At 58.0% G+C, this 68,746-nt stretch overlaps 3 protein-coding genes across 3 annotated transcripts in view; 1 reads left to right on the forward strand and 2 right to left on the reverse strand.

Moving 5' to 3' along the window:
• CDC37 (cell division cycle 37, HSP90 cochaperone) overlaps positions 1-8,587 on the reverse strand; it is a gene marked incomplete at both ends in the record, with an annotated part of 9,117 nt that extends 530 nt beyond the window's left edge. Inside the window, 6 exons of the mRNA XM_080715108.1 lie at positions 1-32; positions 692-814; positions 888-1,003; positions 1,093-1,201; positions 2,058-2,333; positions 8,486-8,587. The exon at positions 1-32 is cut by the window's left edge and continues 151 nt beyond it. Of these exons, the coding sequence (XP_080571234.1) occupies positions 1-32; positions 692-814; positions 888-1,003; positions 1,093-1,201; positions 2,058-2,333; positions 8,486-8,587 (758 nt within the window). The remainder of the gene's footprint in view (positions 33-691; positions 815-887; positions 1,004-1,092; positions 1,202-2,057; positions 2,334-8,485) is intronic.
• A 10,908-nt stretch (positions 8,588-19,495) lies between these two features.
• PDE4A (phosphodiesterase 4A) lies at positions 19,496-53,712 on the forward strand (the record flags this gene model as incomplete). The annotated part of the gene is made up of 21 exons (XM_080715519.1): positions 19,496-19,800; positions 19,861-20,004; positions 20,705-20,831; positions 22,658-22,726; positions 26,606-26,660; positions 29,193-29,321; positions 30,434-30,863; positions 36,310-36,501; positions 38,169-38,205; positions 38,296-38,366; positions 39,691-39,740; positions 39,920-40,032; positions 43,575-43,668; positions 46,015-46,235; positions 48,038-48,136; positions 48,231-48,395; positions 48,786-48,885; positions 49,739-49,893; positions 50,081-50,203; positions 51,755-51,937; positions 53,101-53,712. 21 exons carry the CDS (start codon positions 19,496-19,498, stop codon positions 53,710-53,712), a joined length of 3,474 nt encoding a protein of 1,157 aa, XP_080571645.1.
• Positions 53,713-66,545: 12,833 nt separating this feature from the next.
• The window catches only part of KEAP1 (kelch like ECH associated protein 1), a gene marked incomplete at its 5' end in the record, with an annotated part of 9,248 nt that continues 7,047 nt past the window's right edge, over positions 66,546-68,746 (reverse strand). Inside the window, 3 exons of the mRNA XM_080715100.1 lie at positions 66,546-66,888; positions 67,670-67,846; positions 67,919-68,124. Coding sequence (XP_080571226.1) covers positions 66,722-66,888; positions 67,670-67,846; positions 67,919-68,124 — 550 coding nt within the window. The 3' untranslated portion in view covers positions 66,546-66,721. The remainder of the gene's footprint in view (positions 66,889-67,669; positions 67,847-67,918; positions 68,125-68,746) is intronic.

Raw genomic sequence — 68,746 nt, forward strand, 5'->3', positions numbered from 1 at the left:
TTGAAGCCCTCCATGTACTGGCGGTCCGCCGTCTGCGCGGGCGGGTCACTCGCGGCCGGCCTCGGCCCCCGTCCCCTCCCGCCCGGCCCGGTCCGGCCGCTCCTCCCGGCTACCGCCCCGCATGGGGACCTTTTTCATTTATTTTATTTATTTCAGTTTGGCGGTACTGGGATGGAACCCAGGGGCATTCTGCCTCCGAGCTACACCCCAGTCCTATTTTTCTTTTCCTTTTTATTTCTTTTTTGCGGCGCTGACAATGGAAGCCAGGGCATTCTACCTCTGAGCTAGATCCCTACACCCCCAGCGCCATTTTTTTTTTTTTTTTGGTGGCACTGGGGGTGGAACCCAGAGGCTTTCTACCTCCGGGCTATCCTCCCAGATCTTTTTTATATTTTATTTGGAAACAGGGTCTCACTAAGTTGCTGAGAGCCTCACTAAGTAGCTGAGGCTGGCTTCGAACCCGTGCGATCCTCCTATCTCAGCCTCCCAAGCGCGGGGATTACAAGCGTGCGCCACCACACCCGGCATTATTTTTTATTCTTTATTTTGAAACAGGGTCTCACGAAGCTACTTAGGCGGAGGGCCTAAGTAGCTGAGGCTGTCCGCGAACCGCGACCCTCCCAGGTACTGGGATTGCAAGCGCGCTACCACCGGGCCTGGTGATGCGGGCCACCCTGGCCCCTGGCCCTACCTTAATCTTGGTGAAGAACTGGCGGAAGCAGGCCCGGGGGTCCACCTTGAGGCTCTTGGCGAGCTCCAGGATGAACTGCATGACGATGGTCTGGTGGGCCACCTGCTCCATGAGCGCACATTTCTGCGGGGCGGCGGCAGGTGAGTGCGAGGCGGGCCGGGCCCCCCGCCCGGACCCCCGACCCCGCACAGCTCACCTCCTCCACCTCCAGGTCGATGCACCAGATGACCAGGTAGTTGGCCGTCTCCTCGCACACCAGGTGCACGTTGTCGGACAGGTACTTCTGGCTGTCGTCCCAGCGGCGGAGCATGCCTGCAGGAAGGTGGCGAGGTGGCGAGGTGGTGAGGTGGCTGAGATGGCCCAGCAGCCCCGGACCCGCCCGCCACCTGCCGCCGGCTCACCGAAGTGCTTGACCTGCTTCTCGTACTTCTCCACGAACGTCTTGTGCTTCTGCTCCCGCACCTCCTCCGAGTCCTCCTCGGCCTTCTCGGGCTTGGTGTTGACCATGCTCTGTGACAGGGCGACAGGGCAAGTGGGCGCGGGCGCGGCGGCGGGGCGCGGGGGCCGTGGGGGCCGGGGCCGCCGCGCCCATCCCCTCCACGCCGGACGCTGCATCGAGGTGGCCGGAGCGAGGGCGAGGGCCTTCGGGCAGATCAGAGGGGACCGGTGGGCTTCACACACCCAGTCCCCCGAATCGTCCTCCCCATCCCCCAGTGCCTGATTTTTTTTTTTTTTCCGGTGCTGGGGATGGGACCCAGGAGCTTTCTACCTCTGAGCTGCACCCCCCCCACCGCCCTATTGTTCGTTCGTTCTTTCTTTCTTTCTTTCTTTCTTTCTTTCTTTACTTTTTTGTGGGTCTGGGGATGGAAGCCAGGGGCATTCAACCTCCGAGCTACACCCCCTGCCCTATTTTTTTTTTATTCTTTATTTTGAAACCGGGTCTCACTGAGTTGCGGAGGGCCTCACTAAGTAGCTGAGGCTGTCCGTGAACCGCGATCCTCCGGTCTCAGCCTCCCGAATGCTGGGATGACAAGCGTGTGCCACCACGCCCGGCTTCATTCTTTATTTTGAACCAGGTCTCACTGAGTTGCGGAGAGCCTCACTATGTAGCCCGGGCTGGCCGCGAACCGCGATTCTCCTGTCTCAGCCTCCCGAAGGCTGGGATGACAAGCGTGCGCCACCACGCCCGGCTGATTTTTTTTGGGGGGTGGGGGATACTAGTCATGGAGCCCAGGGACTTTGTACCTCTGAGCTACCCCCCCCAGCTCATTTACTTATTTAGAAGCAGGGCCTCACTAAGCTGCGGAGGCTGGCACCCCCCTGTCTCGGCCTCCGGGCCCCTGCCCGCGCCCAGCCCCGCGCGCACCTTGCTGAAGCCGTCCTTGCTGAGTGTGTCCACGTTCCACGGCATGCCCTTCTCCTTCTTGCGCAGCTCCTCCAGCTTCTGCTCCCAGCCGCGCTCCTCCCTGCGCAGCTGCTGCGCCTCGGCCTGCAGCCGCTCGCGCTCCGCCTGGCCGCCCTCGGCCACGTCCAGCTCCCTCAGCCTCCGCTGGCACTCGGCCACCTTGCGCTTGCACTCCCGGCAGCCGCGGTCCAGCTCCTCCTTCTCCTTCTGGAACTGTTCCATGCGCTCCACGCGGGCCTGCGGGCAGGGTGGCCAGTGAGCCGCCGGGCTGCGGCCTGGGCCGGCACGGGCGTCGGTGCATAGCCGGGGCCCCACTCCGAACCTGTGCGGCTCCCACTCCAACCAGCAGCGCCCAGGGCCCGCCTCCTCCCTCCAGCCAGGGGTGCCGGGGTGTTTGTTCACCCACCCAGTTCCCAGTGTCTGGTTTTTTTTTTTTTAATCTCTTTTCGGTAGTAGGGATGGAACCCAGGGCCAGTCTACCTCCAAGGTACACCCCCAGTCCTTTTTCTTTTCTTAAATTTTCATGTTGGCAAGAGTCTGGCTACATTGCTAATGCTGGCCTGAAACCCGCAACCCTCCTGTCCCAGCCTCCCAAGTCCTGGGGTCTCAGGCGGGCGCCACCTTGCCCAGCCGGCCTGCCTGCCTCCCTGCCTAGTGCCCCCAGTGAGACCCTGTTTAAAATAAAGAGTTAAAGCCGGGTGCGGTGGCGCACACTTGTAATCTCCGCTCTTGGGAGGCTGAAACAGGAGGATCACGCAGGTTCGAAGCCAGCCTCAGCTGGCTCAAGAGACCCTGTTTCCAAATAAAATATAAAATAGGTCTGGGAGTGTAGCCCAGAGGTAGAAGGCCCCTGGGTTCCATCCCCAGTACTACCAAAAAAAAAAAAAAAAGTTAAAAATAGGGCTGGCTGGGGGTGTAGCTCAGAGGTAGAATGTCCCTGGGCTCCATCTTCAGTCAGTACTGAAAAAATAAATAAATAAATGAAAAAGAATAAAATCAGGCTGGAGGTGTCGCTCAGAGGTAGAATGCCCCTGGGTTCCATCCCCACTACTGGGGAAAAACAAAACAAAACAAAACAAAACAAAGGTCAAAGGTGTGGCGGGCCTGCACTGGGCTCTGCAGCGACGCAGGCAGGCGCGGGAGGCCGTGGGGTGGAGCTCAGGGCAATCGTGGCAGTGGTGACAGCAGTAGTAGCAGCGGCGGCGGCAGTGAGGTCCAGGGCTGCGCCGGCGCCCGCAGCACAGTCCAGGGCAGCCTTTCCCTGGGGGCTGTTCAGGCTTAGCTGGGACACGGAGCCCGGTGTGTAACTGGACTGCTGGCTGACCACGGGCGGCTGCCGAGACATGGTGGCGTCCAGCTGGCGCCTCGGCGGTCGCCAGGCCTCGGCTGTGGTTTGTTCTGTGGCGTGGAGCCGGGGGTCGGCGTGAGGGCGGTGAGTGACCGCACATGCCGTCTCTGGTCACTCATTAGTCACCACTGCACTCTGCTGTCCCTTCTGAGGCCGAGCGCCGCGCCATGGTGCGCGGGACACTTGAAGACCACTGTGAGTGTGTGTGTGTGTGTGTGTGTGTGTGTGTGTGTGTGCGCGCAAGTGCCATGCTGGAGAGTGAATTCAGGAGCGTTCTACCTCCAAGCTACACCCCCAGCCCTAGTTTTTGTTCTTTACTTTGAAACAGTCTCACTGAGTTGCGGAGGGCCTCACTAAGTAGCTGCGGCTGGCCTGGAACCGCGGTCCTCCGGTCTCAGCCTCCCCAGTGCTGGATTACAAGCGCGCCCCACGCCCGGATCGGTTTACTCTTTATTTTGAAACAGGGTCTTGCTAAGTCACCACGCACTGCTAGCCTTGAACCTGCGATCCTCCCGTCTCACACTCCTAAGTACTAGGATGAAGGCGCGTGCCACTGTGCCCGGCACCTGGCGCCTATTCTAATGCCCAACAGGGGTGGGACTGCCTCTGCCTCGGCCAACCCCAAGGCTCACTTTGCCCAGAAAAGGCTCCCGTTCTGTGCAGAAGTAACCAAAACCAGCCCGGCTCTGTCCTCTCCTGGGGCTGCCACCATGAGGCTGCAGGAGCTTGCCACCCCACTGGCTTCTGCTAAGCTGCCACGGCTCTCCCCAGCACCCTCTGAGTGCCTGCCAGGGAGGCCAAAGCTAAAAATGGCCGCCCAAGCCGGTGGAACGGTGGCCCGCTGCCTGGGCTTGCCTCCCATGTGGGAGGGGCTGCAGCAGGCTGTGGGGGGCACAGGGTCAGGAGGAGCCACAGAGGTCGCTGCCCTCCTGCCTTACAGACAGGGAAACTGAGGCTGAGTCTGTAGGTCAGACAGCTCACTGAGGGAACCAGAAGAAGCCACTAAAGGCGGCTGTCTCTGGGCAAGGGGGTGGGGGGCTGCGGCTGGAAGAGACACCCCAGCCTTCCCAAACCTTTGGGCTCATTTTGTTTATTACACACACACATTTTTTTTTTTGCAATACTGGGGATGGAACCCAGGGGCATTCTACCTCCAAGCTACACCTCCAGCCCTACTTTTTTATTTTTTATTTTGAAACAGGGTCTCAGTGGGTTGCAAAGGGCCTCACTTAAGCAGCTGAGGCTGGCCGCGAACTGCGAACCTCCCGTCTCAGCCTCCCGAATGCTGGGATGGCAAGCGTGCCCACCGGGCCGGGCTTGGGTTTGTTTTTATAACCACCAGCAAGAATTACCTAAATGATGACGGCAGGAGCTACTGAGCTCAGAGCACTAGAGACGTTAAAGAAATACGACAGCCAGCGGTGGCGGTGGCACCTGTCGTCCCAGCACCGGGGAGGCTGAGGCAGGAGGAGCACCAGTTCAAAGCCAGCCTTAGCAACTTGGTGAGGCCCTGTTTTCAAATGAAAAATAAAATGGGCTGGGAGTGTAGCTTCTTGAACGAAGAATGCCTCGGGTGCAATCCCAAGCCCCACAAAAAAAGAAAAGAAAAAGAAAAAGAAAAAGAAAGGCTGGGCGTCTATCTCAGAGGCAGAATGCCCCAGGTTCAATCTTCAATACTGCCCCCCCCGCCCGCCTCGCCCCCAAACACAAGCAGCCAGACACTGGCACACACCTGTAACCCTGGTACTTGAGAGTTGGGAGTCGGAGACAGGAGAATTTCAGGTTCGAGGCTAGCCTTAGCAATTTAGTGAGGCCCTGTTTTAAGTAAAAATAAGTCAGATTTTTTTTTTGGGGGGGGGTACTGGGGGTAGAACCCAGGGGCTTTTCTACCTCTGGGCTATTCTCCCAGACCAATTTTATATTTTATTTGGAAACAAAGTATCACTAAGTTGCTGAGAACCTCACTAACAAGTTGCTGAGGCTGGCTTCAATAAGTCAAAATTTGACGCCAGGTGGTCAGGTCTGTTCTGGGAACTACCACCTCCTGTGCTACCCTCTTTTTTATTTATTTATTTTATTTGGTACCAAGGATTGAAGCCAGAGGCAATGACCTCTGAGCTACACTGCCAGCCCTAATTTGTTATCTACTTATCTATTTATTTATTTTTGTGCGGGTTTGGGGATGGAACCCAGCGGCATTCTACCTCCAAGTTACACCTCCTGCCCTATTTTTTATTCTTTATTTTGTAACAGGGTCTCACTAAGTTGCAGAGGGCCTCACTAAGTAGCTGAGGCAGCCTCCCGAATGCTGGGATTACAAGCGTGCGCCACTACGCCCGGCTTTATTTATTTATTTTATTTATTGTGGAACTGGGGACGGAACCCAGGGACATCCTACCTCTGAGCTGTACCCCCAGTCCTATTTTTTATTTTTTCTTATTAAAAAAAATTTTTTTTTTTTTGCAGTACTGGCGACAGAACCCAGGGGCATTCTACTTCCGAGCTCCACCCCCAGCCCTATTTTCCATTCTTTATTTGAAACAGGGTCTCACTGAGTTGCAAAGGGGCTCACTAAATAGCTGAGGCTGGCCTCCAACTACAGTCCTCTTGTCTCAACCTCCCAACTGTCAGGATTACAAATTTGCACACCCGGTTTACTTTTTATTTTGAAACAAAGTCTCACTAAGTTACAGGAGGCCTCACTAAGTAGCTGAGGCCGTCTCAGAAGCCTCCTCTCATCTCAGCCTCCCAAATCCTGGGATTACAAGCCTGAGCCACCACGCCTGGATTGTTTATTCTGAAACAGAGTCTTGCTAAATTGGTGAGACTGGTCTGGAACTTGCTATCTTCCCATCTCGGCCTCCCAAGTACTGGGATCCCAGGCATGTCCTGGGTGTGGCAACACCCAGCCTCTCTTCCTATTTTTTGTGGTACTGGGGATTGAACCCGGTGGCATTTTACCTCTAGGCTACACCCCCAGCCCTATTTTTTACTTTTTCTCTCAAAACAGGGTCTCACTGAGTTGCAAAGGGCCTCACTAAGTAGCTGGGGCTGGCCGCGAACTGTGATCCTCCTGTCTCGGCCTCCCGGATGTGGGGAGTACAGCCCAAGTTCCTTTCTGAGCTAGTTTTGTTTCACTCTTAAAAGGGTCTTATGGGAACAGCAGGGCCATACTGTGCGGGTTTCAAAGGGGTTCTGAGAAGTGACGGGTCTTCCTGCATCAGAGCCTAAAGCGGGACGGGGCAGGGCCGGGATTGGAACCCGTGCCCGTGCTGGAGCCCGCGCTGGAGAGGCTCAGCCCCTGCCTCCCTTCCTCTCCGCCAGCCAATGGCTGTGTGCCAGGCGAGAGGAGGCCTCCCACCCGGCAGGCCCAAACTGTTCTCTCCGCAGTAGTAAAATTAACCTCTTTATGCGACAGAAATAGGTGTTCCCGAGAATAGTCTTCAGAGCTTTGCGGAGGTCTTAAATATTTCATAATAAAATGTTACACATGGCAAGAAACAGACGTGCTAGAACTTTCTCCCCACACTCGGGTGGCCTGCCAGGCAGGTACGCTATCCAGGAAGCCGCAGCTCTCAGGAAGAAGTTTGGAGGTGGGCCGCGGGTCCACTCCAGGGCCTCCTAGGAGACTCTGGTAAAGGACCTGGGGTTGCCCTGAGAGTCAAGTGAGGGTTCCCTAAGGGGAAACTTCTGGGAGGGGGGACACCCTCATTTCGCAAGTACAACAGGCGCGGTGCCCTAATTTGGGAGAACCAGGGGAGGCTGCCTGGCCTTAGAACCACTCTCCCCACCCTTTGCACTGCTGGGCAGCAAGAGCCTGGCAGGGCAGGGGTCGCCCAAGCTTGGGAGCTAAGGGCCTCTTGTGGGCAGACACAAAAGGCAGTGCATGCAGAAGCAGCCCAAGGGGCCCTGGGTGACAGCAGGGACAATCCAGGCGCCGGAACGCAGCAGACCAGGTACAGCACAGACGCGGGACAGGCAGGTGCGGGGTTCTGGGCTTGGCTGCGTGGGCTTCCAATCTGGCAGGCTAACACAGGAAGCCAGTCCTGGGGTGGGCACCGGTGGGATCTTCAAGACCACAAAGAGGCAGGGGCCCGGCCGGCCGGCCGGAAGCCGAGTGGGCGGGGCTTCCTGGTGTAATGGGAACCCGGTCCACAGGGGCTGAGGCCAAAGGAGAATGGCTGAACGGGATGCTCATGAGGGTGGAGCTGGCGACCGAATGTGGAGGGGAACCGGGCTGCGACACTCCAATCCTGGGTGGGCCTGATGACCCCGTGGGACACGGGTCTATTCTCTAGAAAGGGAATCCTGAATTGCAGGACTGGACAGAGTTCCTAGTTCAGTTTTGAAAAGGAGCGGGGTTTCTCTGTCTCTGGAAGGAAATCCTTGATCAACGCCCGGCGTGGGGACGTACGCCTCTAATCTCAGTACTTGGGAGCCAGAGACGGGAGGATCGCAGGTTCGAGGACAGCCTCAGCAACTTAACTGAGGCTATCAGGAACTTAGCGAGACCCTGTTCACAGAGAAAAATTAAAATAGGTCTGGGGCTGTGGCTCGGAAGCAGAATGCTCTGGGTTTACTCCTCAGCAGCTCACACAACCGGAATCCCCGATCGAGACCCCGGCAAACAGACCCAGGAGGGGAATGGCGGTATGGAGGGTCCATCCCAAATCAAAAGTGGGTCCGTGAACAGGATCAGGGACCATCTAGCAAAATCCGGGGGTCCGATCGAGGCTAAGTTCTAGGTAAAATGAAAGGCCCCGGGCAGGATTAAGGGGACCCCTCCCAAGGCGCTGCTTGGGAGTCTGAGCCAGGAGGAAGCCTTCCTGGCAGGTCAGTAGGAAGTCCCACGCAGAAAGCGGAGGGGCCGGAGACGGCGGGCAGGACTCGGGGTCCCGGTGGCCCTGGGGTCCCGGAGGAGAATCGAGAGGCCGGACCGCGCCAGGAAGCCCAGGTCACCAGCGGGGCAGCCGGGCAGTCCCAGGGGTCAGGACCGAGCAGGACCCCGGGACGGGGGCAGGCGATGGCGCGCGCGCTCTACCTGGTGCCGCCAGCGGAAGAGGCTGGCCGTGTCGATGTTGGGGTGCGTCTCGTCCTCATCATCGGACACCTCGATGTGGTCCCACACGCTGTAGTCCACCATCTTGCCTCGGCGGCCCAGCCCGCTCCGGCTCCGGCGGCGGCGGCGGCGGCGGCGGCGCTGGACACTCGGGCGCAGAGGCCCGCCCCTTCCGCTTCCGCCCGCCCGCGCAGGGCCGCCCAGTGACGTCACGTCCTTAGCAACCCCGGTGGCGGCCCTGGCAACCAGGCCCGCCTTAAAGGGCCCGGCGCACGTGTTCCCGAGCCCAGGGGTTCCCTCCGAGTCCCGGCCTTCTGGGGCTCGGGAGTTCTGCTCGGCACCTCCGGGGGGCATCCGGGTGGTCGCCCCAACTACGAGCCCTCTTCATCTCCCACCGCCGGGCGGTGGCCTCGGGGTGGGAGGAGTGGACGACACTAGGAGAGGTTCGTTCCCTTGGCGATCCCTTGGCGACGCCGCAGTGGCGTCAGCCCGGGCCCATGCAGGGGGCGGGCCTCGGCCTGGAGCCCCGTCCCCTCCTTCGGGTGTAGGGGAGGCGTGCCGGGTCTGCAGGGACCTGCTCAGGCTGAGGTCCTGGGAGTGTCTGAGTCGGGGGGCTCTACACTTGGAAGAGGTCGGGGTAGGGGGCGATGGTGACCCTGCCTTGGGGAGTGGTGCTCCCCCGCCCCCATCTCCGTCCGCTCGCGGGCGGCCACCTGCTTGCACGCGCCCCCTCCGGCCGGGTGCCGGGCCTCCGGTCCGCCGCGGCTCCCCGCACGGCCGCTGGGTGTCGCCGGTGTCCAGACAGCTCCCCGCGCTGGCCCCGCGCCCGGCGGAGGGGATCGCGGACAGCCGGAGGGGGCTCTCCTTGCAGTCGCAGTCTGGGCTGCTCCGGTCTCCCCTGTGAGTTGGGAGTCCCCAACCTCAGCAGTCTTTCAGGAGTCCATTACTCTGAGCTTGGGAGCCCGAGGCCACGCACTTCTACACAACCCCATCCACGCTTTGACACCGGGATAAAAAACCAGATTGCACCCCGGGGCCAGGATTATCTCAGATTAAAGGGTGTCCGCTCGGGCCAGGTGGGATGGGAGGAGCCTCCTGCACGGGGTGAGGGCGGTCGCTTCCCGCCCTGCGGTGCAGCGGGTGTCGGGGGGGACGGCAAGAAAGGAGTCAAGGTCTCCAGATTTGGGGGGCGGAACTCGCCCACCCAGCGAGGGGAAGGGGCTACCTGGACAAAGGCGCCCTCCGGCGGCCCCCCCACTCCCTTCGAGCCGGCCAGTGGGCGGGGAGTCCCCTCCTCCCCTCCCCCGCAGCCCGGGCGGTCCAGCTCCGCCGCGGCCACGGCCCGGGCGCGCGCGCGCAGACCTACACCGGCGGGTCTCACAATCACGCACTCACATGCACACACACTCACACACCAGCAAACAAAGGGCCCGGACACCCCCGTCCCCTCGGGCCCCCTCCCCCGGCTGGAGAGGGCCGGGCATCCCCTCCCCAGCCCCGGGCAAGGTAAGCTTTGGGCGGCTGGCGGCGTGGGGAGGGGGACCCGGCTCCTCGGAGGGAGGGAGTCTAGACGGTGAGGCTCTCGGGCTCCCCAGGAAAGCCGGGGCCCCCCCTTCGCTCTTTCAGAGCTTCAGCCCCCCCCCCCGCTGGGCGGGGGGGTACGTGGGGAGGACTCCGGAGGCTGGGGATTCCCGAGTAGGTGCGAGAGAAGGGGATCGCTCCCCGGCTTCGGATACTGGGGCTCCCTGATCCCAGAGAAACGGGGTCCCAGGGACCCCGGCTGCCAGAACTGGGCACAGGAGCCGGAAGCTGCCCCCCCCCCCCGCCTCCATCCGCACCAACATTTCCTAATTTGCCTCTAGCACTGCGCCTGCAGCGCTGGGCGCCGAGGGAGAGGGACCCAGGTTACTCTCACCCCTCCTCTGCCCCCCAGCGCCCTCCCCAGTCGGGGCCTGGGGAGCGGGGGTCCAGAGCACTGGGGATGCTCTGGAGGACGCCCCTCGCTTCCATGGCCCACCCAGCTGCGGAGGGAATCCCAATTTCTCCATCCGTTAAGTGGGTAGAAACACGCAGGGTTCGGCGAGGTCCTAAACGCCCGGCCAACCTTGGCCCCATCGTTCATTAATTAATCAATTAATTTGCTGTTGTTTGTTTCTGTGGATTTAACCCAAGGATGTTCTACTTCTGCCCCACTCTGTTGATTGTGGTGTTGGGGCTAGTACCCAGGAGTATTCTGCCTCCCAGCTCCACCCTCAGCCCTGTTTTATATTTATTTTGCAACAGGGGCTTATATTGCTGAGTCTCAGTTCTTGATGAGGCTGTCCTCGAACCACGCGGTCCCCCGTCTCAGCCTCCCAGGGACTGAGATGGCAGATGTCCGTCCTCTCCCCCGGCTCCCAGCGTGGCTTTTTCCAGCCTCTTTCTGGAGTACCTGCTCTGTACGCCAGACGCTGTGGCCAGACCGCAGGCCTGAAGGAAGCAACTCAACTCAGCCAGGCCCTGCTCCTGGCTGAGTTCAGTATAACAAAATACCCCTGATGAGTTCAGACAGAAACCCAAAATCCATGCCGGGCTGGTGGCGCACGCCTGTAATCCCAGGATTCAGGAAGCTGAGACAGGAGGATCGCGGTTTGAGGCCAGCCTCGGCTACTTAGGGAGGCCCTTGCAACTCAGTGGGACCCTGTTCCAAAATAAATAATAAAAAATAGGGCTAGAGATGTGGCTCAAAGGTAGAATGCCCTGGGTTCCATCCCAGTACCACAAAAAAGAATTAATAAAAAACAACGAAGGTGGGCGTGGTGGGCACGCTCGTCATCCCAGCATTCGGGAGGCTGAGACCGGAGGATCGCGGTTCGGGGACAGCCTCAGCTACTTAGTGAGGCCCTCTGCAACTCAGTGAGACCCGGTTTCAAAATAAAGAATAAAAAATAGGGCAGGGGGTGTAGCTCGGAGGTCGAATGCCCCTGGCTTCCATCCCCAGACCTGAAAAAAATAAAAATAAAAATAAAAAAGAAATCCTGTGGGCAGGTAGAGGGTAGCAAGAGGGAAGGTGGTCCACGTGAGATTCCTGATGACACCTGCCTTTCCCTTCCCGTGGAGCTCCAGGGAAGCAGTACCACCTCCAGAAGGGCTCTGGGTCCCTGCGGGTGAGGTGGTGCACACCTGTGATCCCAGTACTCGGGAGGCCAACATGGGAGGATCACAGGCTTGAGGCCAGCTTCCACAATTTAGTGAGACCCTGTTTCAAAATAAAAAGTAAAATAGGGAAGGGGATGTAGCTGGAAGAAGGTAGAATGCCCCTGGATTTAATCACCAGTTGCCCCTCCCACACACAAAGAGAATGGTATACTGGGTACACAGTAGCTGTTTAGTGTGTGTGTGTGTGTGTGTGTGTGTGTGTGTGTGTGTGTGTGTCTTGAGATGGAACCCAGGGCCATTCGACCTCTGAGCTACACCCCCTGCCCTATTATTTGTTTGTTTGTTTGTTTGTTTATTTATTTATTTACACTATTTCTTTGTGGAAGTGGGGATTGAGCCCAGAGGCATTCTACCTCTGAGGTATACCACCAACTCTATTTTTTTATTATTTTCTGTCTTAGCCTCCCATGCAATAGAATCATAGGCATTTGCCACCCTGCCCTGCATTTCTGTTTTTTTAGAACCTGCATTTTTTTTTCCAATATTGGGGATGGAACCCAGGGGCATTGTACCTCTCTCTCTGAGCCCCCAGCCCTATTTTTTAGTCTTTTTAATTTTTTAATTAATGAATTATTTTGCGGTACTGGGATGGAACCCAGGGGCATTCTACCTCCAAGCTACAGACCCAGCCCTATTTTTACTCTTTATTTGAAAGAGGGTCTCACTGAGCTGCAGAGGGCCTCACTAAGTAGCTGAGGTTGTCCGTGAACCATGATCCTCCTGTCTCAGCCTCCCAAATGCTGGGATGACAAGCGTGCGCCAGCATGCCCAGCTAGAACCTGCATCTTTAACCCTGCGCAGTGCTGATTCCTGCTGTATCCACGTGGATTCACACTCCGTGCACACACACGCGTACACACCACAGTCACACGGAGACGTACCCTCATACCCACACTCAAATGTGGCAGTCTCTCCATCTTTTCATTAGGCACTATTTACAGTCATAGAACGTTCCACCTGTCCAACTACACACACATGGCTCTACATGAAGTCCCGTGCACACGTGTGTGTCCATGCACCCATGCACACACGCTTGGAGCCCTCGGGAGCCCTTGAGAACCCTTCCCAGGCCTGCTGCAGCGCTGGGCATGGAGCCTGGGCAGCTGCAAACCCTCAAAGCCACGGCATGAACGGGACTCCGGGCACCGACAGGCTGGGTGGCGGAAGAGGCCGCTCTCAGTGCGCGCCCGGTGCACGCTGCCGAGCGCCCCGCGGTGCCATCTGGACCCTGCGCCCCAGCTGGCTGCTGTCCAGAGAAGGCAGCTTACAGGCGCCCTCCGCCCAGCTCCTGAGCCGCCTCGCTGGCCTTGGTTTCTGCCAGAGCTGATCTCTCCCTCCCTCCTCCTCCTCCTCCTCTTTCGTCTGTCTGTCTGTCTGTCTGTCTGTCTGTCTGTCTGTCTCTCATGTTGGGGACTGAAGCCATTTCCTTCTTTGTTCCTACTTACTTTTTACTTGTGGTTCTGGGAATAGAACCCAGAGTCATTCTACCTCTGAGCTACACCCCCAGCCCTATTTCTTCTTCTTTCTTTCTTTTTTTTCTTTTTCTCAGTACTGGGGATGAAACTCAGGGCCATTGTTCTTCTGAGCTACACCCCCAGCCCCACTTCTTATCTTTCTTCTTCTTCTTCTTCTTCTTCTTCTTCTTCTTATTATTATTATTATTATTATTATTATTATTATTATTGGTGGTACTGGGGTTCCTGGAAGCCCTTCTACCTCCGGGCCACACTCCCAGACCTATTTTTACACTTTTATTTGGAAACAGGGTCTCCTAAACCAGCACGCACAGCTGGTTTCGAACCTGCGCGATCCTCCTGTCTCTGCCTCCCAAGCGTGGGGATTACAAGTGTGCGCCACCACGCCCGGCTCTCCTAGTTTATTATTTTATTTTTTATTTTTTATTTTTGGTGGTACTGGGGTTCCTGGAAGCCCTTCTACCTCCGGGCTACACTCCCAGACCTATTTTTACACTTTTATTTGGAAACAGGGTCTCCTAAACCAGCACGCACAGCAGGTTTCGAACCTGCGCGATCCTCCTGTCTCTGCCTCCCAAGCGTGGGGATTACAAGTGTGCGCCACCACGCCCGGCTGAGAGTATTATTTTTTATTTTTTTGGCAGTATTGGGGTTCCTGGAAGCCCTTCTACTTCCGGGCTACACTCCCAGGCCTATTTTATATTTTTATTTGGAAACAGGGTCTCTTAAGCCAGCGAGGCTGGCTTCGAACCTGCGCGATCCTCCTGTCTCCGCCTCCCAAGCGCGGGGATTACAAGCGTGCGCCACCACGCCCGGCTATCTTTCTTATTTTTTGAAACAGAGTCTCACTGAGTTGCAAAAGGCCTCACTAAGTAGCTGAGGCTGTCAGAGAACTGTGATCCTCCTGTCTCAGCCTCCCAAATGCTGGGAGTACAGGTGTGCGCCACCATGCCCAGCCTTAATTCTTTATTTTGAAACAGGGTGTCACGAAGTTGCAGAGGGCCTCACCAAGTGGCTGAGGCTGGCCATGACTCTGATCCTCCTGTCTCAGCCTCCCAAGCACTGGGTGTACAAAGCATGTACCATCATGTCCGGCTTTCGTTTTTTGTTTTTATTTGGAAACAGGGTCTCATTAGGTTGCTGACAGCCTCGGTAAGTTGCCAAGGCTGGCCTCAAACCTGTGATCCTCTTGTCTCAGCCTCTCAAGTGGTGGGATGACAGGCGTGTGCCTTCGGACCCACTCCAGGGCTGATTTTTGCAAAGGTGCATGTTAGTCCAGAAGGTGGCAGGGTGCAGATTCTACCTCTGCCCCGGGCCACAGGGCTTTGTTGACGTCCATCCCTGGGTTCCTTCCTTCATGGCACACAGTTTTGAACACTCCCTGGGGGCTGTTGTAGGCACTTGGGGTTAGAGCTTGGCCGAAAGCAAACGCAGACACAGCAGCACCAAGACAGCATCTTCCCAGAACGGCAAGATGTGACACAGTTCGCAGCCTCGGCTACTTAGTGAGGCCCTCGGCACTCGGTGAGGCCCTGCTTCGAGATAGAGAATAAGAAATAGGGCTGGGGGTGTAGTTTGGAGGTAGAATGCCCCTGGGTTCCATCCCCAGTACTGCAAAATAAATAAATAAATAAATAAATAAATAAATAAATAAATAAATAGAATAAAAAATAGGTCTGGGGGTGAAGCTAGGAGGTAGAATGCGAACTCTTAGGGTTCAATCACCAGTACTGCAAAATAAATAAATATTAAAAAACAAAACAAACAAACAACAACAACAACAAAAAAAAAACAGAGCCGGGCGTGGTGGTGCAAGCTTGTAATCCTCTAATTTGGGAGGCTGAAACAGGAAGATCACGGTTCCGGCTAGCTTCTGATACTTAAGGTCGAATGCCCCTAGTTTCGATCCCCGATCCCCAGTACTGAAAAAAAAGAAAAAAAAAAAAAAAGCTAGAGGTGTTGCTTGGAGGTACAATGCCCCTGGGGTCAATCTCCTGAACAACAACAACAAAATCCCATTGCAGCCGGGCGTGGTGGCGCACGCCTGTCATCCCCGCGCCTGGGGGGGCCGAGACAGGAGGCTCGCGCAGGTTCGAAGCCAGCCTCGGCTACTTAGCGAGGCTCTCAGCAACTCAGTGAGACCCTGTTTCCAAATAGATTATAAAATGGGGCTGGGATTGTAGCCTGGAAGTAAAAAAAAAAAAAAAAAAAAAGAAAAGAAAAAAGAAAAACAAACAAAAAGCCCGCGAGCGCCTGAGCAGGGAGAGGGCGGCGGCCCCCCTCCCCAGCCGAGCCGGGCGCGCGGGCCGTCTGCTTCTATTTCCACCGTCCCCGTCTGTCTCCGCGGCCCGCGCGGCCCATCTGTGCCCGCGCCGCCGTCTCCCTGGGCCGGCCCCCGCACCGCCGAGCTATTTCGGGCGCCAGCACGAAATCCCGACAGCTCGGAGACGCTTCCTCCGGCCCCCGGCTCGGACCACGCACACGCGGCCAGCGGGAGCTCCCGGCGCCGGGATCCCGGGCGGGGAAGCCCGGCGGGCGGCGAGGGCCGGGCGCTCCGGCCCCCCAGCGGCCAGCCCGGGCATTGACGCGCCGGGCCCGGCCGTGCGTCAGCGGTCGTCCTGGCAACGGGCGGGCGACGTCACCGCCAGCTGTGCGTCAGCGCCCGCTGACGTCACGCCCCCAGAGAGGCTCCCGGGCTCGGCCGGCAGGGGGCGCTCATGGCGACGCCCTCCTTGGGTCCCGCAGGTGGCCCTGACCCGGGCTCCCATGGCCGCAGCCCCCAGGACTCACTAGGCTGGCGGGATGAAGAGGAGCCGCAGCTCCCTCTGCGTGTCGGGGAGCCGGGATGAGGTGCGAGGGGCGGGGCCTGGGCTGGGGGCGGGGCCTGGGCTGGGGGCGGGGCCTGGGCTGGGGGCGGGGCGAGCCTGCGGGGAATCGGGCTGTTTCCCGCGAGGCCGGGAGTCGCTCTGATGTCCTGCCTGTTGACTCCTCCGATTTGACTTTCCTCCCCCGGCCTGGATTAGCACAGAGAGGGCAGGGTTTTGCCTGGAGCTTCTCAGATGCCGAGCACGTTCTGGCCAGCAGGTGGAGGGGCACCAGGGGTGAGGTCTTGAAGGTCTCTGATGTAGGGGTGGGGTCCTGAAGGCCCAGAGGGGACCTCTCGGATGTGGAGGATGGTGTGTTAGAGGGGTCTCTAATGTGAGGCCCGCGGTCCAGAGGACCCCAAGAGGAGACTCATCAAAAACTGAACGCGGGCCTGTAATCCCGGTACTTGGGAGGCTGAGACAGAAGGATTGCGGGTTCGAAGACCATCTCGGCAATTTAGTGAGGCCCTCCTCAATTTAGAGGCACCCTGTTTCAAAATAAAGAATAAACCTGAGCGTGGTGGCGCACGCTTGTAATCCCCGTGCCCGGGAGGCTGAGACAGAAGGATCGCAAAGGTTCGAAACCAGCCTCAGCTACTGAGTGAGGCTCTCAGCGGCTTAGTGAGACCCTGTTTCCAAATAAAATATGAAATAGGTCTGGGAGGATAGCCCGGAGGTAGAAAACCCCTGGGTTCCACCCCCAGTACCACACACACACACACACACACACACACACACACACACACGGCTGGGGGTGTAACCCAATGGTAATGCCCCTGGGTTCCATCCTCAGTTACCCCCTCCAAAAAAAAAAAAGGATGCAGGGACCATACCCTACACCCCAGCAGCTTCTCCCTCAGATGAGTAAGTGGGGGTACTCTTAGGGGAGGGTCTTGATCTTGCAGTCCAGGCCGCACCCCATCCCACCTGTGTCCTTCCGCAGAGGCCCGGGGAGACCCCAGAGCCCGGCAGCGCCAACATGCTGGGGGCTGACCTGCGTCGTCCTCGCCGCCGCCTCTCCTCCGGCCCTGGCCTGGGCTGGGTCCAGTCTGAGCCCTCGGACCCTGGGGTCCCTTTGCCATCACGGCCCACCACGCTGCCGCTGCTGCACCTGCCTCGGATCTGCATCACCAGGGCAGAGAACCACAGGTAGGAAGCAGGGGGCCCAGACCCGGAGGCAGGTGGGGGACAGGACCAGCCACCAGCCCTTCCTGAGCCCGAGCTCCCGGCTCCCTGCGTTTAACAGAACTAGCTGGAACTCGAACCCCTGAGGGTCAGGGCTGAGCGAGGGCGCCCCCTTCCAGTCTCCGGAATCCCTTCCCCTATATCCCAAACCTTTTGAGCCGGCAAGGGGTTGGACAGAGGGAAGGGGTTCGGTTGTCCGGAGCCCTGGGATTCCCCCACATTTACAGACTGAGGGAGGCTGGGGAGGGGGCCTCTGACCAGTCTGCCAGGCACCTGCCTGTGTTGCCCCTGCTGGGGCGCTCCTGTCTGTCCCATCTTAGAGGGGTGGAGGGGGTCTTGGAGGAGGGCAGACCTGCGTCTTCCTTTCTTCTGGGGAGACGAAAGAAACCAGTCTGAGGGAGAGAGAGCCCTAGGGTGTCTGCTTAGGCTGGGAGGCAGCGGCTTCCCTCCAGATGCGGAGGAAGCGGCTGTCATTCCTTCCTGGGGCCGCCCGAGGTGCACGCCCCTCCCCCGCCCCTCCAGCCAGTGTGTGATTCGAGTCCAGCTCGGTCCATCTCGGGGCTCAAGTCACCGCAGCTCCAAATGCCGGCCCTGGCCCACTGCCTCGCGCCTCCGTCGCCTTCCACTCCAGCTCGGGCGATCCCCACCCCCGCGCTGCCCATCCCCCAGCCAGAGCTCTGGTCCCAGGCTGCAGACAACCCCCCCCCCCCAAGAATTCGGTCCAGCTCCGGACCCTCCGATAATTCCGGGAGGAGCCATAGCCCTTGCAACCCCCGCCCTCCCCTGGAGCCTTGAGAGAGGGACACAGTCCTGGCTTCGGGGATACCCCGCGGCTGCTGCTGGGGGCAGTTTTTGCTCCGGTTCGCCTACGCCCGGAGCCCCCTCTGGCGAGGAGAAAAGTGGCTGTGGAGGCTGGAAACGGGAAGGATTTTTTTTTTTTTTTTTTTTTTTTTTAAGAAGGAGAACAGTGCGCGGCGGGGAGGGCGAGGACCGTGGAGAAGGCAGGGCCTGCCCCGGGGAGCCCGTGAGAGGGGGCGCACGGGGGCGGGGCCTGCCCGGGGACAGACCCCCGCCGGGGTGGCTGGGGGTGTGAGCGCGGGCCGGGGGGGGGCGGAGGGGCGCCCGGGGGGAGGGGGCGCTGGGATCGCGCCCGCCGTGCGCTCGGCGGCTCGGCGCGGCGCGGAGGGAGGCGGGAGCGTGAGTCACGGCGCCTCCCGATTTAGGTGCCGGAAGGGGGGTTCTGCTGGCGGGGGCCGCGGGGAGGAGGCTCGGCTGTTTACTCTCCGGGAAAGGGCACGGGGGAGCGCCCCGCGGCTGCTGCCGGGGGCTTGCCTCAGTTTACCTCCCGCAGAAGCGCCGGAGCAGAGGCCGCGTGCGTCCGCGGGGCGGGCGGGCAGCCGTCCCCCCAAGCCTAATGGGAGCCCAAGGGGCACACCCCAGGAACACCCCGGGGGGCCCCGGGCCCCCCGCACACACGCACCCCCACCACCTCTGTCCTCGGGCGCTCCGGGCAGGCGCTGCGCGCACCCTCCAGTGCGTGGGGGGCGCAGCCTCGGCCCCGCGCCCGCACCGGCCCCGCACGGGCGCCCCGCAGCCTCGCCGGGACCCGCGCCCCGCGAAACCCGGGGGGGGGGCCCGGGCGGGCAGCGGCCGACACGTGCGCGCACGCCCCCCCGCCGACCTCGCCAGCACGGAGCGCCCTCGCAGGCCCACGTGCGCGGACCCCTGCCCAAAGCTCCGGGCCGGGGTGGCCGCGAGGACACGCCAGCCCCCGGCTCCGCCCCCCGCGAGGGGCCCCTGACTGACACCCCGGCAGCCAGTCGGGCGTCTCCTCCCGATCGGATTAGCCATTAACCCCCGGCGGGCCGGGCGCGCGGCGGCGGCGAGCCCGGGCGCCCCGAGAGCGCCCCCTGCCCCCGGGCGCGGGCCGGCGCGGGCGGAGGCCCCCTCCCCGGGCGGCTGCCCCCCGCCGGCCCGCTCGGGGGCGGGGGGGGCGGCGCCGAGCCGCGGCGGGCGGGCGGGGGGCGGGGCCGCCGGGCGCGGGGCGGGCGCCGCGCGGAGAGCGCAGCCGGGCTCGCCGCCGAGCGCCCAGCCGCAGCCAGCCGCGGCGCCGGCCCGGGGGCGACCGCCCGCAGCGCCCCCGGGGCTGTCCCGGGCGCCATGGCCCCGCTGAGGCCGGGCGCGCCCGCGGGGCGCGGGGCCAGACGGCCGGCGCGCCGCTGAGCCGAGCCGGGCGCGGCTGGCCAGGGCCGGGGCGCCCGGGGCCGGCCATGGAGCCCGCGGCCGCCCCCTCGGAGAGGAGCCTGTCCCTGTCCCTGCCCGGGCCCCGGGACAGCGCGGCCACGCTGAAGCCGCCCCCCCAGCACCTGTGGCGGCAGCCGCGGACCCCCATCCGCATCCAGCAGCGCGGCTACTCCGACAGCGCGGAGCGCGCGGAGCCCGAGCGGCCGCCGCACCGGCCGATGGAGCGCGCCGACGCCGTGGACACCGGCGGCCGGCCCGGCCTGCGCTCCACCCGCATGTCCTGGCCCTCGTCCTCGCACGGCGGCGGCGCGGGCGGAGGCGGCTGCAGGCGGTGAGGCTCCGCGGGGCTGCGCGGGGCTGCGCGGGGCTGCGCCGGGCGCGGGAGGCGCAGCTCGGGCCGCCGGCCGCAGGGGGCGCTGTGCGCGGCGGGGGCGTCCGGCGGGGGCGGCGGGGGCGTCCGGCGGGGGCCCGGCCCCACTCGGGAGCTCGACCCCCGCCGGGCCCGCCCCGATGGACTCCGGGGGCGCCGGGCCGCGTGGGGCTCGAACCCGCTCTGCGCAGGGGAAGGGGCCGCCGCTTGGGCGTCTGGGTTCTTGGACGGCTCGGCAGCTAGACTGGGCGCCACTTGGAGGGACCTTCCCGGGGACAGGTACTGAAAGTCAGAATCACTGTCTGGGGCACCCTAGGGCGCACTGCGAAGGATGCATCTGCCAGGACCATACTCTACTTCAGGCTGGGGGACTGGCAGGGTCCTCTTAGGGGGTGAGGGGCTGTGGGAGGGGGACACTCGTGACCGCGGCCGCTGGGATCAGGAATCCAGAGGGGTCCCTTTGGGAGAGCCGAGGCTGGGGCCCTGTGTCAGGGAGCAGTGGCCAGGGGCTCAGGGTCCCGCAGAGGGTGGAGGTCCCTGCCCGTCGGGGTGACAGCGTGGTCTGCCTGTGCGTTGGTTGGCTCTGGTGGACTCCCCGCCGGCGTGCCCGCCTCTGGTGTCTGACGGACCCGGGGTCCTGTGGCTGGGACATGGTGACTTGGTGACAGCGTCCTCTGGGACAGTGGCTTTCACGTCGTGACTGTACTTCCAGGAAGGCTGCGCCTGTCACAGGGTGACTGTGCGGCCTCCTGGGACACAGCGACCACAGCCGGGACGGGGTGTGCTCGGGGGACACAGTGCTTTTTCGGGGGTGATTGCGTCTGCTCTTGGGACTGTGGCTGTAACTGTGTGCTGCGTGGGACAGTGACGGTCACAAGGACCGGGTGTCCTCGGGGGACATGGTGGTTGTGCCCGCGGGACAGGTGTGCCCCCAGGACACTGATTGTGAGGTGGTGTCTGCAGTGGTGTGGGTGTCCCGCAGAGGTGTGACCGTGAGACTGTGATGTGTACCTTCCTGGGGACAGTGTGATTGTGTCTGCTCCTGGGAGCCTGGGAGCCTGATTTTATCTGTCGTTGGTGCTCCAGCCTGAGGGTGGGTGCTCTTACTTAGAGGCTGTGCTCTGTCTTCCCAGGGCAACCCAATAACTAGTATCCCCTCACCCTCCAGCTAGCTAGCTTCCTCAACTCTTCCTCTCTTTCTCTCTCTCTGTTTCTTTCTCGCTGGGGGTGGAACACAGGGGCATTCTACCCCTGAGCTACACCCTCAGCCCTATTTCTTATTCTTTATTTTTGAGTTGCGGAGGGCCTCACTAAGTAGCTGAGGCGGTCCGGGAACCGCGATCCTCCTGCCTCAGCCTCCCAAACGCTGGGATTACAAGTGCGTGTCACCATGCCCGGGGGTACTTTTTGTTTTGAAGCAGGGTCTCCCTAAGTTGTGAAGGACCCCATGACGTAGCTGAAGCCAGCTGGGAGCCTGCGATCCTCCTGGCTCAGCCTCCCAAGTCCTGGGATGACAGGTGTGCGCCACCCGCCTGGCTGTCGCCGGGCATCCTCGGGGCTCCTACTGATTCCGATGGTCGCCCACAGTCTGTGTGCTCCAGCAACATGGGAACTGCCAACCTAGACACACCCCTGGGTGCCCTGCTGCTTGGGACATCGCCCAGATGGTCAGATTTGGGGCTTCCCATCCCTGGAGTCGGCCAGTGAGGTCCCTCTGGGCAGGGATGCTCTTTCTGGGTCTCTCTGGGGTCCTGGACCGGCCACTGCAGCTCCCAGGCCACTTCCTTCTCCATTCTGGGTACCCCCGGCCCCCCACCTCATACCCCTCCCCAGCAAGTGTGGCTCTAGCACGTGAAATCTGATATTTCCCAAAGGGGATCAGAGAGACACTGAAAGAAAACACAGCAAGAATCAACAGGAAATGCCAGGACCCAGGGCGGCCAGCCAAGCCGGCTAGTCACTGTCCTGCAGGGTCAGGAGGGGGTGGGGCGCCAGGAACCGGCCGTTCCCTTTTAAGGCCCTAGGGACTTCTCTACCAGGCCTCTGGGGTGCACACTCTCAGGGGACAGTGGCTGAGTGGTAATAATCATTATTTTACTGCGTGTTCTCCCATCCTGCCCCTCCCTCTCTCTCTCTCCCTCTCTCTCTCTCTCTCTCTCTCTCTCTCTCTCTCTCTCCAGGGAATGTAACTCAGGGGCACTCTACCTCCGAGCTACACCTCCAGCCTTATTTTTTTCTTTGTTTTGAAACAAGGTCTCTCTTGCCAAGTTGTGGAGGGCCTCACTAAGTTGATGGGGCTGGCCTCAAACCTGTGATCTTCTTGTCTCAGCCTCCCAAGTACTGGGATTACAGGCATGTGCCGCCATACCTGGCTCAGCAAAGTCCAGCTCCTTTTTTTTTTTTTTTTTTTCGGTGCTGGAGGTGAAACCCAGGGCCATTCTACCTCCCAGCTACACCCCTAGCCCTATTTTTTATTTTTTATTTTTAAACACAGTCTCACCAAGTCGCAAAGGGCCTAAGTAGCTGAGGCTGTCCATGAACCACGACCCTCCTGTCTCAGTCTCCCGAATGCTGGGATTCCAAGCGTGCCCGCCACGCCGGCTAGCATCTCTCTTACTGGCCCGCTCCTAGACTCCGTGCTGGGGACTTTCCCACGTGCCCCCCTGCACTCCCTGTGCCGGATCCCTGTTGGAAACATGGGGAATCTGAAGTCAAAGAGACAAAATCCTGCCCCTATCCAAACTCATAAAGCCAGGGACTGGCAGAGCAGGGGTTCCAGCGGGGATCTGAGGCCACCTCGGTGCCGTTGTCCTGACAGAAGTGTCCGGCCCTCTCGAGCCGCCTCTCCGTCTGTAGAGAGGGGCTGCTGTTGGCAGTTCAGGCCGGAGTGAGCCCAGTCCATGCCTGGCGAGGATTGCGCGTCTTGGGGGAGAGAGGCGGGCACACACGGCCTCTGGAGTGGGAAGGAAGAGGAAGCTCCCGCACATCCCACATCCCAGCCGGGCCTGCGGTTCCTGGTTCCTGTGGGCCCCTGTGGCCGCAGGTGGACCACGGCAGTGCCCGGCCCTCTCCCTGGGCAGAAGGAGGAAGGGGACCAAGAGGCCTCCTGGAGCCGGGCCTTCGGCCAGAAAAAGGCTTCTAGCAAACGCCAGAAAGGGGGTCCAGAAAGAAAGGAAGCCCCCTAGACCTGAGTCAGGGGGACCCCTGCAGGGATGGCATCCACATCCCCCTTCACGGGCCCAGGATTCGCGAGTCGCTCCTGGCGCGCCCTGGGGGGCTGAGTCACCGCAGCGCTGCGATCTGTCAAGAGGCAGATGGAGCCGGAGGAAGAGGAGGACTGAGCCCAGAAGGGGGGCTCGTGGATGGAGGCGGGCCAGCGGACGGACCCGCCCCTCTCCTTGGGTCACCCACCCCCAAACTCTGGCCATCCGGGAGAGCGCTTCGAGGCCTCGGGAGCGCGTCCAGCTCGAGTCCCTCTCTTGGTAGGTGGTCTCGGTCTCCACTCGGGTCCTCGCAGCCCTGCCCCCCCCCCCATCCCTCTTGCCTGGATGGGCTGGGAGCGGGTCTCTCCGCGCGCCCTCTGCTGGACCGCGGGGAAAGCGCGCGCCCCGGGTCCCCACCTGCCTCCCGGGCCTGGTCCCCGAGCAGAGCAGAGCTGAGCTGGCCGCTCCTGTGGCCGTGCCGTATTATTATTTCATGCCTATTGAACGCCCTGCAGAGCCGGCGCCGGGTCGGCCGGCCGCAGGCTGCGGGTGGGGTCCTCACCCTCCCCGGGGTGGGACCCAGCAGCTGCCCCCTCCTCCATCTGGTGGCCGGAGGAACTTGGCAGGAAAGTTGCAGACAGTTTCCACCCGCTCTCGGGGAGCCGGAGCCCCAGGCCGAGGCCAGGGCCGCCCATCACTAACGGAGCATCCTCCAGTCTGTGGCACCAAGAAAACCCAGGAGGCGGCCTGCCCAAGGTCGCTCGAGGAAGGGCAGGATGAGGGTTGAGATCCAGCCTCCTCTGCTGCCCAGCAGAGGGTGAGGCACACAGGGCAGCCTTGCCTCCCATTGGCGTCTGGGACCTGGGGCCAGAGACTGCGCCACCCTGAGAATCGTTTTCCTCCTCCGTAAAACTGGGCTCAGAATTAAGAAGCTGTGGTAAGGCTCGGTGACTGAGCTGGGCGTCCAAAGCCGTTCAGAGGACGCATTTCCCCAAATGACATCAGCAGACACAGAGAGAGAGTGCGCCCGCGCAGGCAGCCCTCAAAACCACAAACCCAGCCCCAGCCATCGCTGGTAACGTTCAGTTAGGGGCATCTCTGACTTGCAGAAAACTGGGGCTTTGGGCCTGGGGGGCCACGGGCTGAGAGAGCAAGAGGGGCACCAGAACCTTCTGTCTACTTCCGATAAAGTAGCCAGATGTGCCGGCGCAGGCCTGTAATCCTGGTACTTGGGAAGCTGAGACAGGAGGATCTTGGTTCATGGCCAGCCTCGGTTTACTCAGTGAGGCCCTTTGCAACTCAGTGAGACCCTGTTTCAAAATAAAGAATAAAAAAGAGAGCTGGGGCCGGGCGTGGTGGCGCACGCTTGTAATCCCCGTACTTGGGAAGGCTGAGACAGGAGGATTGTAGGTTCGTGGCCAGCCTTAGCTACTTAGTGAGGCTCTCCAAAATCTTAGTGAGACCCTGTTTCAAAATAAAGAATAGCTGGGCGTGGTGGCGCACGCTTGTCATCCCCGCGCTTGGGAGGCGGAAACAGGAGGATCGCGCAGGTTCGAAGCCAGCTGCGCTGGCTTAAGAGACCCTGTTTCAAAAATATAAAAATAGGTCTGGGAGTGTAGCCCGGAGATAGAAGGGCTTCCAGGAACCCCAGTACCACCAAAAAAATAAAAAAATAAAATAAAAAAATAAAGAATAAAGTCAGTCTGGGCGTGCAGCTTGGAGGTAGAATTCCCCTGGGTTCAATCCCCTGTACCACTAAATAAATAAATAAGCAAACATATAAATACAAGTGTAGTTCAGAGATAGCATGCACCTTAGCTGAATTCCCAGCACCAACAATAAAATAATAAAGTAGGCAGGCCCTCTGCAACTTATTTCAAAATAACTATTTCAAACAAAATAACTATTTCAAAACAACTATTTCAAAATAAAAAACAAAGCCGGGCATTGTGGCGCATGCTTGTAATCCCAGTACTTGGGAGGCTGAGACAGGAGGATGGCGCAGGTTTGAAGCTTAGTGAGGCCGTCAGCAACTTAGTGAGACCCTGTTTCCAAATAAAATATAAAATAGGTCTGGAGCCGGGCGTGGTGGTGCACACTTGTAATCCCAGCATTTGGGAGGCTGAGACAGGAGACCGTTGGCGGCCAGCCTCAGCTACTTAGTGAGGCCCTTTGCAACTCAGTGAGACCCTGTCTCCAAATAAAGAATAAAACATAGGGCTGGGCCGGGCGTGGTGGTGCACGCTTGTAATCCCTGCACTTGGGAGGCGGAGACAGGAGGATCAGCGAGGCTGGCTTAAGAGACCCTGTTTCCAAATAAAAATATAAAAAAAATATAGGTCTGGGAGTATAGCCCGGAGGTAGAAGGGTTTCCAGGAACCCCAGTACCACAAAAAAAAAAAAAAAAACACAAAAATAATAATAGGGCTGGGGTGTAGCTCCGAGGCAGGATGTCCCTGGGTTCCATCCCAGTACCGCAATAGATAAATAAACAAACAAATAAATAAAAATAGGTCTGGGGGTGTATCCCGGAAGTAGAAAGTCCCTGGATTTCACCCCCAGTATCCCCCCACCCCAAAATAAAAGAATAAAAAATTGGGCTGAGGGAGGTATAGCCCGGAGGTAGAATGTCCTGAGTTCAATCCTGGCTCCACAAAAAATAGGCCGAGGGATCCCATGTACCAAAAAAAAAGAAAAAAAGAGAAAGGGGAAGGAAGAGCTGGGCGTGGCCGTTCGCTCCGCACCTCTGGCCTGCACAGCCTCGGTTTCCTCGTCTGCTAACGGGCCCTGTGCTGTGCCGACGCTCCCCCGACACTCCAGCCCAGGCCCGGACAGATCCAGCCTCCCGGGCTGGAGTTTTCAGACTAGCAGGTGAAGCAGAAATAGCAAGTCCGGCCGACTGATAATTATAGACGGTGACAAGCGGGTATGCAGAACAGAGGATCCTGAGGTCAAGCGGGGCCTCTCGGGAGGTGACATTTGAGCACAGACCTAAATCAGTCCAGGGAGGAGGCCTACGTGGGTGTGCGATGGAGGGTCCCGGCCACAGGGGACGGCCAGCGCAAGGGTCCTGTGGTGGGAACGTGGGCCGGGGTGAGTGGAAGGGACGGAAGCCGGGAAGTGGGGGCAGCTCACTTCCAGGCCAGCTGCGGCTGGCCACGCGCTGCGATCCTCCCGTCTCAGCCTCCAGAATGCTGGCTTCTCCATCCTGACGTGGGTCCAGCACCTTATTCTCCAGAGCTGAGCTGAGAAAAACATTACAGGAAGGTGGAGGGGGGAGGGATGCTGCCCCCAGCACGCCGACTTCCAGGTGCGCCCTGATGGCGGCCCGTGGGCTGCGCAGGGGGCTTAGGGACTAGGCAGAAAGCTCCCCCGGGGCTCTCCGGGCCTCGTAGGGCGCTGGGGCAACAGCTGGGAACAGCTTAACTGTCCCGTGAAGGTTGCTGCTGACATCTAGTGGATAGGGACCAGGGACACGGCTGCGGTGCTCAACCCAGGATCAGAGGGCCCAACCTCAAACGTCCAGGATGCCAGGCCTGAGAAACGCGGCCTTCTTGGCCTAGTGCTACCGCATTGAAGGGGCAGAAACTGGCTGTTCGTGGGTGGCCACTGGGGGCGGTCAGCCTCCGAGCTGCACCCCTGGCTCGGTCTCACCGGGCGGGTGTGGGTCTCACTACTTGCTGAAGCTGCCCTTGAACCTGTGATCCTCCTGTCTCAGTCTCCCAAGCACTGGGATGACAGGTGTGCACCACCACTCCAGACAGCCTCAGCTGATTTTATTTTTTATTTTGAAACGGGTTCTTACTAAGTAGCTGAGGCTGTCCGCGAACCGCGATCCTCCGGTCTCAGCCTCCCAAACGCCGGGATTACAGGCGTGCACCACCACGCCCGGCTTGATTTTTATTTTGAAACTGAGTCTGGCGAGGTTGGCTGAGAGTCTCACTACTTGCTAAGGCTGGCCTCCCACCTGCGATCCTCCAGTCTCAGCCTCCCAAGTACTAAGCTCACAGGCATGCACCACAACGCCAGGCTTGGCAAATGCATTTTTTTTTTTTTTTTTTTTTTTTGGTGGTACTGGGGTTCCTGGAAGCCCTTCTACCTCTGGGCTACACTCCCAGACCTATTTTTATATTTTTATTTAGAAACAGGGTCTCCTAAGCCAGTGCGCGCGGCTGGCTTCGAACCTGCGCGATCCTCCTGTCTCCGCCTCCCAAGCGCGGGGATGACAAGCGTGCGCCACCACGCCCGGCGCTTGGCAAATGCATTTTTAAAAAATATGTTCAAAGCCGGGCGCGGTGGCGCACGCTCGTCATCCCAGCATTCGGGAGGCTGAGACAGGAGGATCGCGGTTCACGGACAGCCTCAGCTACTTAGTGGGGCCCTCTGCAACTCAGGGAGACTCTGTTTCAAAGTAAAGAATAAAAAATAGGACTGAAAAAAAAAATTTTCGATCCGCAGTGGGTACAATTTAAGGCCTCAGGACTGGCAGCCGCGCGTACAAACAGTACTTAAAGGGGCATTAACATTTCATGGAGAGGCAATTACGACAGAGAAATGTCCACAGAGGCTAGTTCATGGGGGACAGTAATAAAAGGGGTGGCTGGCGCTGGGCTGGAGCTTGGCTCAGCTGGTGCCTGTGTGTGACCTTGAAACAGCCTGGGGCTGGCTGTTTCTCTCCAGGACTCTGTTTTCCTGTCTGTAAAATGGGGACAAATGGTGTGGAGGTAGTAAGCCCATGGGGAGGATCCCCAAGGGCCAGCCGCTGTCGCGGGATCATCACCAGCACCGTGCTGCCTGGGTAGCACCGAGGCTCGTGACCACAAGCACTAACAAATGCTTTTTCTTGCTTTTTTTTTGGTGGTACTGGGGGTGGAAACCAGGGGCCTTCTACCTCTGGGCTATACTCCCAGACCTAGTTTATACTTATTTGGAAACAGGGCCTCACTAAGTTGCTGAGAGCCTCACTAAGTTATTTATAATAACTTAAGACCCTGTTTCCAAATAAAAATAAATAGGGCTGGGGGTGTCACTTCGGTCCCAATTACCATAAAATAGACGATAGGTTCATGGGAGGACGGCCTCCTAGGGCCCCCTGAGTTTCTCAGGCGAGCCAGGGCCTGGGGGGACCGATGTCTCAGGCCACTGGGGGACACCAGTTATTAATAATAAGCCACCACGCCGGGCTAATGTGCTTTTTCAAGTAACGATGATAATTGTAAAGCCGGGCATAGTAGCGCCCACTTGTCATCCCAGCATTCGGGAGGCTGAGACAGGAGGATTGTGGTTTGCAGACAGCTTCAGCTACTTAGTGAGGCCCTCTGCAACTCAGTGAGACCCAGTTTCAAAATAAAGAATAAAGAACAGGGCATGGTGGCGCACACTTGTAATCCCCGCACTTGGGAGGCTGCGACAGGAGGATCACGCAGGTTCGAAGCCAGCCTCAGCTACTTAGTGAGGCTCTCAGCAACTGAGTGAGACCCTGTTTCCAAATAAAATATGAAATAGGTCTGGGAGTGTAGCCCAGAGGTAGAAAGCCCTGGGTTCCACACCCAGTACCACAAATAAAAACAAATAAATAAATAATAAAAAATAGGGCTGGGGTTGTAACTCAGAGGTAGAATGCTCCTGGGTTCCATCACCATTACCACTAAAACTTAAAAAACAATAAATACAATCAGACTCGGGGAATAGCTCAGGAAAAGAAGGACCCTAGTTCAATCCCAGTACCACAAATAATAATTCTGGAGTCCCCAAACCGGGTGTGGTGGCACACACCTGTAATCCTAGTACTTGGGAGGCTGAGACAGGAGGACCGTAGGTTGGGGGACAGCCTCAGCAACTAGTGAGATTCTCACCCACTTTGCAAGACCGTTTCCAAATAAAAATAAATAGGGCTGGGGGTGTCACTTCGGTCCCAATTACCATAAAATAGACGATAGGTTCATGGGAGGACGGCCTCCTAGGGCCCCCTGAGTTTCTCAGGCGAGCCAGGGCCTGGGGGGACCTATGTCTCAGGCCACTGGAAGACACCTGAGGTCCGTGGGCTGGGGGCGCACCCCGAGGTGTGGGGCGTTGCTGAGGGCTGCGGGAGCCCCTGGCGGCCTGGGGTCAGCGGGGAGGCCGCAGGGCACCTGCCTCGCCCCGCCCCAGGGCGGCCCCAGCTGAGCCAAGTGGCCTGTGAGCCATGGCGGCCCGCCGCCACCCTCGCCGGCTTCCTCGCCAGCTGCTCCCCACCATCGCCCGCGGCCCCTCCGCGGATGCCAGGACCTGGGCCGCCGGGTGAGCGCGCCGCCGGCCGCGGGTTCGAGGCCCGGGCCAGGCCGTCCTCTCCCTCCATCTCCAGGCGGACAGGACTCGCCCCGGCGGTCGGGTGGCTGCGGAGACCCGGGGGAGGCATGCAGTAGGCGCTCAGTAAGCACTCCCACCCGCTCCTGTGCAGACCTCAGCTGCAGCTGGCCTGCCGTCCAGGGTGGCCCGGGCGCCCTGGGCATGGAGGACACGGCCTGGCCAGCTGGGGGCCGGCGGGAGCCCCAGAGGCCTGGGCCTTGGGTGGCCGCGCAGGCGGGAGACAGGAGGAGGAGGAGGGATGGCCCGACGGCCGCTTCTCTCTTGGGTCTCAGTTTCTCCTTTTTTTCCAGTACTAGGGTTGGAACCCAGGGGCATCGGCCTCCGTGTTCCACCCCCAGCTCTTTTTTATTTTGCAACAAGGTCTCATTTGGTTCTAGAATGAGCCTCACTTAAGTAGGTGAGGCTTGCTGTGCTATCCTTCTGTCTCAGCCTCCCAAGTACTAGTGTGAGCCGCCATGCCATGCCTGGATGTGTGTGTGTGTGTGTGTGTGTGTGTGTGTGTTACTAAGGATGGAGCCCAGAGGCAGCCTACCTCCAAACTACACCTCCAGCACTACTTTTTAATTTTTTTGGTGGTACTGAGGATGGGATCCAGGGGCATTCTACCTCTGAGCTACACACCCAGCCCTATTTTTTATTCTTTTATTTTGAAACAGGGTCTCACAACGTTGCAAAGGGCCCTCACTAAGTAGAGGAGGCTGTTCCCAAACCGTGATCCTCCTGTCTCAGCCTCCTGGATGCCGGGATTACAAGCACGTGCCATCACGCCTGGCAACCCCAGCCCTATTTTTTATCCTTTTTTTTTTTTTTTGGTACTGGGGATGGAACCCAGGCACATTCTAACTCCGAGCTGCACACCCAGCCCTATTTTATTATTATTATTATTATTATTATTTTGAAACCGGGTCTCACTGAGTTGCTAAGGGCCTCGCCAAGTAGCTGAGGCTGGCCGCGAACCGCGGTCCTCCGGTCTCAGCTCCCGAATGCTGGGCTCACCAGCGTGCTCCACCACCCGGCTCCGTTTCGGCCTCTTCCTCCTCCAGCCGCCCCTCCTCCCTGCCCGTCGACCCTCCCCTGGGCACTGGTGTCCCCGGGCGGGCGCGTGCGGCCATCTGGACCTGCAGCCGGCGCCCATCGACGTCAGGGCGGAGGGGCCGGCGGGGAGGAGCGGGACGCCGGAGCCGGGCCCGCGGGGACACCGGGCGGCCGGCAGGCCCTGGGGAGGGTCAGCGCGGGGCGGGGCGGGGAGGCGGGGCCGGCGGCTGCCGCGGACACCCGGGCCGGGCCGGGCGGGCGAGCGCGCCGTCCCCATGCGCCCCGACGGCCGAGCTGGGCTCCCATGCGCTCCGGTGCCGCGCCCCGGGCCCGGGCCCGGCCCCCTGGCCTGGCGCTGCCCCCCGGCCCCGAGAGCCTGACCTACTTCTCCTTCAGCGATGAAGACACTCGCCGGCACCGGCCGCGGAGATCCGTCAGGTGGGTGGCCCGCCGCCGGGCGCCTCCCTGGCCACCCGAGGGCGCGTGGCTGTGCTGGGAAGGGAGCCCCGAGTCGGCCTGGGGGGCGCCCCGTAAGTGGCTTCTGGGACCCGGCAGGGGCCACACCCCTTTCCCTAAATAAAGTAAGGTGCTGCCCAGGGCTCCCAGAGTGGGTGCTGGGGCGCATGCCCCAGTCCTACCTACCCCAGGTGGAGGCTTGTCCTCTTTGCGCCCCCAAACCGGGGACGCTGGCACCTCACCCTGGCAGCAAATATGGGTGTCCAGCGTCACCTGGGCTGCACTCCCAGGCCGCTGGCCGCAAGCCAGGGCCCTAAGGCCACTGGGCTCGGCGGCGGCCTCTCCCCCTCCCCCAGGCAGGCAGCCTCTCCCCCTCCCCCAGGCAGGCAGCCGCTGGAACCCGCTGGGGTGGGTGGGGGCGGGGACAGGTTCCTGAACGCCTGCGAGGCGTTCAGAGGAGGCTGGGTACACCGGGCCAGGAAGTGGCCTTTCAGTTAGTTCCCTGACTATCCCAGACTTGTCCTCGCCACCCAGCACCCACCGGGTCAGGTACCTGCACACGCACGCACAGCCCCGGCGTGGACGCGCGTGGACACTGCCATCGGCAGAGGGATGGGGTCATGTGGTGTTTATAATATGGGTCGCGGGTCTCTGGGCACCAAGAGAACCCGAAAGTGCCCCCCGGGCACGCACAGGTGGTACTCAAAGCAGCCTCGACAGGGCCCACTTGCCGAGTGCCACACAGGCCTTTCTGCGGGCTGGACTCCCACGGGCACCTTCTGCCCGTTGCCCCGGGGTCACGGGCAGTCACAGCCTCTGTGCAGGGCACTCCTGTGAGGCCGCCCAGACTCGGACACACAGGGGCACCTGGGCAGCCAGCCCCGTGGCCACGGGTGCACGGTTCCAGACAGACACCTGTATGCACAGATCCCTGTTCAGACACACAGACAAACGCACCGGACGCTCCTGGTGCACCCAGCCCTACAAACAGCGGTATCACCTGGCACCAAGCACCCGCCTGGCCGACACGGGCCTTCAACCTCCATGTGACCTTCACTGAGCAAATGCCAGACCTTTCCATAAAGGCGGCCTGGCACCTCCAGGGGGAGGGGCAGGGAGCCTGGGGAGACCTGCCTTCCCAGCTGCCAGGCACCGAGACACACACCTGCTGATTAGCCTTTTTTTTTTTTTTTTTTTTTTTTTTAAGGTATTGGGATCGAACCCAGGGGCTTTCCACACCCCCAGGACTATTTTATTTTTTACTTTGAAACAGGGTTTTGCTAAGTTTTTGTTTGTTTGTTTGTTTATTTTGTGGGTCTGGGAATGGAACCCAGGGGTATTCGACATCTGGGCTACACCCCCTGCCCTATTTTTTATTCTTTATTTTGAAACCGGGTCTCACTGAGTTATGGAGGGTCTCACTAAGTAGCTGAGGCTGGCCGCGAACCGCGATCCTCCCGTCTCAGCCTCCTGAATGCTGGGATGACGAGCGTGCGCCCCCACGCCCGGCTTCTTGCTAAGTTATGAGGACCTCACCAAGTTGCTGAGGCTGCCTTGCACCTGTGATCTTCCTGTTTCAGTCTCCCAAGTACTGGGATTACAGGCGTGAACCACTGCAGCTGGCTCTGATTGGAGTGTGTGTGTGTGTGTGTGTGTGTTGTGTGTTACTGGGAATTGAATTTATAGGGATATTCTAGCTGAGCTACATCCCCTCCTCAATTTTTGTTGTTTATTTGTTTAATTTTATGTATATATATATTTTTTTTCTTTTTTTATTTTTTTTTCAGTACTGGGGATGGAACCCAGGGGCATTCGACCTCCGAGCTACACTCCCGACAGCCCTAATTTTTATTCTTTAGTTTGCAAAAGGGTCTCACTGAGTTGCAGAGGGTCTAAGTAGCTGAGGCTGTCCATGAACCATCAGCCTCCCAAGCGTGGGGATTATGGGCGTGAGCCGCCACGCCTGGCTCTGTTGGTCAATTTTTTTAGATGATCATTGTTTATTTTTTGGTGGAGCTGGGGATCAGACCTTGGGTACCCTGCAGCCTTGGGCCGCCATGAACCTCGATCCTCCTGTCTTAGTCTCCCAAATGCTGGGATTACAAGCGTGTGCTATCACGCCTGGCTCTTTGTTGTTTATTTTGAAACAGGGTCTAAACTGTTGAGCCTGGCTGGGAACCTGCGATCCTCCAGCCTCCCAAGTACTGGGATTAGAGGCCTGTGCCACCACAGCTGGCCTCTGATTGTCATTTAATGTGCAGTTTGGAGCTGGGCCTGGTGGCACACGCCTGTAATCCCAGTACTTGAAAGGCGGAGACTGGAGGATCGCAGGTTTGAGCACAGCCTCAGCAAGTAGTGAGATTCTCATCAACCTAGTGAGACCTTGTTTCAAAATAAAAACAAAATCAGGCTGGGGTTGTAGCCTGGAGGTTGAATGTCCCTGAGTTCAGTCCCCAGTACCAAAAATAAATAATAAAGTGTAGCCAGGCATGGTGGTGCACTTGGGAGACAGAGAGAGGAGGATCACAGGTTCAAGGCCCTCTGCAACTTAGGTTTTGTTTTGTTTTCGATACTAGAAATGGAACCCAGGGGCATTCTGCCTCCAAGCTCCACCCCCACCCCTGTATTTTATTCTTTATTCTGAAACAGGGTCTCACTGAGTTGCAAAGGGCCTCGCAAAGTAGCTGAGGCTGGCCACGAACCACGATATCCTCTGGTCTCAGCCTCCCCAGTGCTGGGATCACAAGCATGCACCACCACGCCCGGCTGCAATAGTCCTTTTTATTATGATTTTTAAAATTTATTTATTTATTTTTGGTGGTACTGAGGTTCCTGGAAGCCCTTCTACCTCCGGGCTACACTCCCAGACCTATTTTTACATTTTTATTTGGAAACAGGGTCTCCTAAGCCAGCGCACGCGGCTGGCTTCGAACCTGCGCGATCCTCCTGTCTCTGCCTCCCAAGCGCGGGGATTACAAGCGTGCGCCACCACGCCCGACTTTTATTATGATTTTTGCCAGTCGTGCCGCCCTCCCGGCCCATGACTGGGCTCCCTGCTTCTGGGCTTCACGCTCAGCAGAGGCTCAACTTGATGTGAACGGGCCTGTGTCCCACAGAAGAGGAGGGTCACAGTGCCCGCAGCGGAGGAGTCTCGAGCAGGACCTGCGCCTCTGGGGGGTGTCTGGGGGCGTGGCTGTGGTCGCCAACTGGTCACTGTGGCCCCCGAGTGTGTGGTTTGTGGCTCTGGCATCCTTCGTGACATGGCTGGACCATTCTGACTTTGGGCCGCCCTAAGCTGAGCTGTGTCAGCAGGAGGCCCAGGGACGGGCGCCCCCGCGGCCCTTCTGCAGCTCAGGTCCGTCCTCAGCTGTCTTGAAGAATAAACAGCTCTGCTCTGGGGACCGTCCTCTTCCCACCTGGGCCTCCGGGCTCCTGTTTGCGTGAGCCGAGTCCTCTGGGGCCCACGTATTTGCCACCACCGTGCAAATTGATTGACCTCCGGGGACCTGGCTGGAGGGGCGGGAGCTGTGGTGTGTTCCTGCCCCCTGCCCCGTAGACTCACTGAACCCCAGAACTCTAGGCTGCACCTGGAGGCAAGATGTGGTTCTCAGGCAATGAACCCACCCAGCCCTTCTGCCTCCTTTTCCTCCCCGAACAGGGTGTTAGATGGGAGTGGTGATCCCAGGCTTTGGGAGGCTGAGATAGGAGGATCGCAGGTTCTTGGCCAGCCTCAGCAATTTACCGAGGCCCTCTGCAATTTAATGAAACCCTGTTTCCAAACAAAAAAATAAACTGGGCGTGGTGGCGGACGCCTGTAATCCCAGTACTTGGGAGGCTGAGACAGGGAGGATCGCAGGTTCCTGGCCAGCCTCCGCAATTTACTGAGGCCCTCTGAAACTCAGACCCTGTTTCAAGATAAAAGTAAAATAAAAAGAGACCCGGGCATGGTGGCACACGCTTGTAATCCCAGCACTCAAGAGGCTGAGACAGGAGGATCGCGCTTTGCAGACAGCCTTGGCTACTCAGTGCGGCCCTTTGCAACTCAGGGTCTACAAACTGTCCCTGTTTCAAAATAAAGAATAAGAAATAGGGCTGGGGGTGTAGCTCTGAGGTAGAATGCCCCTGGGTTTAATCCCCAGTAACACACACAAACACACACATAAGAAAATCCAAACTTTTTGGTGTGTGTGGTACTGGGGATTGAACTCAGAGGCATTCTGCCTTCTTCAAGCCACACCCCCAGCCCAAGTTTATTTCTTATTTGGAAACAGGGTCTCGCTAGATTGCTGAGCCTGCCTACTTTGTCTGCAAACCTGCTATCCTCCTGTCTCAGCGCCCCCCCCAAGTACTGGGGTGACAGGTGTGCACCCCCACAGCTGGCTTCAACATCCAGATCTGAACTATTTCTGGCTCCAAGCAAAGGCAGCGTGCATCTGGATCATAAAGGGAATCAACCTGTGCTGCAGGGGCCTGGCCGGGCCCCTGGGTCAGCTGGTGCTGGACGAGGTAGAAGGGGATGATCTCTGAGTGTTCTGTGTGTGGGGTGCTGGGGATGGAGCCCAGGGCCACGCCCCCAGCCCTACTTTTTATTCTTAATTTTTGAAACAGGGTCTCAAATGGCCTAAGTAGCTGAGGCTGTCTGCAAATCCAGATCCTCCGGTCTCAGCCTCCCAAATGCTGGGATTACAAGTGTGCGCCGCCACGCCCCGGCCCCTATTTAATTTGTTTTGAAACAGGGTCTCGCAAAGTTGCCGAGGGCCCCGCTAAGTTGCAGAGGCCGGCCTCAAAAAAGGTCTGGGAGTATAGCCCGGGGTAGAAAGCCTCTGGAATCCACCCCCGGTACCACCAAAAAAAAAATCTGTGATCCTCCTGTTTTAGCCTCCCACTTACTGGGGTTACTGGAGGGCGCCGCCACGCCCGGCTTGAAGAGGCCACTGTGGGTGGAGCAGAGTGGATGCGAAGCAAGGTGGGAGGTCACGGGGCAGGACCTGGGGCCGCAGTGGGTGTCCCGGCTTCTCTGGGCCAGGCGGGCCCTCGCTCTGGACCGCACGCAGGCGCTCACGCGCTCCCTCTGGCGGCCGTTTGGGGAATCGCCTGGATGGAAAGGCCCAGGTCCCAAGGCGCCGATGCTGGCCCAGGATGAGTCCCGTGACCATGAAGGGGTGAGAAGCGGACGGATTTGGACAGATTCTAGCCGCCAGGCTGATTTAGGATGCCAAGGGCGAAGTGGAGCCAACGATGACCTTGAACCTGTGGCCTTGGCGGGTGGCCATCACTAGCAACGGGGCCTGGTACCCAGCCAGGCGCAGCCGCGATGCGGTCGGCCGTTCCCTCGTTAGTGCTCACACCCCCCTCGTTGCCAAGAATTCCCTGTCTCCATCCTCCTCCTGACCTCCCTGACCTCTGTCCCCACCCATCTCTCCTGCAGCTTCGAGGCGGAAAATGGGCCGACGCCATCCCCCGGCCGCAGCCCCCTGGACTCGCAGGCGAGCCCGGGGCTCGTGCTGCACGCGGGGGCGGCCACCAGCCAGCGCAGAGAGTCCTTCCTCTACCGCTCGGACAGCGACTACGACTTGTCACCCAAGACCATGTCCCGGAACTCGTCGGTCACTAGCGAAGCGTGAGCACCCCAGCCCCACCCGCCAGCTCCCCTGGGCCCAGGGCAAGCTGCCCTTCTCGGCAAGGTCAGGGACGCCACCCCCATAGCTGTCCTCCCTCCCGGTGAAGGATGAGCAGCCCTTCCCCCCCTTATAAAGGGTGCAGTCTCTTGCAAAGGCCTTAGCCAGCTGGGCACAGTGGTCCCCGCCTGTAATCTCAGTACTTGTGAGGCTGAGACAGGAGGATGGCAGGTCCAAGGCTATCCTCAAACTTAATGAGACCCTGCTTCAAAATGAAAAATTAAGAAGCCGGGCGCGGTGGCAAACGCTTGTAATCCCAGCATTCGGGAGGCTGAGACCGGAGGATCACGGTTTGAGGACAGCCTCAGATAATACTTATTGAGGCCCTTTGCAACTCAGTGAGACCGTTTCAAAATAAAGAATAAACAAAAAGGGCTGGGGATGTAGTTTGGAGGTAGAATGCCCCTGGGTTCCATCCCCAGTACCGGAAAAAGAAAAAATAGGGCTGGGGGTGTAGTTCAGAGGTAGAACACTCCTGGGTTCAGTCCCCAGTAACACACACACACACACACACACACACACACACACACACACAATAATAATAATAAAGGGCCAGGTGCCGTGGTGCACAGTTGTAATCCTAGTACTTGGGAGGCTGAGACAGGAGGATCGCACAGTTTCGAAGCCAGCCTCAGCTACTTAGTGAGGCTCTCAGCAACTTAGTGACACCCTGTTTCCAAATAAAATATAAAATGGGTCTGGGAGTGTAGCCTGGAGGTAGAAAGCCTCTGGGTTCCATCCCCAGTACCACAAAAAAAAAAAAAAAAAAAAAAAAATAGGGCCAGCAGGCGTGGCAGCGCACGCTTGTAATCCCTGCGCTTGAGAGGCTGGGACAGGAGGATCGCGCAGGTTCGAAGCCAGCCGCGCTGATTTAAGAGACCCTGTTTCCAAATAAAAAGTATAAAATAGGTCTGGGAGTGTAGCCCGGAGGTAGAAGGGTTTCCAGGAACCCCGGTACCACCATAAAGAAAAAATAGGGCTGGGGGTGTGGCTCAGAGGTCAAACGCCCCTGAGTTCTATCCCCAGTACCACCAAAAAAATAAGGATAATAAAAAAAAAAAAAAACGGGCCGGGGTGTGGCTTGGAGGTAGAATGCTCCTGAGTTCCATCCCCAGTAGCAAAGGAGAGCCCAGCCCTGCCCGCCCGGCCCTGACCTGTCCTGAGCCTGACGGTCCTCTAGCAAGGGACTGTCCCGACCTGAGCACCCTCCTGGCCTCCCGAAGTCGACCCCAAGCTATCTCCCCTGACCCGGAGCCCTTGCTGAGAAGCGAGCCCCAGGCCAGCTGGCCCTGGTCCGGCTGTGTTCCTCGTCCTGCCCCTTCCCATCCAGGGCCCCTCCGCCCTGCGGCCCTCCTCCACCCCCCTCCCCCGACCCTGCTCTCCTGCACCACAGCGGCCTCTGGGGTTCCCCCTCTTCACCCCGCTCTCCTGGCCAGCGATTGCCCTGTACAGTGTCCTTCAGGACCAGTGCTGGCAGCAGCGCCACCCTCAGCCAATATAAGCGGCCTCTCCCTGTCCCTGCCCGCCGGCCTGCCCAGCCCCGTCCGCAGCGTCCACCCTAGAGGGGCTCCCTTGGGGGTGTCTGACCTGCCTCTGTTCTCTGCTGCAGGCACACTGAGGACCTCATCGTCACGCCATTCGCACAGGTGGGACCACCTGCTCGGGGGCTCCGGAGGGGAGGGCCCACCTCGCCCCGCCGCAGCTGCCTCTCCTCACGATCTCTCTCCCCGCCCCAGGTGCTGGCCAGCCTCCGCAGCGTGAGAAGCAACTTCTCTCTCCTGACCAATGTGCCCATTCCCAGCAACAAGTAAGCCGGGCGGGCCCTGGCACCTGGGGTCACAAGGTTAACACGGCGGGTTCGGTTCCCAGCCCTGCCCTGGGACCTAAGGCAGGCACGGGGCTTCTCTGATCCTGGCTTCAGGCCACAGCTCCTTCTGAGCCAGAGAGCTGTTGTACTTAAATGCTTAAGGCAAGCCGGGCGTAGTGGCGCACGCCTGTAATCCTGGGACACGGGAGGCTGAGACAGGAGGATCGCAGGTTTGAAGCCACCATTAGCAATTTATTGAGGCCCTCAGCAACCTAAGAGCACCATGTTTAAGCCAGGCTTGGTGGCGCACACTTGTAATCCCAGCACTTGGGAAGCTGGCATTTGTTTGCAGACAGCCTCAGCTACTTAGTGAGGCCCTTTGCAACTCAGTGAGACCTTGTTTCAAAATAAAGAGTAGAGGCTGGGCGTGGTGGTGCACACTTGTAATCCCAGCACTTGGGAGGCTGAGACAGGAGGATCACACAGGTTCGAAGCCAGCCTCAGTTACCTAGTGAGGCTCTCAGCAACTCGGTGAGACCCTGTTTCCAAATAAAGTATAAAATAGGTCCGGGAGTATAGCCGGAGGTAGAAAAGCACCTGGGTTCCACCCCCAGTACCACCAAAAAAAAAGCTGGTGTGGCGGCATACGCTTGTAATCCCAGCATTTGGGAGGCTGAGACAGGAGGATCGCGGTTTGAGGGCAACCTCAGCTTCTCAGTGAGACCCTGTTTCAAAATAAAGAATAAAAAATAGGGTTTGCGGGGTAGCTCAGAGGTAGAATGCCCCTGGGTTCAATTCCCACACAAAAAGGCCTGAGACACAGAAAGTTCCTAAACAAGCGGCTGGCTGGCTGGCTGCCTGGTAGGGAGGCTGCCCCCGGCTGGAACACTGTTTGCTGGGCAAGGAACGCAGAATGACAGTAGCCAGTGGCACCTTCATTGGCACCTGCAGTGGGGCATGGAGGAGATGATGTAAAAGGCGCTAGGACATTGCCCTGCACACAGTACGTGCTCAGTAAACAGGAGCGGAGGGCGTTGTGGGTAGGGGCGCGGCTGAGCAGGTGCAGGACGGAGCCGTCCTCAGAGGGTTGGAGGAATTGGGGAGTGGGTCCCCGGACCTGGCGCCCGCGCTCATCACCTGTGTGGCCCTGAGGAGGCCAGGCCGGCCTCCCTGGGCCTCCCTCTCCTCGTCTGTAGAATGAGTTCTCCTGGGGTCTTTGGGAGGCTGCAGGCCGAACGTATGGCGGCAGTTTGGAGATGCGGTGAGGGCAGACTGGCGTTATCATGGGGGCAGGCGGGGTGACACTGGCGCCCCTTCTTCGCAGGCGATCCCCGCTGGGAGGCCCGACTCCCGTCTGCAAGGCCACGCTGTCAGGTAGCCGAGCGGAGGGGCGGGAGAGGGCCCATCTCGCCGCCCCAGTGGGGATCCCTTAACCTTGGTGCCGGGCGCCCCCCCGCCCCGTTCCCCGGCAACCAGCCCACCGCGGGCTGGGGTCTTTTAGGGGGTCTGCCTGCCGACCCTCTTGGTCACCACGGCGGCCGCCTCTTCTCCAGAGGAGACATGTCAGCAGTTGGCCCGGGAGACGCTGGAGGAACTGGACTGGTGCCTGGAGCAGCTGGAAACCATGCAGACTTACCGCTCGGTCAGCGAGATGGCTTCGCACAAGGTGTGAGCGGGGCTGGGGCGCGGGAGCGCCCTGGGCGGGGCCGGGGGCGGGGCCTCTGGGTGCAGCCAACCACGGAGCGAGGCTTCTGGGGGTGGAGCTATAGGCCAGGTGGTGGGTGGGGCAATGGGCAGGGCCAATTCTTCCATCTGGCCTAGGGAAGCGGGCGTGGCCTGTGGGCGCGACCAACCAACCACTGCACGCGGCCGGTGTGGGTGTGGCCAATTCCTGGGTAGGGCCAATGGAGTGGGACCCTAGGCCAATGCTGGGGCGGGGCCAGCCAGTAGGCGGGGCCGGTGGGCAGGGTTAGCCACTGGGCGAGGCGGGCGAGGATGGGGCCAACGTCTGGGTGGGACCCTGGGGATGGGGCAAATTCCTAAGGTCACCCCTTGGGCGGCTGTTTCAAGACCTGTAGCCTCTGTGGACTCTGGTTTCCCCAGGGATGGAGGATTCCGCTGTGTGTGTCTGGTTTCCATCCGACCCGTGGGGAGTCACGGTCCCCCTTGGGTTGGGTACTTGTAGGGTCTGCGGGCGTGTGTCTGTGGCTGTAGGTCTGTGCGGTGCACTTGCAAAGCTGGTTGTTGATGTGTTTGCAGCGGGTTGCAAGGAGTGGTGCTTAGGTGTGTACCTGTGGAGGGTGTATGGGTGTGTGCTGGTGATTGTGTGAGGCTCTGCACGTGCGGGCTGTGCCAGAGGGGTGCGTGCGTGTGCAGGTATGAAGTTGATCCAGGTGTATCTCCAGTTGTGACCGCGAGTGTCTTCACAGAGCTGCCGGCGGGTGCAAGGTTTCCGTGCACAGCGGCGCGTGTGCACTGCACGACTCCAGGGGGCACCGCTCAGAAAGCAGGCCTAGGACCGAGCAGAGCAGCCGTGGCAGCCCTTGTGGGCGGATGCCTATCAGGAAATGAGTGTGGAGGCGGGGCACCTTTGCCAGGGAGCGCATACATCCGTGGGTCGGGGCTTGTCTGGGGAAGTGTGCGTTTGAGGGTGCCTGAGGGTGGCTCAGGCCCTGAGAACGTGTGTGTCTCTGGAGAGGGCTGTGCACGCGTGTATTTGCACATCGATGGGTGACAGTGTGAATAGCCTCTCTTGGGTCAGCCGAGGGATGTTTCTGTCCAAACACACACATATGCCTGTTTGAAATGTGTGTCTGTAGCCGGGCGTGGTGGCGCACGCTTGTCATCCCAGCATTCGGGAGGCTGAGACGGGATAGCGGTTAGCACCCAGCCTCAGCTACTTAGTGAGGCCCTCTGCAACTCAGTGAGACCCTGAATAAAACATAGGGCTGGGGTGTAGATTGGAGGTAGAAGGCCCCTGGTTCCATCCCCAGTACTGGGGGAAAAAAAAAGTTCAACTCTGTGGGGTTTGGTGTGCGTCTGGACCTGGCCTTCTGACCCTGTGTGGTGTCCATATACCTGTAAATATGTGGGCCTGGGAGCCGTGACTGCCTCCGGTGGCCTGTGTCGTAAGCGCAGGACTTTTAAAAGCTCTCGTCTATCCGTGCTCAAGTGGCAAGTGCCAGGGCATGTATGAGTCTGTGGAAGGTGTGTCCTGGCGTGTGCGCGTCTGTGCATGTGTGGAGTGTCTGTGTCTGTGTGTGTGTCTGTGTGTGTGTGTGTGTCTGTCTGTCTGTCTGCAGAGGGGACACTCCTGGGTCCTGACTGAGGCCCGTGGGCTCCGATGCCCCTTTAACGCCCCCCCACCCCCGGCACCACCTGACTTTGTATACAGCCTGGCAGCGCCGCAGTAATCAGGCACACGCGCACACGGGTGCACGCAGAGCCCCGAGCCGCTGCGGCTCCTCCCGGGACCCTCGCCCCGCACCCCCCATGGGCAGGGGCCCCCGGCCACCTCCAGCCCCTGCCGCTGGGGGGCCCCTCAGGGCCAGGACCCGGCAGATCATGTAACCAGGGCTGCTGCTGGGAGCGCGGAGGGGAAGGGAGCCCCCAGCCCTGCTGGGCCGGCCCAGGCCCCTCCGCGGCTCCCCTTTCAGACCCCCCCCCTGCCCAGCACCCCCTCCCCGTGGCCTTTCAGGCCTGGACTCAGGCTCTGCGTGCGGCACCCCGAGTGGGGCTAAGGCTCCAAGATGCCCCTGGTCGATTTCTTCTGTGAGACCTGCTCCAAGCCGTGGCTGGTGGGCTGGTGGGACCAGGTAGGGGGAGCCAGACAGATGTTGGGGGGCAGGGGTGGGAAGACCCTCCAGCTCAGACTCTCCAGCCCCTGCCCCGGGCAGGCCGCTGTGCACATGTGTGGGCTGGACGTGAAGCCTTGGGACTCTGGCAGGGGACTGGGTGTGGATGGCCGAGGGCGTGTGGGCTTCCCCGGGGCTAGGGATTCTCGGTGCGACAGTGGGGGAGTGTGTGAGTCCCGCCGGGTCCTGGCGTGGCCCTGTCTGCAGCCAGACCACCCTGAGCATGATGGTGTTGTCTGATGCCCCTGTCTCTCAGCCCCTAGGTCCCCCATGTTTTTAGGACATGACCCCAATGGCAGTGTGGCTGCTTTACAGGGTGTACCCCTTGATGTGTATGTCTGGGCTGTGTGACACTGGGTAGGTCGGGGACAGCCTGGGGAGAGGGTGCAGCTGTGTGTGTGTGTGTGTGTGTGTGTGTGTGTGTGTGTGTGTGCGCATTCATTACCGTGTACCCAGGGTCTCCGGGCAGCCCAGGGAAGTGGCCACCCTGTCCCAGTGTGGGACCCCTTCCTGCCTGGTGCCCACCGCCTCGCTGGCCCTGGGCTCGGCTTTGAGGGTGCCCCGGCAGAGCTTGGGGGCGGGGAGCGATGCCCTTTCTCCTCTGTACACAATGTCACAGCGGAGGCCTGTATGGAGAGGACCAGGAGGGCCTGGGCCCGCGGCTCTCGGGTGCACTCCATTTATCGGCCCACCCGCTAGGGTTGGGGGGAGGGGGTCGTGGTGGGAACCCCCGCCCCCTCCCCTGGGGGACCCAGCTGGGTTTCCTCAACTGGCTACTCTCCCATGTCCTGGCTAACCCTCTCAAGATTGGGTACTCCCTTCCCTCCTTCCACACTGGGCTGTAGCTCCGGGCCAGGAACCCCATGTATTGGGGTCCTTGTCTGAGGAGACCTGGGCCGGGGGTGACACTGGGAAGGCAAGGGTTAAGGGGCCGCCGGCTTGCCCCCCTTTCCCCAGCTCAGCAGCTGGTTGGAAGAGGAGTTGCTAAGGAGACTCCCATCACCATGGCGACGGGGTTCTCCTGGCACCCCATTGGCTCCCTGTTAGGCGGGAGCCCCTCCCTTCCACAGGTGCCCCTCTGACTCCTCTTTGGGAGGGGCTAGGGGAGGGGAGCCCCTCTTCCCTCAGGAGGAGGGATCTGCTGATCCCGACACCCCACCCCGCGGCCTGGGCCCCCCATCCAGAGCTGGAGGAGAGGAGGGGCTGGCCTCTCCCCTCAGGCAGCCCTTAGAGCCTCTGAGCCGGGCAGCAGGAGGGACTCCTGGGGGCTTCAGGAGTCTGCGGGAAGGGCTGGCGTCATGTGACCCCGGCGATGACCCCCCATCACCCCTCCTTCTCGACCCCTTGACTTTAGTTCAAGAGGATGCTGAACCGAGAACTCACACAGCTCTCAGAAATGAGCAGGTCAGGAAACCAGGTCTCAGAGTACATATCCACCACGTTCCTGGGTGAGTGTGGGGCAGCCGTGGGGCACGTGGGCTGGAGGGGCCGCCCGCCCGTGGGTCCTGTGGACTCCCACCCTGTGGTGCCCTGGCTCTGTGGGGCCGGAGCTTGGACAGAACCCACATTTAGAACGTCTTGGGGCTCAAGGCAGAGCTCAGTGGGGCACACACAAGGTTGGACCCTCAGAACCCCAGAAATCATCTCCAAGCTGAAAGCCCCCAACTCAGCAGAAACCCAATGGAACTCTGAGACTCCCAACCCCCAAAGAATACTTGGGTTCCTAGCCAAATTCACATAAAATTTCTAAACTTACAGAGCTTCACAGGGTCAGTCTGGTGGTACGTGCCTGTAATCCTAGTACTTGAGAGGCTGAGACAGGAGGATGGCAGGTTGGAGGCCACCCTCAACAAGTAGTGAGACTCTCATCAACCTAACCTGTTTCAAAAATAAAATAAGCCAGCCGGGTGTGGTGGCGCACGCTTGTCATCCCCGAGCTTGGGGGGCTGAGACAGGAGGATCGCGCAGGTTCGAAGCCAGCCTCAGCTACTTAGTGAGGCTCTCAGCAACTCAGTGAGACCCTGTTTCCAAATAAAATATAAAATAGGGCTGGGAGTATATCCCGGAGGTAGAAAGCCTCTGGGTCCCAACCCCAGTTCCACACAAAAATAAATAAATAAATAAAAAAGCCAGGCACGGTAGCGAGGGCTTGTAACCCCAGCATTCGAGAGGCCGAAATAGGAGGATCGCGGTTCGCAGACAGCTACTTAGTGAGGCCCTTTGCTGCTCAGGGAGACCCTGTTTCAAAATAAAGAATAAAACATAGGGCTGGGGGTGGAGCTCGGAGGTAGAATGCCCCTGGGTTCCATCCCCAGTACCGCAAAAATAAATAAATAAATAAATAAATAAATAAATAAATAAAATGAGGTTGGGGGTGTAGCTTGGAGGTAGAATGCCCCTGGGCTCAATCCACAGCACCCAAAAATAAATAAAGCTAAGCTCCGTGCTTAGCTCTTGCCTAGTGGGTATGAGGCTCTGCGTTCCATCCCCGGCACTGCAGAGATGGAAAATTATTAAATGACCCTCAAGCCGGGTGCGGGGCACACGCCCGTAATCCCGGGACTTGGGAGGCTGAGACAGGAGGATCGCAAGTTTGCAGTCAGCCTCAGCAATAATGGGGCTGGAGGTATCGCTCAGAGGTAGAATGCTCCTGAGTTCAAGCCCCAGTACCACCAAGAAAAAAAAAAAATACATTTTTTCACCCAAACTATAAAGCCCCTTAAATTCAGATCCCCTAAGAAGCCTAAAAATGGGGTTTATCCTACCATGATGGCACACACCTGTATACCTAATACTTAGAAGGCTGAGGCAGGTGAACCCTCAGCACAGTGAGACGTTATTTCAAAATAAAAAAATAAAACAGGGCTGGGGTGTACCTTCGAGGTAGAGCATCCCTGGATTCACTCCCCAGTCGTAAAAATCAGGTTCAAGCTGGGTGTGGCGGCGGATGCTTGTAATCCAGGTACTTGGGAGGCTGAGACAGGATGGTCATAGGTTCGCGGCCAGCCTCAGCAACTTGAGAGGCCCTCTGTGAGTTAATGAGACTCTGTTTCAAAATAAGAATAATAATTAAAAAGTGGGCTGGGAGTGTAACTCAGAGGTAGAATGCTCCTGGGTTCTATCCATGGTACCTCACACACACACACACACACACACACACACACGGTTCAGGTTTGGATGCTTCTGCCCCTGGGGGTGTGGCCTGCCTTAGAGTTCTGAGGATCTAGCCAATGGGGGCTTGGCATGCAAATGATCCATCCGGTCTTGCCATTGACCAGAGGCCTCAGGTCACAATGGGTGGCCCTGGCTGGGCGCTGGAAGGCCTTGAAAGCCGGAGAAGGGCTCCAGGGGCTGGCCCCCAGGCAGGGTGGTGCCCAAGGGGGCCATGGAGCCAGAGACCCCTCTCCCCTCCCTCCTCCCAAACGCCCCCCTTCCCACCAGCACTCTTGGCCACCATGGGGGTGCTTTCCCCGGCACCCTGGGTGTCAGGGGTAGGCAGCGGCTGTCCCAGGCCTCGCCGCCCCGCTCCCTGACTTCCCACAGCGCCTTTCGGCCGAGCCTGGCAATCGGCCCCGGGTCACCCCACACCCCGGGGCCAGCCCCAGGGCCCCCCCTTCCGCCTGCCGCCTCTCAGAAGAATTCCTCTGTCCCCTCCGGCTTCCATCAGTGGGAGACCCAGAAGGGTTCTGCTCCTTTGGGTGAGGCTGGCCGGGCACCCGGAGGAGGCTGAGGGTGGAGGGAGCGTCCCTGGAGGGTGTTCATGCCTGTCACCTCCGCCCCGCCATCTTCTGCAGACAAACAGAATGAAGTGGAGATCCCATCGCCCACGATGAAAGAGAGGGACACCCCCGAACCGCCACGACAGAGACCCTCCCAGCAGCCCCCGCCCCCCGGGCCACAGTTCCAGCCCATGTCACAGATCACAGGGGTGAAGAAGCTGGCACACAGCAAGGCTCTGAACACCAGCATCCCACGCTTCGGGGTGGAGACCGACCAAGAGGACCTCCTGGCCCAAGTGGGTGCAGCGCCCTGGGAGCGGGGGCCCAAGGATGGGGGGCACGTCTTCAGCTGGGCTTCCAGGAATCAGCCTGAGAAGTTGAGGGGCCTCAGGAGGGAGGTGACGCGGAGGACAGGAAGGAGAAGGGAGCCCTTAATCCCTGTCCCGCTCGCTCCTTCCAGGGGGCAGGAGGAAGGGGCAGCTGTGAGTCACAGCAAGCTGCACCCCAGCAGCTGGGGGCGGAGTGCAGGCCAGTGAAGTGAGCCGGGTCTGGACGGGGCCCAGATAGCGTCTGCTCCAATCCAGACCTGCCAGGCCCTCCTGGGAGTGGACCAGGCAAACCCCAGCGACACTCCGACGATTTTTATCGTTACCCTCTCTTTTTTTAATTTTTGGTGGTGCTGAGGATTGAACCCAGAGGCATTCTACCTTCAAGTTACACCCTCAGTCCTTTTATTCTTTATTTTCAAACAGGGTCAGGCTAAGTTGCAGAAGGCCTCGTTAAGTGGTGAGGCCGGGCTCAAACTCAGATCCTCCTGTCTCAGCCTCCCAGATGCTGGAATTACAAGCGTGTGCCACCACACCAGGCTTCATCATTCTACTTCTGAGCTACGCCCAACCCTTTTTTTTTTTTTTTTTTTTTTTTTTTTTTTTGGTAGTATTGGGAATTGAACCCAAGGGCATTCTACATCTGAGCTACATCCCCAGCCCTATTCTTTTAATTATTATTATTATTTTTTTTTTTTTGGCGTGGCACTGGGGACTGAACCCAGGGGCATTCTATCTCCGAGCAACACCCCAGACCAATTTTTTATTCTTTATTTTCCAACAAGTTCTCATTAAGTTCCAGAGTTCCTCACTAAGTAGCTGAGACGGGCCGTGAACCTGCGATCCTCCTGTCTCAGCCTCCCAAGTACTAGGATTACAAGTGTGCGCCACCAATGCCGGCTTTTCCTTATATTTGAGAGAGGTCTCACAGGCTGCCGAGAGCCTCACTACTTGCTGAGGCTGTCTCCCAATGTGCGATCCTCCTGTCTCAGCCTCCTCGGTACTGGGATTGCATGGCCAGCTCCTAGCTATTTTCTGAGGCCTTCTCTGGAGCATCGGTCCCTTTGGGTTGCATGTCCTGGCCCTGTCCTGGAGTCTAAGGACACAAGGAAAATAAACCAGTGTTCCTCTCCTGCTCCTGGTAACCCGGGGTGGAGGGCTCACAAGCAGTTGATCTTAGAGGCTGAGCTAGCTTACGGCTTCATTTGTTTTTGTTTTTGTTTTTGTTTTTGGTGGTACTGGGGTTCCTGGAAGCCCTTCTACCTCCGGGCTACACCCCCAGACCTGTTTTATATTTTTTATTTGGAAACAGGGTCTCTTAAGCCAGAGCGGCTGGCTTCGAACCTGCGCGGTCCTCCTGTCTCCGCCTCCCAAGCGCGGGCATTTGTTTGTCTTTGAGGCACTGGGGATGGAACCCAGGAGCGTTCTGCCCCTGAGCTACCCTCCTAGTCCTACTTTATTTATTTTGAAACAGGGTCTCACCAAGTTACAGAGGGCCTCACTCAGTTGCCGAGGCTGGCCTCGAACCTGCGGCCCTCCTGTTTCAGTCCCCCAAGTACTGAGGTGATGGGTGTGTGCCTCGGTACCTGGCTCAGTGTTTCTTGGGGGCCACAGGATCTCGGAGAAGCCGGGTCTCTTCTCTGGGCCGGGTGGGCCTCACCCGGTCAGGTGCTGGGTGGAGAACCAGGCCGCCGCCGTGTGTCCCTTCGCCCGGGACTCCTGGTCCCTAAGAGGGTCTGGAGGCCCCTGACCTCTGCCCTCTGCCCCCGCAGGAACTGGAAAACTTGAGCAAATGGGGCCTGAACATCTTCTGCGTGTCCGACTACGCCGGGGGCCGCTCGCTCGGCTGTATCATGTACACCATCTTCCAGGTGATGGGGCCGGCGGGGAGGGCCGGGCTGCGAGGGGCCCCGGCCAGGTGCGCAGGGCCGGCAGGGGTCACCGCCCTGCCCTGCCCGCCCCCAGGAGCGGGACCTGCTCAAGAAATTCCACATCCCCGTGGACACCATGGTGACGTACATGCTGACGCTGGAGGACCACTACCACGCCGACGTGGCCTACCACAACAGCCTGCACGCGGCCGACGTCCTGCAGTCCACCCACGTGCTGCTGGCCACGCCCGCGCTGGATGTGAGCGCCGCCCCAGGCCTCCGGCCCTCGCCCCGTCGCCCACCTCTCGCCGTCTCTCTCTATCTTCCTCTCCTGACCCTTCTCTCGCTCTCCTCCCCTCCCCCCTTTCTCTCTCTCTCTTTTTAATACTGGGGTTGGCACCCGAGGGCCCGCTGCCACTGAGCTGTACCCCCAGTTTAGATGGACTCGAAATTGCAGGGGCTGGCCTCAAACTTGTGACCCTCTGGACGTGGTGACGCGTGTTGGGATTGCAGGCACGCGCCGCCACGCCCACCGGGCCTCACGCATCTCCTTAACCCGCGCCTCCCGCTCACCCATCCTCCTCCCACCCTGGCTCTCTGGTCCCCTTCACTCCAATCTCTGCCTCTGGCCCGGTCTCTCTGCCCCCAGGCTGTGTTCACTGACCTGGAGATTCTCGCAGCCCTCTTTGCAGCTGCTATCCACGACGTGGACCACCCTGGGGTCTCCAACCAGTTCCTCATCAACACCAGTGAGTGGCCTCTCCCGCGGCTGCCCGCTGGCCTGGGGGAGGAGCCGGGGGCTGGGGGCCGAGTCTGGCTGTACTGGGGGCGGGGACAATAGGGCGGGGCCTAACAGGCTTCACCGAAGGGAGGTGGAGCTAACCAGGCAGGGGGAGGAGCCAAATGGGTTGGAGGCGGAGCCTAGGGGCAGCGCTTGACTGGGGGTGGAGTCATGTAGGTTAGGGTGGAGCCTGATTGGCTGGAATTGGGCTTGTCTGGATGGAGGTAGAGTTTGCCAGGCTGGGGGCAGAGCCAGGTGGGCTGGTGGCAAAGCTCACTGACTTGAGAGCAGGGCTTGGCAGAATGGAGGCGGAGCCCGGTGGGCTGGGGGCGTGGCAAGTGGGTCTGAGAACCAGGGCTTGGCAGAATGGAGGCGGAGCCCGGTGGGCTGGGGGCGTGGCCTGAGGTCTGAGAACCAGGGCTTGGCAGAATGGAGGCGGAGCCTGATGGGCTGGGGGCGTGGCCTGAGGTCTGAGAACCAGGGCTTGGCAGAATGGAGGCGGAGCCTGATGGGCTGGGGGCGTGGCCTGAGGTCTGAGAACCAGAGCTTGGCAGAATGGAGGCGGAGCCCGGTGGGCTGGGGGCGTGGCCTAAGGAGCTGAGAACCAGGGCTTGGCAGAATGGAGGCGGAGCCTGATGGGCTGGAGGCGTGGCCTAAGTGGCTGAGAACCAGGGCTTGGCAGAATGGAGGCGGAGCCTGTGGGTGGGGCCTGTGTTCATTGACTGGAAGGCGGAGCTGGTGGTGTGGGGCGGGGCCTAACCCTCAGGGGCGGAGCCAGCCAGGCGGGTGGCCCAAAGTTGACTTCTGAGTCTTGGCTGCAGATTCGGAGCTGGCACTCATGTACAACGACGAGTCGGTGCTCGAGAACCACCACCTGGCGGTGGGCTTCAAGCTACTGCAGGAGGAGAACTGCGACATCTTCCAGAACCTCAGCAAACGCCAGCGGCAGAGCCTGCGCAAGATGGTCATCGACATGGTGGGCGGGGCCGGGCGGAGGGGCGGGGCCTCCCGGGGGTGGGGTCTGGCGGGGCCCTTCCCTGGCCGGCTGGAGATGGTCATGGACATGGTGGGCGGGGCCTGGAGGCGGGGCGGGGTCCTTCCCTGGCCGGCTGGGCGCGGGCAGGCGGCGGGCTTCGGCTCCGGTGACGCTCGCGCGTCCACAGGTGCTGGCCACTGACATGTCCAAGCACATGACCCTCCTGGCTGACCTGAAGACCATGGTGGAGACTAAGAAAGTGACCAGCTCAGGGGTCCTCTTGCTGGACAACTACTCCGACCGCATCCAGGTGCCCCACGACCGCCATAACAGGAGACTGGACCCCTTCTCCTCCCCCACCCCTTTAGGTCTGGGTAGCTGCCGTCAGCTGTCTGCCCCCTCGTCTCCTTTTCCGACCCCCTCCCGCCTCCCCACCCTTTCACCTCCTCCCAGCTGTCCCATTCCTCTCTTTTGGGGGGAGGGCACTTAGGGGTTGAACCCTCAGTTCTATTTCAGATCTATACCCTGGCCCTATATTTATTTATTTATCTAATTTGCTTATTTATTTATTGGGGATTGAACCCAGAGGTATTCCACCTCCAAGCTGCACTGCCCCCCAGCCAGATTTTCCTTCTTTCTTTCTTTCTTTTTTTTTTTTTTTTTTTTGTGGTACCAGGGATGGTACCCAGGGGGGCTTTCTACCTCCAGGCTACACTCCCAGACCTATTTTATATTTTATTTGGAAACAGGTCTCACTAAGTTGCTGAGAGCCTCACTCAGTAGCTGAGGATGGCTTCAAACCTGTGCAATCCTGTCTCAGCCTCCCAAGCACAGGGATGACAAGCGTGCACCACCATGCCCGGCTTCCAATCTTTTGTTTGGGTGGTACTGGGGATGGAACCCAGGGGCCTTCTACCTCCAGGATACACTCCCAGACATATTTTATATTTGGAAACAGGGTCTCGCTAAGTTGCTGAGAGCCTCACTAAGTAGCTGAGGCTGGCTTCGAACCTGCGCGATCCTCCTGTCTCAGCCTCCCAAGCACGGGGATTACAAGCGTGCGCCACCACGCCTGGCTGATTTTATTTCTTAAATAGGGTCTCATTAAGTTGTTGAGAGCCTCGCTAAATTGCCAAAGCTGGCTTTGAACCTGTGATGCCCCTGTCTCCCAAGGAGCGGGATTACAATATGAACCACTATGCCCAGCTATTTATTTATTTATCTATTCATTTACTTATTTGGGTGCAGGGGACTGGATATAGGGGCATTCTACCTTAGAGACATACCGCAGGCCTATTTTGTTTTATTTTATTTTAGTTTTGGAAATAGGGTCTTACTGAGTTGCTGAGACTGGCCTCAAAACTGTGACCGCCCCGTCTCAGGCTCCCAGGTCCTCCTGTTTTTCCTCAGTTGCTACCCTCTCCCCTTCCTCTGCCCCGCCTCCCCTTCCCTCTGCCCTCGTTTCCTCTCTCTCCATCACCCCCCCCCCCCCCCCGTCTCTTCCATTTCTTTCTTTCTTTTTTTTTTGTGGTGCTGGGGATTGAACCCAGAGGCATTCTACTCCGAGCTACACCCCCAGCCCTATTTTATCTTTATTTTAAAGCAGAGTCTCTCTAGGTGGATGAGGGCCTCACTACTTGCTGAGGCTGTCCTCCAACCACGATCCTCCTGTCTCAGCCTCCTAAATACTGGGGTTCAGGGGTGCGCCACCACGCCGGCTCCTCTCTCCCCTTCTACTTCCTCTCTCCCTCCTCCCTACTTCCTTCACCCAGTAACCCCTCCAGCTGGGTGAGGAGAACCCTGAGGCCCGCCAGCCGGGCTGAAGCGTGACCTCTGATGTCCCTTGCCCCGCCCCATGCAGGTCCTCCGAAACATGGTGCACTGCGCGGACCTTAGCAACCCCACCAAGCCGCTGGAGCTGTACCGACAGTGGACCGACCGCATCATGGCGGAGTTCTTCCAGCAGGGAGACAGGGAGAGAGAGCGGGGTATGGAGATCAGCCCCATGTGTGACAAGCACACCGCCTCCGTGGAGAAGTCGCAGGTACGGGCTCCGACGGTCTCCTTGCCACCCGGCCTCCGGCCGTCTCTGGGGGCCGGGGGTTTGGAGACGGTGCACACTGCCTTCGTGGTGTGCTTGTTAAACCTCACCACAGGGACACGGGGTGTGGTGCCGCACGCTTGTCTTCCCAGCATTGGGGAGGCTGAGATGGGAGGATATGAGGTTGAAGGTCAGCCTCAGCAGTTTAACAAAACCCTGTTTCAAAATACAAAATAAAAAGGGCTAGGGTTGCCGGGCGTGGGGGCGCACTCTTGTGATCCCAGCACTGGGGGAGGCTGAGACAGGAGGATCACGGCTCGCAGACAGGCTCAGCTATTTAGCAAGGCCCTTCCCAACTCAGTGAGACCCTGTTTCAAAATAAAGAATAAGCCGGGCGTGGTGGCGCACAGTCGTAATTCCCGCGCTTGGGAGGCGGAGACAGGAGGATCGCGCAGGTTCAAAGCCAGCCGCGCTGGCTGAAGAGACCCTGTTTCCATAATTTAAAAAAAAAGTATAAAATAGGTCTGGGAGTATAGCCCGGAGGTAGAAGGGCTTCCAGGAACCCCAGTGCCACCAAAATAAATAAATAAATAAAAATAAAGAATAAAAAATAGGGCTGGGAGCCGGGCAAGGCGGCGCATACTTGTAATCCCAGCGCTTGGAGCTGACACGGGAGGATTACGCAGGTTCGAAGCCAGCCTCAGCTACTTAGTGAGAACCCGTTTCCAAAGAAAGTATAAAATAGGTCTGGGAAGATAGCCCAGAGGTAGAAAAGCCCCTGGATTCCATCTCCAGTCAGTACCACAAAGAGAAAGAGGGAAGGAAGGAAGGAAGGAAGGAAGGAAGGAAGGAAGGAAGGAAGGAGAGACAGAAAGGGAGGGAGGGAGGGAGAGAAAGGCAGGCCGGGGTAGAGCTCAGAGGTAGAATGCCCAGTATTACAAACAGTTAAATTAAAAGGGCGAGGGGAGTCGCTCGGAGTAGAGCAAGCCTGGGGTGCATGTAGTTAGGGGCAGAGCGCTGCTCGGTTGATCCCAGTACAGCAAAAAAGAGAGAGAGAGAGAGAGAGAGAGAGAGAGAGAGAGAGAGAGAGAGAGAGAGGAGAAGGGCTTTTGGCTCCCCGGACCCCACGCGCAGGCCTCCGCCGGCACCTCCTCTTCCTCCCCCAGGTGGGCTTCATCGACTACATCGTCCACCCGCTGTGGGAGACGTGGGCGGACCTGGTCCACCCGGATGCGCAGGACATCCTGGACACGCTGGAGGACAACCGGAGCTGGTACTACAGCGCCATCCGGCAGAGCCCCTCGCCGCCGCCCGAGGAGGAGCTGGGGGGCCCGGGCCATCCGGCGCCCCCAGATAAGTTCCAGTTCGAGCTGACACTGGAGGAGGAGGAGGAGGAGGAGGTGGAGGCGGAGGCGGCCTCGGCCCAGGAGGCTCCGGAACCCTCCGCCCGGGACCGAACCCTGGCAGAGGATGCTAGCCTGGCAGGGGGCCAAGACCAGCAGGGCGCAGACTCGACTGGCGCCACACCTGAGGCTCTGGAGGAAGCCAGGGGCCGAGCATCCCTGCAGGAAAGCCCCCTCCTGCCCGGCTTGAGGACCCCGGCCGCGGCCGAGGAGGCCCCGGGCCCGCAGGGCCTCCCCTCCGTGGCGGCCAAGGTGGGGGTCCCAAGACACCAGGCTGCCAAGACAGCTTGCTGCGCCTGCTCCGGGATATCGGGGGAGGCCCTGTCCTGCCCCCCAGCTCCGGGCGGGTGGGGGTCAGGGGGAGGCCCTACCTGAGCCCCAGCCCCCTCATCCTGTGGCCTTCCCTGCCCCCGCCCCCGTGTCCCCCACTCCCCAGCGGCCACCGCCTCCGCTGCCTCAAAGACTCTTAGCCCTCCTGAGAAAAAAGAGAACAGAAAAGTGGGGGATTTTCTCTTTTCTTTTTTTCCCCCTTTCCCCCCGCCCCCACCACCCAACGGGGCCTTTTTTTGGAGGTGGGGGCCGGGGTCCAAGGGGCTGAAGTCTTGGAAGGGATTTTATTTTTTGAATTTTAATGATAACGTTTTTAGAAAAAGAAAAAAAAAAAGAACAAAAAAAAGAAAAAAAAAAACCCAAGGATGAAACACGGCAACTGTAGACGCCCCCATTCCTGGTTCCCAGTTCCCCCTCCGCCACCCCCTCCCCTGCGGCCTGCCCCAGTCCCAGGCCTTTGGGCCTCCTCCCTTAGTCCTGGGCTCAGCGCGCCTCCTGGGCTTTTCTGTGGACTTCTGGAGGGTCTGCAGAACAGGAATAGCCGTCCTGGGCAGGGCCGGGGGTAGGGGGCACTGCGGGGCCGCCCCTCGCTGCCCCCCATCACAGAAGTCTTCCTCTTCATTTTGCACAGCCCCAGCCATACAGATGAGGGGCGGGTGCGGCTGGTCTCTCTAGGCTGGGGGGCGTGGCGTCCTCACCCCCCCCCAGGCTCGGCCTGAGGTTTGAACACACGCACGCACGCACGCACGCACTCTCCCCACTCTTCCCCTCTTGTTTCTGCCTTAAGGATTCCTGTGGCCATAGCAGACTGGGTTGCTGTAGCTCCCACCTGCCCCTTGGGAGGGGCAGGGCCAGGTCCCATCCCGGAGCGCCCCCCCACAAGAACCCTCCCCCGGTGCCCTCTGGACCCCTTCAGACTGATCCTAGCCCCCCAACTCTGTCCTAGGAGGAAGCAATAACGGGGTGTACCCACATCCTCCGTCCTGGGCAGTCCTCCCCACCCCAACATCAAGGAATCGCTCCATTGTCCCCCTCCCCAGAGCCAGTCCCCTGAGCAGTACACAGATGCAGGGCCACTCACTCCAAGCCATGGGGGCACTGGAAAGAGAAGCCCGCCCCTCCTCCCCTCCCTGGCCATCGGCAGGGGTCCAGCCGGCCACTCCCTGCCCCCTCCAAGACACGTACTGTAACCCCACACCCTGCCAGCTTCCCAGTCTGTCCCCACCCTGCTCCTCCCGCACAGGGCTCACTGTCCTAGTGAAAGTCCTTCCTGTCCCCACGGGTGACCCGAATGGGCCTTTTTTTTTTTTTTTTCCTTTTATTCTTTTTATTCTTTTTTCTTTTTTTTGTTTTGTTTTGTTTTGTTTTTGTACATACTGTAAGGTTGGTTTTAAGTTATTCTACAGAGGCAAAAAGGGAAAATAAACTTACCCCTCCCCTGGCTGACCCGTCCAGAGGGTGGGACAGGGTCTCCCAAGGGAGAGATCCCAGATCCTGGTGTATTATACATACAACCTGTACCATAGTCCCGGGTCTCGGGTGATCACACTTCGGGTTCATGGGAACCCTTCCATCCCAGGGGCCAGAGCGGCGCAGAGCCACCCTCGGTCCCTTCCCGGGAGTGGGGGTCTACCAGTGGGTGAGGCCGGCCCCCACTGGGCTCCTCTGGGTGGGTGCAGAGCCCCAGCTCGTGTGGTGTCCACTCTGATGATCAATCAGTCGGTCTGTGGATCGATAATCAGTCCTTTAATCTTGTCACCAATAAACAAGCTCTCACCGACGGTCCCGGCTCACGCTGCTTCATTCCGGCCTCCGTGGTTGGCAAATGCCCCTCGTGCATCTGCAGGGCTTGGGAGAGGGTGGCCCAGCCCCTACCCCGGCTCAAGCAGAAGGGGGATTGCAAATCGATGGAACTGTGACCAGAACTCAAGTCAGGGTGTCCCCGACCATGGAAGCATGGCCCGTGCAGTGTAGATGTATTTATTTATTTGCTTTGTTATTTATTTATTTGATGCTGGGGATGGAACCCAGGGGCATTCTACCTCTGAGCTAAACCCACAGCCCCTATCTTATTCTCTATTTAGAAGCAGAGTGTAAGTTGCGGAGGGCCGCACACTAAGTAGCTGAGTCTGGCCGAGAACCTGTGATCCTGTCTCAGCCTCCCAAGGACTAGAATTACAAGGGTACAGCTCGCTCTTTCTTTCTTTCTTTCTTTCTTTCTTTCTTTCTTTCTTTCTTTCTTTTTTTATTTAACCCAGGAATGTATTACCTCTGAGCTACATTCTCAGTCCTATTTTGTTTTTATTTTAAAACAAGGTCTAGGGCCTCCGAGGCCGGGATCGGAGCATGCCGAGGGGTTAGGCCGGTGCTGCTGCCAGCGAGGCCGGCATCGGAACCTGCCGTGAGGCAAGGCCGGTACTGGGGCCTCCGAGGCCAGGATAAGAGCCTGCTGAGGGGTTAGGCCGGTGCTGGGGCCAGCGAGGCCGGCATCGGAGCCTGCCTTGAGGCATGACCAGTGCTGGGGCCTCCGAGGCCGGGATCGGAGCCTGCCGAGGGGTTAGGCCGCTGCTGGGGCCAGCGAGGCCGGCATCGGAGCCTGCCGTGAGGCAAGGCCGGTACCGGGGCCTCCGAGGCCAGGACAAGAGCCTGCCGAGGGGTTAGGCCGGTGCTGGGGCCAGCGAGGCCGGCATCGGAGCCTGCCTTGAGGCAAGGCCGGTACTGGGGCCTCTGAGGCCGGGATCGGAGCCTGCCGAGGGGTTAGGCCGCTGCTGGGGCCAGTGAGGCCGGCATCGGAGCCTGCCGTGAGGCAAGGCCGGTACTGGGGCCTCCGAGGCCAGGATAAGAGCCTGCTGAGGGGTTAGGCCGGTGCTGGGGCCAGCGAGGCCAGCATCGGAGCCTGCCTTGAGGCAAGGCCGGTACTGGGGCCTCGAGGCCAGGATAAGAGCCTGCCGAGGGGTTAGGCCGGTGCTGGGGCCAGCGAGGCCAGCATCGGAGCCTACCGTGAGGCAAGGCCGGTACTGGGGCCTCCGAGGCCAGGATAAGAGCTTGCCGAGAGGTTAGGCCGGTGCTGGGGCCAACGAGGCCGGCAGCGGAGCCTGCCGTGAGGCATGACCAGTGCTGGGGCCTCCATGGCCGGGATCGGAGCATGCCGAGGGGTTAGGCCGGTGCTGGGCCAGCGAGGCCGGCATCGGAACCTGCCGTGAGGCAAGGCCGGTACTTGGTCCTCCGAGGCCAGGATAAGAGCCTGCCGAGGGGTTAGGCCGGTGCTGGGGCCAGCGAGGCCGGCATCGGAGCCTGCCGTGAGGCAAGGCCCGTACTGGGGCCTCTGAGGCCAGGATAAGAGCCTGTCAAGGGGTTAGGCCGGTGCTGGGGCCAGTGAGGCCGGCATCGGAGCCTGCCGTGAGGCATTACCAGTGTTGGGGCCTCCGAGGCCAGGATTGGAATCCTGCCAAGGGGTTAGACCGGTGCAGGGGCCAATGGCCAGCATCGGAGCCTGGCGTGAGGCAAGTTCACTCCTGCGGCCTCCAAGGTCGGGACCAAAGTCAGCTTAGGGGTTTGACCGGTTCAGGGGCCAGCGAGACCAGAACTGGGTCCTCCCATGAGGCAAGGCCGCTGCGTGAGCCAGCGAGGTCTGGATCAGTCCACTGAGTAGCCAGGCCACTACTGGGACCATCAAGAGTGGGATTGGTACTTGCAACGCAGCATGCACAGAGAAATATCGCAGAAAATATAAATCAGATGCTTCTCTTAATCAGCAATAACTAGGAGGAAAAGGGCAACAGGAAGAGGTTGAGCTATAGAAAGGGCCCTATAGTGAAGCAACTAATGTGACCAATCAGAGGGTATGTAATACTGGAGGACGGAGCCTCTTTAAAATGCAGGAGGTACATAAACAAATGTATCAAAGTAAATCACCAAAGATGTGTGGGATGGAGGGAGGGGGAGGGAATGGGACGGGGGCTGGAGGAGGGCTAATTGGATGATGTGTGCTTGTATATCCTCTCAAGTCTTGTACTCCAATGTGATTGATATATGACTACAATGCACCAATTTAAAAAATAAATTAATTAAAAAAAATAAAAAAAAATAAAAAAAATAAAAAATAAAAAAAAAAAAAAAAAAAAAAAAAAAAAAATAAAACAAGGTCTAACTAAGTTGCAGAGGACCTCGATAAATTGCTGAGGCTGACCTGGAACCTGCAATGCTGCTCAGCCTCCCAAGGACTAGACGTACAAGCATGCTCCACCACGCCTGGCCTGGCTCTTATTTTTTTAATTTTTAATTTTTTTTTTTTGAAACAGGATCTTGCTAGGTAGCTGAGGCTGATCTCGAACCTGTGATCCTCTTATCTCAGTCTCCTGAGGACTGGGATTTGAGGTGTGCCTCACCACGCCGGCCCCGTGCAGTCTTCGTAAGCCCCATTTCTCTCAGGGTAAGTTGGATGCAATGCTTGGGTTCCTCTGGACCTGGCAGCCACTTCTGAGAACTCCAAGGAGGCTTGAAGGGCAGAGCTCCGCCATCTGGCCACCAGGCGCCCAGATGATGTTGGCCACAGTTTGCTGAACCAAGGGACGGGAGGACGGGAGCAAAGGCGTTTAACCTGGAGCCTCCTGGAGTCCCAGCGCTGTGCACACAGGAATGGAAGCCAGGGACACTCTACCTCCGCGCTGCATCCGTGTGTGTGTGTGTGTGTGTGTGTGTGTGTGTGTGTGTGTGTGTGTGTGTATACCGGGATGAAACCCAGGGGCATTCTACCTCACACCCCCAGCCCTAGTTTTTGTTCTTTTTGTGTGTGTGTGTGTGTGGTACTGGGGATGGAACCGAGGGGCATTCGACCTCTGAGCTATACCCCCTGCCCTTTTTTATTCTTTATTTTGAAACAGGGTCTCACTGAGTTGCAGAGGGCCTCACCAAGTAGCTGAGGCTGGCTGGCTGAGAACCGCAATCCTCCGGGCTCGGCCTCCCAAGTGCTGGGCTGACAAGCGTGCCCACCATCCCTGGCTCTCATCTGGGCACTTTTTATTTTGTATTTTGAAGGAGGGTATCTCCCTATTTGTTTATTGGTACTGGGGATTGAATGGGGTGGGGGGAGCCTAGCTCTGAGCTACATCCCCAGCTGTATTTTTATTTTGAAACAGAATCTCCCTAGGTTGATGGAAGTCTCACTACTTGCTGAGGCTGGCTTTGAACCTGTGATTGTCCTGTCTCAGCCTCCCAAGTACTGAGAATACAAGTGTGTGCCACCATGCCAGGAAAATGCAGGGCGGGCCTCAGTTGCTGAGAGCCACGATAAGTTATTGAGGCTGTCCTCAAATCTGTGAGTCTCCTGTGTCAGCTTCCGAGAGAGAGAGAGAGACAGACAGACAGACAGACAGACAGACAGACGAGAGAGGCAGAGACAGAGACAGAGAGAAGACAGAGACAGAGAAGAGAGAGACAGAGAGAGAGAGAGAAGACAGAGACAGAGAGACAGAGAAGAGAGAGACAGAGAAGACAGAGACAGAAGAGAGAGACAGAGACAGAGAAGAGACAGAAGACAGACAGAGAGACAGAGAGAAGAGAGAGACAGAGACAGAGAGACAGACAGAGACAGAGAGACAGAGAAGAGAGAGACAGAGAGAAGAGAGAGATAGACTAGGAATACAGTAGCTTGGATATAGTTGCCTCTGGGTTCAATCTCTAGTACCAAGGAAAAATATAAATAAATAGTCCCAGTAGATCCCATGGTCGCAGAGGTGCAGGGGCCAGCCAGGACCTCGGGGAGACGCCAGTGGGGGCAGTAGGTAGAAGTTACCAGAGGATCTGGACTTTATACAAGAACAAGGAGAGGCCGACATGGTCCCAACAGAGTTTTGAAGGGAGGCAGAGTCGGGGAAAGGGCACTGGGCTGAGGGCCGGGCTGCAGGGGGTGGCCGGGCGGCCCCAGGGGAACCTTTCTTCTTGCTGCAGGCCTCAGTTTCCCGAGTGTAAAGGGCAGATGTGACGTCCCAACCGACTCTGTGGCGGGGGGCTGAGCCCGTGGGTCGAAGGACACGGCCAGCCTGTGGTCACTCTCTGGCTCTTTAAATTAGGTCCCTCCCCACACAGAGCTGGCCAGAGGGAGGAATGGGAAGGGTGGAACTGGTCCATTTCCTCCAGCTGATATGAACCAGTTAAGGGCTGTGTGGGTCTCAGACCAAGGGCCCCCCCTCTCCTGGCTTTCAGGGCTCGGCCCTGGGCTTAACTCCACCACCCCACCCCACCAGCGGAGACTGAACTGCCGGAGCCTGCCGGGAAGAGCACAGGTTCCGAAGACAGGCGTGAGGATGAAAGAACTCACTTCTAAGAATTTGATTCAAAGAATTTTAATTCAAACATGGAAGGATCGCCAGTCCACTCCCGGGTCGATATCTCTACTGACCGACCCCGGGTTTATCTCTCTTGTCCTATTTATACGGTTCCAGGTCAATCAATCCCTCGTGCCGTCACCACCTGAGCTCTCAGACCTTTTACTTTGAACTTTGCATGACCCCAAACCTTATTGACTCTGGGCAAAGGACAGTCAGACATATTCTTTTAGGGGAAAACCTTAATGGCTCCCCACACTGACCCCAGTACCCATGTTGGCTGGCGCTGTCCCAACAAACCACCACACCCCAACTTTTTTTTCCCCAGTACTGGAGAGTAAACCCAGGAGAATTCTACCTCTGATCTACACCCCTGAGCGATTTTTTATTTGGAAACAGAGTCTCCCTAAGTTGCAGAGGGCCTCGCTAAGTAGCTGAGGCTGGCTGTGAGCCTCTGGTTCACACCATTCTCAGCCTCCCAAGTATGCAAATGACGAGCATGGGCCACCATGCCCAGCTCTCAACCTTTTTGAAAACGGGGTCTCCCTAAGTTACTAGGCTGGCCTCAAATGTGTGTGTGTGTGTGTGTGTGTGTGTGTGTGTGTGTGTGTGTGTGTGGTGCTGGGGATGGAACCCAGGGGCATTCTACCTCTGGGCTATACCCTCGGGCCTATTTTATTCTTTTATTTGGAAACAAGGTCTCACTAGGTTGATGAGGCTCTCACTACTTGCTGAGGCTGGCCTCAAACCTGCGATCCTCCTGTTTCAGCCTCATAATGCTGGGATGGCACCCTTGTAATACCACAGCCGGCTTGGCTTTACCTTGTAATCCTTCCTTGTCAGTTTCCAGAGTTGCTGGGATTACGGGTGAGCGCCACCTGGTGCCACTGCGCTAAACCCTCTGAGTGGGTTATCTGGGGACCCTCTACCTACCCTGAAGGCAGTGCTGTCAGCACCCCCATTTTGCCGATGAGCAAAGTCAAGGCCAAGCCGGGCGTGGTGCCGCACGCTCCTAATCCCAGCATTTGGGAGGCTGAGACAGGAGGATCCTGGTTGGCGGACAGCCTCAGCTACTTAGGCCCTTTGCAACTCAGTGAGACCCTGTTTCAAAATAAATAAATAGGGCTGGGGGTGTCACTTGGAGGTAGAATGACCCTGGGTCCCATCCCAGGTACCGAAAACAAACAAACAAACAACAAAACAAAACACCCAGGGCTGAGGTTGTAACTCTGAGGTAAAATGTCCCTGGGTTCCAACATCCCCAGTACCACCAATAAATAAATAATAAATAAATAGGGCTTGGGGGTGTATCTCAGAAATAGAATGCCCCTGGGTTCCATTCCCAATAGCGCAAACATAAATAAATATAAATAACATAAAAAGAAAAGATAAAAATAAAGAAAAATAGGGCAGGGGGTATAGCCGGGAGGTAGAATGCCCTTGAGTTCAATCCTCAGTACCACAAAAAAATAAAAATAAAAAGGACTGGGAGCGTAGTTCAGTAGTATAACACCCCTGAGACTCCAGTACCACCGATATATATAACAAAAAAAAAAAAAAAAAAAAAAAGAGGGCCATAGGGACCAGAAGCCCTCGAGCGCCCCGCAGAGTAGGGCTGGAGAACTACAGCAGGCTCGGGAGGTGGCGCACGCGCAGACCGGGTGAGAGGCGTGGCGAGGACACGCGCGGGAGTTTTCTCTGCGCTACAATTGGCTCTTGTGGTTGTCATTATCTGAGAAAGCAGCCAATGAGGAGCTCTGCCTTTTCGCCTTTTGGAACCTGACTGAAGGTGCGCGACGGAAGGTGCGCAGTGGATTCTAATGAGCTCTGACCGCAGCAGGTGGACGGGACTCGCGGCGGCTCAGCTGACCCTGGCATCGTTTCCTTTTTTTTTTTTTTCTGGTCTGGGGATGGGACCCAGGGGCATTCTACCTCTACTTTTTTATTCTTTATTTTGAAACAGGGTCTCACTGAGTTGAGTTGCAAAGGGCCTAAGTAGCTGAGGCTGTCCTCGAACCGCGATCCTCCTGTCTCAGGCTCCGTGATGCTGGGATTACAAGCGTGCGCCACCACGCCCGGCTGGCTTTCTTCTTGAGGGGACCCAAGGGACTAATTTCCTCCTCCTCGAAGCTCCCCAGTTGGTCCTCTTTCCTAAGAGACTCTGGCCTTGTCCCCCATCTCCTGAGGCTTAGTATGGTCGCCCTCCTGAAAACCGACCCATCATCTGCCTTTCTTCCGAGAGCATCGAATTCCAGGAGAAAGGGCTCCATGGTTCCCACTGAAAGAACAATGCGGAAGCCCCATCCTGCATGCCCCCGCTGGGGAGAGGGGGCGCACCCCTTAAGACAGGGGACGGGTGAAACTAGCGGATGGAGGAACTTACCCTGCCGCGTGTCACATGCGAATTCATTTAAGGAACTGGGGTTGTTCCTCCTAAAATAGGAACCACAAGAAGATGTGCAGCTGCCTTAAATATATTTGTCAGAGGCGTGGGGGCCTCTGACAAATATATTTGTCATCCCAGTACTTGGGAACCTGAGACAAGAGGATCACAGGTCGCAGACAGCCTCAGGTACTTAGTGAGGCCCTTTGCAACTCAGTGAGACCCTGTTTCAGGATAAAGAATAAAAAAAAAAATAGGGCTGGGGGTGTAGCTTAGAGGTAGAATGCCCCTGGGTTCCATCACAAGTACTGCAAAAATAAATAAATAAATAATAATAAATAAAAATTAAGAACTTCACCAGGCAGGTGTGTGGTGGCACATGCCTACAATCCTAGTACTTGGGAGGTTGAGACAGGAGGGTTGCAGGATTGAGAGGACAGCCTCAGCATAGTGAGACTCAGCAACCTAGCAAGACCCTGTTTCTAAATTAAAAAAAAAAAAAAAAAAGCCGGGCGTGGTGGCGCACGCTTGTCATCCCAGCATTCGGAAGGCAGAGACTGGAGGATCGCAGTTCCCGGACAGCCTCAGCTGCTTAGTGAGGCTCTCCGCAACTCAGTGAGACCCTGTTTCAAAATAAAGAATAAAAAATAGGACCAGGGGTGTAGCTCAGAGGTAGAATGCCCCTAGGTTTATCTCCAGCAAAACACACACACACACACACACACACAGATGGGGGGTGTGGCTCAGAGGTCCCATGCTCCTGGGTTCAACCCCCAGTGAGAAGAAAAGAATACACGCACGCTTGTAATCCCCCCCCACCCCCTCTTGGGAGGCGGAGACAGGAGGAACACACAGGTTCGAAGCCAGCCGCACTGGCTTAAGAGACCCTGTTTTCAAGTAAAAAATAAAAAAGAGACCCCGTTTCCAAATAAAAATATAAAATAGGTCCGGGAGTGTAGCCCGGAGGTAGAAGGGTTCCATCCCCAGTACCACCTAAATAAATAAATAAATATATTAATTAATTAATTAATGTGGTACTGGGGTTCCTGGAAAGCCTTCTACCTCCGGGCTACACTCCCAGACCTATTTTTATACTTTTTAAAAAAAATTTTTTTATTTGGAAACAGGGTCTTCTTAAACCAGCGCGGCTGGCTTCCAATCTGTGCCATCCTCCTGTCTCCACCTCCCAAGCGCAGGGATTACAAGAGTGCGCCACCAAGCCCAGCTTATTTATTTATTTTGAGACAGAGTCTTACTAAGTTGCTAAGGCTGGTTTAACCTGCAATCCTCCTGTCTCCGCCCCCCAAGCTCGGGTACTACAGGCAGCTCCACCAGGCGTGTCTCCATCATCAGTTTTGGTACTGGAGATTGAACCTAGAGACATTGTAACCTCTGAGCCAAACGCCAGCGCTTTTTATTACCTTCAGCAGGATCTCACTAGGTCTTTCAGGGACTCATTATGTTTCTGAAGCTGGCCTTGAACCTGTGATCCACCTGGCTCAGCCCCCAGTACTGGGATCACAGTTATGTCATGGCTTCGGCTCCCCTTGGTGGGAGGGGGGTTGAATCCTGGGCATTCTCGCTCACCTCCCGGCCCGCTCTATTTTTTTTTTTTTTTTTTTTCAGTACTAGGGATGGAACCCAGGGGCATTCTACCTGTTAGCCACACCCTCAGCCTTGTTTCTTAATCTTTATTCTGAAACAGGGTCTCACTGAGTTGCAGAGGGCCTCACTAAGTAGCTGAGGTTGGCTGTGAACCGCGATCCTCCTGTCTCAGCCTCCCGAATGCTGGGATGGCAAGCGTGCGCCACCACGCCTGGCTTCCCAGCCCTGTTTTATTTTGAAAGAGGGCTTGACTAAGTTGCTGAGGCTGGCTGCAAATGTGTGATCCTCCTGTCTCAACCTCCCAAGTACTGGGATTACAGATGTATGCCACTACACCTGGCTTAATTTTTTTTTTTGAAGGGCTGAGAGTATAATTCAGTGGCAGAGTGACAGTTTAGCATGCACAAGGCCCTGGGCTCCATCTCCAGACCTGCAACAAAATTTTTTGATGCTGTGGTTTAAACCCAACCACCTCCAACCTTGGAGCTATATTCCCAGCCCTATTTTATTTTTTACTATTTATTTATTTATTTATTTATTTATTTATTTATTTATTTTGGTGGTACTGGGGATGGAACCCAGAGGCTTTCTACCTCCAAGCTATACTCCCAGACCTTTTTTATATTTTATTTGGAAACACGAAGTTGCTAAAAGCCTCACTAAGTAGCTGAGGCTGGCTTTGAACCCGTGCGATCCTCCTGTCTCAGCCTCCCAAGCACGGGGATTACAAGCGTGTGCCACCACGCCCGGCTTATTTTTTACTTTGTTTTTTGTTTTTTTGTTTTTTTTGTTTTTTTTTTTTTTGCAGGTCTGGGGGTGGAACCCAGGGGCATTTGACCTCCGGGCTACACCCCCTGCCCTATTTTTTATTCTTTATTTTGAAACCGGGTCTCACTGAGTTGCAGAGGGCCTCACTAAGTAGCTGAGGCTGTCCGCGAACCGCGATCCTCCAGGTCTCAGCCTCCCGAATGCTGGGATGACAAGCGTGCGCCACCACGCCCGGCTATTTTTTACTTTGAAAGAGGGTCTTGCCATGTTGCTGAGGCCGACTGTGAGCCTGTGATCCTTCTGTCTCAGCCTCCCAAGTGCTGGCATTACAGGTATATGCTACCACACCCAGCAGCTAGATACATTTTTATCAAATTTATTTTTTTATTTACTTATTTTCTGTGGTACCAGGGATTGAACCCAGGAACATTCAACCTCCGAGCTAAACCCCCAGCCTTTTTTTTTCTTTTTTTCGGGGGGGTAGTACTGTCTCAGCCTCCCAAGCGTGGGGACTACAAGTGTGTGCCGTCACGCCTGGCTCATTCTTTATTTTGAAGCAGGGTCTCACTAAATTGCCTAGTACCTCACTGAGGCTAAGTATCTGAGGCCGGCTGCAAACCCAAGATCCTCCTGTCTCAGCCTCCCCAGTACTGGGATTACCAGCATGTGCCACCACGCCCAGCTCTGATGTTTACCAAATTTAGAAGGCATGTTAGCTGGGCACGAAAAGACCCTGTTTCAAAAAAAATAAAATAAGGCCGAGCGTGGTGGCGCACGCTTGTAATCTCTACGCTTGGGAGGCTGAGACAGGAGGATCGCGCAGGTTCGAAGCCAGCCTCAGCTACTTAGTGAGGCTCTCAGCAACTTAGTGAGACCCTGTTTCCAAATAAAATATAAAATAGGTCTGGGAGTATAGCCCAGAGGTAGAAAGCCTCTGGGTTCCACCCCCAGTACCACCAAAAAATAAATAAATTAATTAATTAAATTAAATAGGGCTGAGAGTGTAGCTTAGAGGTAAAATGCTCCTGAGCTCAATCCCCAATAAAAAAAAAAAAAAAAAAAAACTGGGGTGGTGGTACCCAGTACTTGTAATCCCACTACTTGGGAGGCTGAGACGGGAGAATCACCGGCCTCAACATACAGTGAGACTTTCACCAACCTAGCGAGATCCTGTTTCAAACTCGGAGGTAGAATGCCCCTGGGCTCAATCCCTAGTGCCACACACACACACACACACACACACACACGCACGTAGCTTGGAGGTAGAATGCCCCTGGGCTCAATCCCTAGTGACACACACACACACACACACACACACACACACACACACACACAGAGAAAATGACGGCACGCTGGAGATGTCGTGTCTTAGACGTGGGCAGCGCTGCGCACGCCCCGGAGGTTCACGGAGGCCTCTGAAACTCCCAAAGGCGAGGAGCAGAGCTGCCGGCCATCAGAGGGCCCACGGTGCATCTCAGCGCCGTGGAATCCCCAGGCCCTTGGGCTTCAGAACTCGAGCCAAGAGCCGGGCAAAAGGCACTCGTTAGCTTGTTCTTTATTTGCACTGGAAAGTTACAGGGTTACTTATCAACAAACAACCGTCCAGGGCAAAGAAACCAGGTGAGGTCTCTGTGCCCGCCCATCCCTGGGGACCGCCCTTCCCCGCGGCCTCGCCCGGCCAAGGATGGAGCCTGACTGTGGCTCCTGCTTTCACCCAGGGCGTCCCGTGAGCCGCTCGAGGTGAGGGCTTCCCTCCTGGATGGCCTCCTGCGCCCTCCCTGGGCGGCTGGCCTGGACGCCGCGGGAGCTGGGGCTCACGGTTTCGGGGCTTCTTCTGAGCTGTCCTTTGAACACAGGCACCCGCCTCTCTTCCTGGAGGGGGTCCCTGTCGTCTCTGCTGTGCCTGTCCAGTTGCAATGCGGAGGGAGGAGCGGGCCCTGCTTTTCTCTTCCACCCCAGAAACACAGAGGCGTCAGCAGGTGCAGTTCTGCGGGTCGATCTGTTTCCGGCAGGGCTCCATGGTGACCGCCACGCCGACGCCGCTGCGGCCCGATGTCATGCGGGTCACCTCGCTCCACGTGTCCGTGTCTGGGTCGTAGCACTCCACGCTGTCCAGGAATGTGTGGCCATCATACCCTCCTGCGGGGAGAGCGGAGGGGCCGGTAACTGCTCAGGCCACCCCCGAGGGACAGGAGACAGGAGGCAGCGGACGCCACCGTGAGGAGCCTTTTCACTGGGACGACAGCAAATCAAGCCGCCTGTCCCCAAAGGATGAGGCTGGGCCGGGGTGTAGCTCCGTGGTTAGCGGTGGCCCGGCATGCATGAAGCCTGGGTTCTATTTCCACCATAAAAATAAATAAATAAAAATAAATAAAGCCGGACATGGTGGCGCACACTTCTCATCCCATTATTTGGGAGGCTGAGACAGGAGGATCACAGGTTTTCAAGGCCAGCCTCAGCTACTTAGTGAGGCCTTCCAGAACTTAGACTGTTTCAAAATAAAAGGATAAGATAGGGTTGGGTATGTAGCTCAGAGGTAGAATGTCCCCTATCACTAGCACCTCCAAAAAAAAAAAAAGCCAGGCCCGTGGTCCGTGGTGGCGCACGCTTGTCATCCCAGCACATGGGAGGCTGAGACAGGAGGATCGCACAGGTTCGAAGCCAGCCTCAGCTACTTAGTGAGGCTCTCAGCAACTTAGTGAGACCCTGTTTCCAAATAAACTATAAAATGGGTCTGGGAGTGTAGCCCGGAGGTAAAAAGCCCCTGGGTTCCACCCCTAGTACCAAAATAATATTAATAGCAGTGGTAGTAATAATAATATAATAATTCTGCTGGGCTTAATCTCCAGTACCAAAAAAAAAAAAAAAAAAAAAAAGATGGGGCCCCTGGGGCTCCTGGGCGCTCTGCCGCCGGGCTCACCCAGCACGTAGATCTTTCCCTGATGCACCGTAATCCCCAGGGCGCTGCGCCGGTGTTTCATGGGGGCCACGAAGGTCCAGGCTTCGGTCTCCACGTCGTAGCGCTCCACGCTGTTGAGCTGGTCCTGGCCATCGTAGCCGCCCGCCGCGTAGATGCAGTTGTGCAGGACGCAGACGCCTTAATACAGCGGGGGCCGTGACTCCGGGCCCTGCCGGGCGCCCCCACCGCCAGGCTCCCGCCGCTGCCCACCTGCGCCGCTGCGGATGGTGTTCATGGGGGCGATCATCCTCCACTCGTTCCTCTCCGGGTAGTAGCACTCGGCCGAGTTCAGGCGGTTCGTCCCGTCGAAGCCCCCGACGGCATAGAGCAGGCGGTTGAGGACCGCCACGCCCACCCCGATCCTCCTTGTCAGCATCGGGGACACCAGGTGCCACTCGTCCCTCTCGGGCTCGTACCTGCACGGGGTGGATGAAGAGACAGCGGAGCTCAGGCCGGCCTGCTGGGGCCCGTATTCCTCTGGCTTCTCCTGCATGTAACCTGTGGTGGTGTTTTTATTTTTTATTTTTTATTTTTGCAGTACTGGGATTGAACCCGGGGGGCCTTCTACCTCCGAGCTACACGCCCAGCCCTATTTTTTATTTTTATTTATTTATTTATTTATTTTGAAAGAGTCTCACTACGTTGCAGAGGGCCCCGCTAAGTAGCTGAGGCTGCCCAAGATCCTGCGATCCTTCCGTCTCAGCCTCCCAAGTACCGGGATGACAAGCGTGCGCCACCACCCCGGCTTTCTTTAGTTTTTATACTGGGGACTGACACCAGGGATGTTTTAGGTCCAAGCTACACCCCGCCTTTTTTATTTTATTTTATTTTGAAGCAGAGGCTCGGTAACTCGCTCGAGCTGTCCTCCAATCTGAGACCCTCCTGTTTCAGCCTCCCAAGTGCTGTTTACACACGACCTCTTTAACCCTCTCAACCTTTCTCCAAAAAGGGAGGCATCTGCAGGGCCAGAGGCGCACACATGGAGAGTTCGGGGTCACACCCAGGCCTCCTGGGCCCCAGCGGCTCAGCCTCACCATC

This window comes from Muscardinus avellanarius, assembly GCF_963383645.1.
Source record: "Muscardinus avellanarius genome assembly, chromosome: 18".
Classification (NCBI taxonomy): Eukaryota; Metazoa; Chordata; class Mammalia; order Rodentia; family Gliridae; genus Muscardinus; species Muscardinus avellanarius.